Source organism: Delphinus delphis, chromosome 3, assembly GCF_949987515.2.
Source record: "Delphinus delphis chromosome 3, mDelDel1.2, whole genome shotgun sequence".
Lineage (NCBI taxonomy): Eukaryota > Metazoa > Chordata > Mammalia > Artiodactyla > Delphinidae > Delphinus > Delphinus delphis.
In genome coordinates this window covers 16,375,843-16,447,931 of record NC_082685.1, presented here as the reverse complement: position 1 = coordinate 16,447,931, position 72,089 = coordinate 16,375,843, and the positions used below count along the sequence as shown (strand labels likewise).

General features: G+C 34.5%; 1 protein-coding gene and 2 pseudogenes across 1 annotated transcript; 1 reads left to right on the top strand and 2 right to left on the bottom strand.

Annotated features, from left to right (window-relative positions):
- Positions 1-17,361: 17,361 nt before the first annotated feature.
- Positions 17,362-20,408, bottom strand: LOC132421690 (olfactory receptor 2AK2-like; annotated as a pseudogene).
- Positions 20,409-24,259: 3,851 nt separating this feature from the next.
- On the bottom strand, positions 24,260-25,285 carry LOC132421689 (olfactory receptor 2AK2-like; annotated as a pseudogene).
- A 33,633-nt stretch (positions 25,286-58,918) lies between these two features.
- LOC132421688 (olfactory receptor 2T27-like) lies at positions 58,919-70,027 on the top strand. The gene is given in 4 exon segments (XM_069540507.1): positions 58,919-59,090; positions 69,088-69,346; positions 69,348-69,974; positions 69,976-70,027. Coding segments are annotated over 4 exon segments (1,110 nt in total).
- The last annotated feature ends 2,062 nt before the right edge of the window (positions 70,028-72,089 follow it).

Genomic DNA, 72,089 nt, shown 5'->3' with positions numbered 1-72,089 from the left:
CTCATTTAGGATTGCTATGCCTTCTTGTTGGATTAACTTTTTTCTTTATGTAATTTCCCTGTGTCTCAAAATATTTTCTTGTTCTTAAGCCTACCTTTTCTGATATTAGTCTCTCCACACTTGCTTTCTTGGATTAATGTTTGCATCTTTTGCTACCCTTGTACTTTCAATCTACTTATATTATTACGTTTGAAGTGAGTTTTTAGTAGACAGCATATATATGGATCATGTTTTTAAATCCACTCTGTCAAACTATCTTTAATTGGTTTGTTTAGACCATTTACATTTAACATAATTATTGTTAGGACTAAAGCCTGCCATCTTAGTTTTCATGTGTTTGTTCTCTCTATTTTTGTTTCTGTTTTCTTTTTACTACCTTCCTGTGGGCTACTTGAACATATTTTTAGAATGCCATTTCCATTTATTTATAGTTTTTGAGTGTATTTCTCTCTTTATCTTTTTAGTTGCACTAGTATTACATAATATACACAATTTTTCATCGTCTACTGGTGTCACTTTACTTGTTTGAGTGAGGTTTAAAACTCCTCATTTTATGTCCATTTACCCTCTCCTACTTGTAATATAATTATCTTAAAATGTTTTCTTTGCATATATTAGGATCATGTCAGACAGTGTTATAATGTTCACTTCAATCATAATTTTAGAAAACTCAAACCAGAAGAAAGCCTATTGTATTTATCCTCATTTCATTCTCATGAAAGTAAATGTATAGGTTCTCATTCTGTCTTTGTTGGCATAAGTGGGAATGCAGACATGGTTTTTATCTGTATTTGGAGGACTGGAACAGCCATTGTATAAAAATTTTTCTATCTGGAAATACTGCCCCTTCCTTAGTCTTTTGACTAAAATAAAAAGACTTTGTTGGGGATTTTCTTTGGTGTTCATCCATTAGTATTTCTGGGTTGCCAACTTTTTTAGCTCCAACACTGGGATATATGAGGCAAAAAGAAAACCCATAGGGAAGACAATTGTAGCTGTATGATAGGAGAAGTCTTAGGAGAGTCTGGTGTCATTGAAAACAAAGCTTATAATAGCATAGTAGCCTTACAAGTGGGGAAGGTGCACTAGGAGAATTCAGTCCTACTCAGTTGATTCTTTCTGAATGTTGTGTGTGTTTCTGTATGCAAACAGATATCTATACATCCACATATATTTACATAAATGATAGATATGTCATAAATTCATATTACTATTCCCAATTCAAATTCAGAGCTACAAGGTATCTATATCATGCCTGCATCTCTCTTTTTTTCCCCTAGTGGCTCTATTCCTGGAATTCATAAGGTCCAGAATGCTTTAATGCCTTCAATTATTTCTGTGGACCCTCACTTCCTTACCATTGGAGTCAGCAAAGCTCCTCTCAATTTCACCTCTTCCCAAATTGTTCTGTGACTTTCCAGTGACCACCTTGTGGCTGTTTTGGGGTCACCTCTTCCTTTTTTCTAAAATTCCCCAGACAATCCATTGTTTCCCTCTAGTTTCTCCTTCATAGGCCATGATACAATGCAGGTATTGTGACTGTTAGTGATTTGTCCTCATCTACTTGTAGTTTGGGGCTTGTGTGTTGCCTTGTCATCTAGTTTTATTGTAAATGGTGGCCATGCCTGGTAGGTTTTACTTTCCGGTTGCTCTGGTCTTTTTATGTGACCCTGCTGCCATCTTCCCTGGATCCTCCTCTATATAGTGTTCATTTGCATTAATATTATCATCAGCTTCTTTTGTATGTTGGAGGACCATTTTTCCTTGTCATCTTTCTGATCAAATCTTTGCCCGTTTTTCTATTAGGTTGTTAGCCTTTTTTCTTCTTAACTTTAAAAACTACTCCAATATTTGGAAGATCAGCCATTTTTGAAAAATGAATTGAAAATATTTTTTCTCAGTCTATTTTTTGAGTTTTGACTTTACTTATGGGTAGTTTTCGCTATTCCTAAATAAATTATCTTTATGCAGTTGAGATTATCAGTGTTTCTGTCCGAGCTTTTAAAGTATTTCACTATTTATTTTAAACAAGAATGACCACAACACCTGTCACACCTAACAGAAATTAAGAGTATGTCCTTCTTTTGTTCAAATATTAAGTCAATGATCAAATTTTCCTCTGTCTCATAAACAGGTTTCATTTTGTTTTTACATCTTGCCTGTGTGAACCAGAATCCAAAAAATGTTCATATGCTGTAGTTGACATATCCCTTAACCTTCTTTTAACCTATAGCATTCCCTTCAGTTATGGACATAGAAATACTAATACATAATATAAAATCACAGTTATGATTAAATCAGTAGGAAAAGGTCAGAGTGGGATAGACTGAAGAATATGTTTAGAATAAACTCACTATTGAAAAATGTGAGTAGGAAAGCTGTGACCAAAAACATCAGTACCATTTTCAGTTGTTATAGAGGCTATCGACCAACTTACATATACTGCATACCAGCTGTGAATGAGCCACTGAACCCAGAATGATGAGAGAACAAAAGACATCTAAGCCCTGGTTCCTGCTAAGACCCTAAAAATCCAGTAGAGTAGATGACATTAAACATTGAAAAGTTCTACAATACTTCAAGAATTAAATGTTTTAAGACCAGGTTAAAAATGTTTTAAATTAAACATTTTAAACATGAATGTCCATAGATCACTGGATCATCTGTCATTTTAGATAATACTTTAGTTTTATCTGAATGTAGACACTATAAGTTTTTTGGAAACAAGAAAATCTAGCCTAAATTCTAATCAAGTAGTCATACCACCTGAGCAAAATAAGTGGTCCGTTCACTTGACCTGCATACCACAGTAACTTCTATTCAATAAGTACTCTTGGAACAACCTCCCCATGACTTGCACTGTGCTAGGTGATGAGAATGTAAGAACAGGGCTTGTAATATATTTCTTTCCTTACTCCTGTAAATTGTAATTAGACCAGTAGCCAAGATTTATAAGATAAAACTAGAGACTGAGTTCTGAGAATTGTCAGAGAAAATAATTAGTCCCTACTGTATACCGACCACCTAGCACAGTGCCTGGCACACAGTAGGGGCTCAGTAAGCATATTGGATGAGTAGATGAGTATATATGTGAGTCTGTGGCAGGGACCTGAACCTTCAAATCCCACTATTTGTATGCAACCCTAGCCTTTGCTTTCTTTGCTTAAATCTCAAAGCACTCTGAAAATATTTTGCAAAAGAATTTGTGTACTACAGACAACTTTAATGCCATTTGAAGTAGTATTGATTCCCTATACCTAGCTGCTATACTTTTTCTCTGGGAAATTTTTAAAATTTTGATTACTCTTTCACAATAATCAGGAAAAGTTGAGATAAGTTACTGGTGGAAACTGTAACAGACTTGCAGGCAATGGTCTGAATGTGGCATGTTGATTAATTTTGTTTGGGCTGTTTTTGTTTGTTTTTTGGTTTGGTGGTGTTGTTATTTTTAAATATCAGATATTAATTTTAGATAATTGTTGGCTTTTGAGTTTTGTGTGCTACTGTGTCCTAATCTTCAATTCAAGTTTATAAAAATATTATTCTTCAAGGTTTTCTACATTGTCGTGTTTTCATTTTTCTTTCATTTAATTATATATAATGAAATATATGTATATATTATGTGCATTATTTGTATATATGTAAAATATAGTCATGTAGTCATATAATCAGCTTTGGTCAGTTTAGAATTCTAGAATTAAGTTAAAAGTAGTCTACACTTTTTCCCAAATGGATAATCAGGTACAAGAAAGTATTTTTATAAAAGACAGCAACAACATTAGAGTGTTTTTATGCTGAGAAGCAGAAAGTAAATGTAAAGAAGGTAAAGATATTGGAGATGGCATTTACTCTAAGTGCAAAAGGAAGACAAATATTTTGTGCTATTTTTTTATTGTGAAATTTTCCCTACATACACAAAAATAGGTTGTATATCAATAAACCTCAATTACCTAGTTTCAACAATTATATTGGAGGTTTTTAAGAAGGGCAGTGAGAACATGTAATCTATGTTTTAAAACATCCTTTGTGCTGCTGTGTAGAAAATAGATTGTTTAAGAGTGTCAGCAGGCAAACCAGTTATGAGAACCCTGTGGTGTCTATGGGAGGGATAACAGTGAGGTAGATTGGATAACTAGCCATGGGAAGACTCCCTGCAGGACATGCTGATGGAGTGGATGAGGGATGTGAAAGAAGAGGGTGACTCTGTGAGCATGCAGGTAGAGAGTGGTGCCATTGCCGATGTAGGGAGACTGGGGTTCAACACGCATATATCAGTTCCATGAGTCTCCTGGAAAATGTGTGCACTCACTCTGTGATAATTGATCTGAAGTCTCCCAAAGAGGGAGAACCAAGTATTTTTGGTATGAGTTCTATGTAGTTGTAAAAAGGAATGAAGATGATCTTTGTAAATTTCAGTATGATGTCTAGAATATGTTATTAAGTGCAGAACAGTGTGTGAGCAATTCTATCAAAGAAAGAAGGGGACAGAAAAAATATGTATTCCTTTATAAAGGAAAAAAATAAAAACAATATCCATAAGGTGAGGGAAGGAAAAGGATGGAGGGGACAGGAATAGAATCCAGATTTCTCTAAAGGTTGTTTTTATTTATTTTTTTACAGTTTTGACAATAAAATTACAAAAAAATGTTATGTAATTATGAAACATACAAGTAAAAATGAAAGAAATTTTTAAATCTTTTTTTATTCCTTATTCTTTATCTTTCTTTCTTTTTGAAAACTTAGAAGTTCTGAGAGATCTTCAAAGCAAGTTTGACTTTTGTAACTGCTAGATTGGAAAGTATAGTAAATTATTTTAGGAAGGTTTTCAACATAGGTTAAAATACAGGTGATTAACCAGGAAAGAATCACATTCTGTGAATATAATGTTTAATTAATGTTTTGCTAATAATAATTATTAATTAATAATATCATTAACCTAATTTAAATATTATCAATACATATGGATAATAATTATTAATGATATTAATAATTAATATATACTATCATTAATGAATATTATTGATGATGTTTATTAACAATAAATATCATTAATATTATTAATGGATATTAATGATCATTGATAATTATTATTTATTTATTAATAATTAATGATATTGTTAAAATATTGTCAATGCTAAATATTAATAAATAATAAATAGATAATATATTTAATAAATATTATTAATAAATATTTTGCTAATACTAATTATTAATAATTATTACTCTGTAAAATTAACTGTAAGAATACCAACAATAAATCAAACCATTATAGAGGTTTCAGAGGGAAGGGATCCAGAGAACCTCATTAGATAGATGGAGAGGTCAAACAGAGTAAGAGTAGCTACTAGAAAGAGTCAATGAAGTAGTGAGAAAGAACAAAAACGTAGCATTTCAACAAAACTCTGTAAACCTTCATTTTCTTTATGAAGACAGTAAAAACTATCTCATTGGGTTGTTGTGAGGTTTGAATGCAATGATATATTTAAAACTCTCAGCACATGCCTGGCAAACAATGGATCAATGAATAATTGTAGCTGATATTATTAAGGATGGCCTGTGAACTCAGGGAATTAATAAACTTTATGTTGTACACCAGGAATCACCAAATTTTTCTATAAAGGACGAGATTGTAAATATTTTAGGCTTTTCAGGCAATACAATCTATGTTGTAGCTACTTGATTTTGCCCTTGTAGGGGAAAGCACATGCCAACAGTAATAAGTAAATGAGTGCTGCTGTGTACAAGTTTATTCACAAAAGCAGGTGGGATTTGGCCCACAGGACATAGTTTTCAAACCCCTGGTCTACATTCATAATTGAAGGAGATGCTAAATTTCAATTAGAAGTTAGCGCAGACAAAGCTGTCATTTTTTCCTACAGTAGTCACAGACTCCCTGAATTTTATTTCTTAATGAAGTGTTCTTTAAAAGGACAAAATTACTGAAACAATATAATGATTTTTATTTTATAATATCAAGCAGTTTTCATGGGGGGGGGTAGAGAATTTGTGAGTAGATGTTTTATTTAAGAAGTCCTTCCCTGCCCCAAGGTCTAAGAAATATTTGCCTACTTTTTCTGCTAACAGTATTAACATTTTGTTTTTTACATTTACATTTTTATCTCAGTGGAGTTTTTTTTTTTAAATGATCTAACTTAGGGATACAGTTACTTCTCTTTTTTCACGTTGAGGTATAATTGATATTTAACATTATATTAATTTCAGATGTAAACATAATTTGATATTTATATACATTGAAAAATTATCACCACACTAAGTGTAGTTGTAAGTCACCATATATAGTTAAAATTTTACTTTCTTATGATGAGAACTTTTAAGATCTACTCTCTTAGCAACCTTCAAATATATATTACAGTATTATTAACTATAGACATGATGCTGTACATTATATCCCCATGAATTTCTTTTCTTTTTTTTTTTTTATTTTTGCGGTATGCGGGCCTCTCACTGTTGTGGCCTCTCCCATTGCGGAGCACAGGAAGGGACGCGCAGGCTCAGTGGCCATGGCTCACGGGCCTAGCTGCTCTGCAGCATGTGGGATCCTCCCGGACTGGTGCACGAACCCGTGTCCCCTGCATCGGCAGGTGGACTCTCAACCACTGCGCCACCAGGGAAGCCTCCCCATGAATTTCTTATTTTATAACTGAAAACTTGTACCTTTTGCTCCCTTTCACCCAATTCACCAACTCCCCACACCCCACCTCTGGTAATTATCAATCTCTTCTTTGTATATATGGACAGGGACAGAGCCCCACCAATCAGTAGACAGTCTGCCTAAAGTTGTACTAAGCTCACAGACACCCCAAAACACACCATCTGAAGCAGTCCTACCAGTCACGGGGGAAAGATTCAACTCCACCTAACAGAGCACAGGCACCAGGCCCTCCCACTAGGAAGATGGCACAAGCCCCTAGATCAACCTCACCCAGCAGTGGGCAGTCAAAAGAAACAAGAGGAACTATGACCCTGCAACCTACAGAAAGAAGACCATAAACACAGTATGTTGGACAAAGGAAATGACAGAGAAATATGTTGCAGAAAAAGGAGCAAGGTAAAAACCCCACAAGACCAAATAAAAGAAGAGGAAATAGGCAAGCTTTGATAAAAGAATTCAGAGTAATGATAATAAAGATGATTCAACATCTAGGAAATAGAATGGAGAAAATACAAGAAACTTTTAAAAATGACCTAGACGAATTAAAGAACAAACAATCAGTGATGAACAACAAAATAACTGAAACAAAAAATATACCAGAAGTTATCAAAAGTAGAATAACTGAGGCATAAGAATGAATAAGTAAGCTGGAAGATAGAATGGTAGAAACAACTGCCGAGGAACATAATAAAGAAAAAAGAATGAAAAGAATTGAGGAGAGACTCAGAGACCTCTGGGACAACATGAAATGTACCAACATTCAAATTATAGGGTTCCCAAAAGAAGAAGAGAAAAGGAAAGGGCCTGAGAACATATTTGAAGAAATTATAGTCAAAAACTTCCCTAATATGGGAAAAGAAATAGTCAATCAAGTCCAGGAAATGCAGAGAGTTCCATACAGGATAAACCCAAGGAGAAACACTCCAAGACACATATTAATCAAACTAACAAGAATGAAGTACAAAGAAAAAATATGAAAAGCAGAAATGGAAAAGCAACAAATAATCTACCAGGGAATTCCCATAAGGTTATCAGCTGATTTTTTAGCAGACACTTTCCAGGCCAGAAGGGAATGGCAGGACATATTTAAAGTGATGAAAGGGAAAAACCTACAGCCAAGATTACACTGCCCAGTGAAGAACTCATTCAGAATTTACAAAGAAATAAAAAGCTTTACAGACAAGCAAAAGCTAAGAGAATTCAGCACCACCACACCAGCATTACAACAAATGCAAAAGGAACTTCTCTAGGCAGGACAAAAACAGAAGAAAAAGACCTACAAAAACAAATCCAAAACAATTAAGAAAATGGTAATAGGAACATACATATAGATAATCAGCTTAAATGTAAATGGATTAAATGCTCTAACCAAAAAACACAGACTAGCTGAACGGATACAAAAAAAAGACCCAGTTATATGCTGTCTACAAGAGACCCATTTCAGACCTAGGGACACATACAGCCTGAAAGTGAGGGAATGGAAAAAGATATTCCATGCAAAAGGAAATCAAAAGAAAGCTGGAGTAGCAATACTCATATCAGACAAGACAGACTTTAAAATAATCAGACTATTACAAGAGACATAGAATGACACTACATAGTGATCAAAGGATCAATTCAAAAAGAAGATATAACAATTGTAAATATCTATGAAACATATAAGCACCTCAATACATAAGGCAAATGCTATCAGCTATAAAAGGAGAAATCAACAGTAACACAATAATAGTGGGAGACTTTAACACCCCACTTACACCAATAGACATATCATCCAAACAGAAAATAAATAAGGAAATACAAGCTTTAAATGACACAATAGACCAAATAGACCTAATTGATATTTATAGGACATTCCACCCAAAAGTGGCAGAATACACTTTTTTCTCAAGTGTTCACAGAACATTCTCCAGGATAGATCACATCTTGGGCCACAAATCAAGCCATAGTGAATTTAAGAAAATTGAAATCATATGAAGCTTCTTCTCTGAAAACAACGCTATGAGATTAGAAACGAATTTAGGAAAAAAACCTGTAGAAAATACAAACATATAGAGGCTAAACAGTACACAACTAAATAACCAAGAGATCACTGAAGAAATTAAAGAGGAAATAGAAAACACTTAGAAACAAATGACAATGAAAACACAATGACCGAAAACCTATGGGATGCAGTCCTAAGAGGGAAGTTTATAGCAATAAAATCCTACCACAAAAAAACAAGAAAAGTCTTAAATAAACAACCTAACCTTGCACCTAAGGCAACTAGAGAAAGAAGAACAAACAAAACCCAAATTAAGTAGAAGGAAAGAAATCATGAAGATCAGAGTAAAAATAAATGAAATAACAGCAAACAAAACAGCAAAGATCAATAAAACTAAGAGCTGCTTCTTTGAGAAGATAAACAAAATTAATAAACCTTTAGCCAGACTCATTAAGAAAAAAATGATTTTTTTCAAATCAGTAAAATTAGAAATGAAAAAGGAAAAAGTTACAACTGAAACCATAGAAATGCAAAGGATCCTAAGAGAGTAGTACAAGTAACTACATGCCAATAAAATGGACAACCTGAAGGAACTGAGTAAATACATAGAAAAGTACAACCTTCCAAGACTGAAACAGGAAGAAATAGAAAATATGAACAGACCAATCACAAGTAATGATATTGAAACTGTGATTAAAGTCTTCCAACAAACAAAAGTACAGGACCAGATGGTTTCACAGTTGAATTCTACCAAATATTTAGAGAAGAGCTAACACCCATCCTTCTCAAACTCTTCCAAAAAATTGCGGAGGAAGGAACACTCCGAAACTCATTCTGTGGACCACCATCACCCTGATACCAAAACCAGACAAAGATACTATGAAAAAAGAAAATTACAGACCAATAACACTCATGAATATAGATGCAAAAATCCTCAACAAAATACTAGCAAACGGAATCCAACAGCACATTAAAAGGATCATACACCATGATGAAGTGGGATTTATCCCAGGGATGCAAGGATTCTTCAATATACACAAATCAATCAATGTGATATGCCATATTAACAAATTGAAGAATAAAAACCATATGATCATCTCAATAGATGCAGAAAAAGCTTTTGACAAAATTCAACACTCATTTATGATAAAAACTCTCCAGAAAGTGGGCACAGAGGGAACCTACCTCAACATAATAAAGGCCATATATGACAAACCCGCAGCAAACATCATTCTCAATGGTGAAAAACTGAAAGCATTTCCTCTAAGATCAGGAACAGGACAAGGATGTCCACTCTCACCACTATTATTCAACCTAGTTTTGGAAGTCCTAACCACGGCACTCAGAGAAGAAAAAGAAATTGCAGGAATCCAAATTGGAAAAGAAGAAGTAAAACTGTCACTGTTTGCAGATGAAAAGAAGAAGTAAAACTGTCACTGTTTGCAGATGACATGATACTATGCATAGAGAATCCTAAAGATGCCACCAGAAAACTACTAGAGCTAATAAATGAATTCGGTAAAGTTGCAGGTTACAAAATTAATGCACAGATATCTCTTGCATACCTATACACTAATGATGAAAAATCTGAAAGAAAAATTAATGAAACACTCCCATTTACCATTGCAACAAAAAGAATAAAATACCTAGGAATAAACCTACCTAGGGAGGGCTTCCCTGGTGGCACAGTGGTTGAGAGTCCACCTTCCGATGCAGGGGACACGGGTTCGTGCCTTGGTCCAGGAAGATCCCACATGCTGCGGAGCGGCTGGGCCCATGATCCATGGCCACTGAGTCTGGGCATCCAGAGCCTGTTCTCCGCAATGAGAGAGGCCACAACAGTGAGAGGCCCGCGTACCGCAAAAACAAAACAAAACAAAACAAAACAAAACAAAAACCTACCTAGGGAGAGAAAAGACCTGTATGCAGAAAACTATAAGACACTAATGAAAGAAATTAAAGATGTTACCAAAAGATGGAGAGATATACCATGTTCTTGGATTGGAAGAATCAACATTGTGAAAATGACTATACTACCCAAAGCAATCTACAGATTCAATGCAATACGTAGTAAATTACCAACAGCATTTTTTATGGAACTACAACACAAAATCTTAACATTTGTATGGAGACACAAAAGACCCCGAATAGTTAAAGCAGTCTTCAGGGAAAAAAAACAGAGCTGGAGGAATCAGACTCCCTGACTTCAGACTATACTACAAAGCTACAGTAATCAAGACAATATGGTACTGGCACAAAGACAGAAACATAGATCAATGGAACAAGATAGAAAGCCCAGAGATAAACCCACACACCTATGGTCAACTAAGCTATGACAAAGGAGGCAAGGATATACAATGGAGAAAAGACAGTCTCTTCAATAAGTGGTGCTGGGAAAACTGGACAGCTACATGTAAAAGAATGAAATTAGAACACTCCCTAACACCATACACAAAAAATAAACTCAAAATGGATTAGAGACCTAAATGTAAGACTGGACACTGTAAAACTCTTAGAGGAAAACATAGGAAGAACACTCTTTGACATAAATCACAGCAAGATCTTTTTTGATCCACCTCATAGAGTAATGGAAATAAAAACAAAAATAAACAAATGGGACCTAGTGAAACGTCAAAGCTTTTGCACAGCAAAGGAAACCATAAACAAGATGAAAAGACAACCCTCAGAATGGGAAAAAAATATTTGCAAACGAATCAACTGACAAAGGATTAATCTCCAAAATATATAAACAGCTCATGCAGCTCAATATTAAAAAAACAAGCAACGCAATCCAAAAATGGGCAGAAGAACTAAATAGACATTTCTCCAAAAAAGACATACAGATGGCCAAGAAGCTCATGAAAAGCTGCTCAACATCACTAATTATTAGAGAAATGCAAATCAAAACTACAATGAGGTATCACCTCACACCAGTTAGAATGGGCATCATCAGAAAATCTACAAACAACAAATGCTGGAGAGGGTGTGGAGAAAAGGGAACCCTCTTGCACTGTTGGTGGGAATTTAAATTGACACAGCCACTATGGAGAACAGTATGGAGATTCCTTAAAAAACTAAAAATAAAATTACCATATGATCCGGCAATCCCACTACTGGGCATATACCCAGAGAAAACCGTAATTCAAAAAGACACGTGCACCCCAATGTTCATTGCAGCACTGTTTACAATAGCCAGGTCATGAAAGCAACCTAAATGCCCATCAACAGATGAATGGATAAAGAAGATGTGGTACATATATACAATGGAATATTACTCAGCCATAAAAAGGAACGAAATTGGGTCATTTGTTGAGACGTGGATGGATCTAGAGATTGTCATACAGAGTGAAGTAAGTCAGAGAGAAAAACAAATATTGTATATTAATGCCTATATGTGGAACCTAGAATAATGGTACAGATGAACTGGTTTGCATGGGAGAAATTGAGACACAGATGTAGAGAACAAACTTATGGACACCAAAGGGGGAAAGCTGTGGGGTGGTGGTGGTGGTGGTGTGATGAATTGGGCGATTGGGATTGACATGTATACACTGATGTGTATAAAATTGATGACTAATAAGAACCTGCTGTATATATAAAAAATAAATTTCCAATGTATTTATGAATGTGGAATGGAAAAATTTGTTTTCTCAATCCCTATTTTAGTATATGGTAAAGCATTAATTTTGTTTTAGTTGGGCTCTGTCTTCAAGGTCCCTTGTAAAATATTTTCTGTTAATTTCTTTACTTGAGTCCTTATGCCTCAGTTTTTGTTGAATAATAAATTATCTGTCATTGTTAAAAAAAAAAAGAATTACACAAATAGCAATCTTGTTAAATTTACTTATTTACATTCATTATTTTTCTTTCCTGATAATGTCATTTAAGCTTATTGGCTTCCTTCCAAGCATTGCTTATGTGCATATCATTTATTTCAGAATATTTCCAATTTAACATTAATTTCTTCATTTGCCTATGTCATATAACTGTAAGTAAATTTTCACCCTAATATACACAGAGCCTATCATACAAAAATTCTACTGTTAAGTGTATACCCATCAGAAATACATGTATATGTGGACAAGAAGGCAATTACTAGACTGTTCACACCAGCACTATTCACAATACCCCAAACCATATCTCAAATATCCATCACAAGCAGGATGATTAAAGGGACCATATCTAGTCACATAAGAGAATACTATATAGCAGTGAAAATGAATTAACCACTGCTAATCTAAATTCTATTGAATCTTAGAAACATGTTAAATGAAAGCAGCCAGATACAAAGAATGACGTACTGTGTGAGTCCATATATTCAATTTCAAAATACACAAATAACTACCCTTTTACAAGTAAATATAGCGCCACCTATGGAGAGGAAGAGTAGGTAAAGAATGGGAGAGGACTGGAGGGGCATTCACATATGGTAGTAATTTGCTACTACTTTCATACAGGTGTGTTTGATTTGTGATTATCTTATTATCTGTGAACGTATTCTATATTAACCATGATTTTCTATGTAAACATATATAAATCATCTTTCAAATAATTGTTTCCTAAAATATGTCAATTATTGAAGTGCAGAACTCATATTTAACATACATTAGAAACCTTGTTGAAAATGCAGGTAAAAATAGGTAAATTTCTAGAAAACATTACAAAATTTTACTGAAATCAATAAAGAGTCAAGAATGTATGGAGCGCTTAGGCCAAATTATAGAAGGAGAAGGAGAAGAAGGAGAAAGAAGAAGAAGAAGAGGAAGAAGAGGAAGAAGAAGAAGAAGAAGAAAGAGGAGGAGGAGGAGAAGGAGGAGGAGGAGGAGGAGAAGGAGGAGGAGGAGGAGGAGGAGGAGGAGGAGGAGGAGGAGGAGAAGAAGAAGAAGAAGAAGAAGAAGAAGAAGCAGCAGAAGCAGCAAAAGAAGAAGAAGAAATTCCTGAAAGTAGAAGCTAGCAATTGGATATAAAACTCGTATATTTGGGGGAACTAAATGGTCGACATGAAAATTTGGGAGCCATCATAATGGAAATTAAAACAACCTAGGATTTTATATTTCTTCCAATATTATTTTCATTCCTTCTGACAGGGTTCAGGACACACTACTTTAAATATGGCACCTTGCCTTTTCAAATATTTTAAGATGAAAGATTTAGAAATGGCAGGTAAAGAAAACTTTCTGACCTTCCCTTGAAGCAATTCATAAGACCCTAATATAAGAGATGCCCTCCCTACATATGGAGGAAAGGAACATTCTTATCTATAACGTGGCAGGAGACTGAGAGGAATCTAAACTTTCTAGGTTTCTCCCTGTTTAATACAATTATGTCATACCCTTTTTTACCCTACCACATTTTTCTACAACTCCATTCTTCACCAAACCTAGTTCAAAAATGCTAGGTATTTTTTTAAATCAGTTTAGCTCTATTGATAGGACTTCATTTTAATATAAAGACTCCCAATCAAATATACCACATAATATTTACATTATTTTCTCTTGTTATTGTGTCTTTGTTTACAGGGACCCCAGCCAAGAACTTAGAAGAGTAAAAAGAAATGATACTTATCCTCCCCTACACATACATTACAGTTTTCTTTTTTCTGCCTCCCACTTAGTGTAATTTAGCTTTGCAAGGCAGGAAAACAACCATTTTATATAAAGCACAAATAGTTTACGTGCATAAAATATTTCAAACAAGGAAAACATCCAAAGTTAATTATTATTTAAAACCAATTAATTATTAAAAATTAAGATGTCTTAAATGACCAATCTGAAATTTGGAGATGACAATCTTCAGAATAATATACATTCCTCTTGCAAATATAAGTTGCTACAACCATTTTGGAAAATATTTGGCATTATACAATAACCTTGACCATTTTAATACACTATGAACCAGCAACTTCACTCATATATGTATATCCAATATAAACTCTTGTACATGGGAAACAGGAGGTATGTACATAAATATTTATAAATGCACCACATGTAACTGGAAGAAAACTGGAAAACTGGAAAAAGTCAAGCATCGATTGACAAAAAAACAAACAAACAAAAAGAAGTGTTTGATAATATAATAAAATAGAATGCTATCTAACAATGAAAAGTATAGATTGCAGTTATAGCTAGCTCTATAAATATAGCAAAATAATGCCAAGTTAAAAAACGTAAGTTCTAAAAAACATGACCTACAGCACAAGAAATTTTTATAAAGTCCAAAATTCTAATGGTAAAAATTCTATAAACTTCCAAGAATACATATATTTGGTAATATTATAAATATTGCAAGGGAATAATATTCTAGAAAATCAGAATAATGGGGGAGGCATGAGATAGGATAGGTGAAACTCTGAAGAGCTCTAACAATTTTACTGTTGTATTTATTTATTTATTTTGGCTGCATCAGGTCTTGCTTGCAGCAGGTGGGATCTTTATTGAGGCATGCAGGATCTTTTGCTGCAGCATGCGGGCTTTTCATTGTGCTGCGCAGGCTTCTCTCTAGTTGTGGCTTGCAGGTTTCCTCTCTCTAGTTGTGGTGCGTGGGCTCCAGGGAGCGTGGGCTCTGCAGTCGTGGTGCATGGACTCCAGAGTGCATGGGATCTGTAGTTTGCGGAACGCGGGCTCTCTAGTTGAGGCACGTGAGCTCAGTAGTGGTGTGCAGGGGCTTAGCTGCCCCATGGCACGTGGGATCTTGGTTCCCCGACCAGGGATTGAACCCACATACCCTGCATTGGAATATGGATTCTCTACCACTGGACCACCAGGGAAGTCCCCAATTTTACTGTTTTAATTCTTGGGTTGGTGGTGGGCTTATGGGTGCACATTATATTGTAAACAAATAAGCTAACTAAAGAAAATCCAATTTATTGGATTTATTTAATAATCCTAAGATTATTAAAATTGTAATTAAACATATTGACAATGGACACAAAGTTGTTGTCAGTGATTCTCTAACATATTTCACAGAAAATTTACTTTAAATTTAGCACCAATTCATTGCATTACCTACACAAAAACTTAGGTGTTAAGAAGTTTTCATGTATGCCTAGTTGGAATATTAGATACCAATACCACAATTTAAATGTTTTTTTAAACTTAAACATATAACTTACCTATGGTCAAACAATTTCATCTCTAGGTATATAATTAAGAGAACTGAGTGCATATGCCCATAAGAAAATATTTGTATAGGAACGGTTATAGCAGCTTTATTCATAATAGCTAAAAATATCCAACATTCCAATAGAAGCATTAGTCATGTATGTATACAATGGAAAGCTAGTCAGCAATAAAAATGACATCATCACTGAGTCCTTACTGAGGCAAAAATATGGTTGAATTTCATAAGCACTGAGAAAGAAAAGTCAGACACAAGATAAATTCCTCTTTGATTCCATTAATAAGGGCTTCTACTCAACATTGATAGAAGTCATAATAATGACCACTACAGGGACAAAGGTGCTAACAGTGAAAAAGCACAAAGAAACTGGACGACGGAAATGTTTCTCCTGTGGTTTTCCTGAAAAGTAACGACATTTTTTTTTTAACTTCCAGTTGACTAGTCCAAGATCTTAAATCAATTCTGCACTCTTTTAATTGCCATGCAATTCACATCATATCTGTTTTTAAGCCATAAATTTTGCCTTATACTAATCTCCAAAGATTGGTGATTTCATGCTCCTCCACTGTTACCACCTTGGTCCAAGGCAGTATCTAATGTACTAATGCAATGACTTCCTAGTTGCCCGTTTCAATTCTCTCTGCAAACATGATAATGGTTGCCAATTATTGGATTAAAAGCCCAAATCCTCACAATGGTCATCCTTATATTTAAAATTCTGGCTCCATTACCTCTACTCATTTTCTACAACCCACCAATGTAATCCTCGATTTTCTTTGAACTGCCAGGCATGCCCTCTCTTCAGGACATTTACACTTGCTTCTTTCTGTGCCCAGAACATTCTTCACCAGAACTCCATTTGACTTATTAACTCCTCTCACTTCAATCTTTGACCAGATATCACCCTCATATTTGCCCTTTCATGGACAATATTATGTAAAATTATAAAACTGTCAGTCTTTTCCTATCCCAATTTCCAGCCCTTTTCATTACAATTATTAGGGTTTTTTGTATATTTTCTCAATTTTTCTCTCTTATTTTATTAATTTTATGTGTCCCCACTCTGGGGACCTTCATGAGATCAGCGATTTCTGTCAGTTCTTTATTTTCTCCCCTATCCCCAGTGCCTATATTAGTGCCACACAGAGTAAAGCAATAAATCAGTTGTTGAGTAAATGCACAAATGAATGAATTATGTATTTTGCTCTATACTGCAGTTTACCTCAATGTTACAAAGGTTATCTTAATGTTATGTGGTTGGATAGATTGGATTTCCTGTGTGTTGCATTTCAGGTGATAAGGAGGACATTACAGAATGTGTTGTGAGATGTGAAGATTGAATTGACAGGGGTGGAATCTATTGCTTCAGAAGACAAACAAGGTTAACAACACTCTTTTTCCAGATTCCAGATTGTAAATCCATCTAGTTCCAATAACAATGTGTAAGTAAATTCTGAAACCCCCCAAAATCAAGACATTTATCAATTTTTATTTTATTTATATTGCTTAGCTTTTATATATTCTAAAACAGTATCCTAAGGACAGGTTTTAATTGTGCTTAATCTCAATCAGTAAGGGGTTCCTAAAGTCACAGTTCCTGTATAAATATGCATGTCTCCAACAATCTCTTCATGACCCCAATAACTCCTTTATTCCTCAGGGTATAAATAAATGCATTCAAAAAAAGGTGTGATAATGATGTAAAACTCTGCTGCTCCCTCGTCCTTTTATAAGCCTGCCACAATCAGGTGAGAAGAATAAGTGGAGATAGCTTTTTTCTGTCCTTTTCCTGAACTCATCTGGAATACCACAGTAAGTACACAGGCATAGGAAGCTAGAATGGCCATGAAAGGTAACAATAGTATAATAAGGCCACTCAGGAGAACTGTATATTCATACTGGGAAGTATCCTGAGACACCAATAGCAAGCACCAGGGATGGAACTTCACAGAAAAAGACATTAATGAGTCAAGAGCTACAGAAGGGAAGTTGAAACGCAAACAGCATATGTATTAAAGAGTTGACAGAACAACTGGTCCATGCACATGTGACCATGAACCAACAGATCATCTTGCTCATGAGTAAAGGGTAACGTAAAGGATGACAGATGGCTACATAGCGATCATAAGACATGAAACCAAGAAGAAGGGCTTCAGTTCCACCAAGTGTCAAGAACAAAAATGTTTGAATCTTACAACCTAAAAAAGTAATGGTCTTACTATTGGACAGAAAATTAATTGCCATCTTGGGCATGGTGGTGGAGAAGTACATCATGTCAATGAAAGAGAGCTGAGTAGAAAGTACATTGGACTGTGGAGTCAGATGTATTGATACAACTGGATGGGAAGTATCACTATGATATTTCCCCTTCAGAGTCACTGAAAAGAAGTTTTCAATGACAACAAAATGGCAAGTGTTTATTTGTCCCAATTGGAAAAGACAGAAATATAAAATCTGGATATTTTGCAATTATCTTTTCTTGTAGTGTTCTTACCAAATCTGCTATTTTTTGGAAGAATTTGAGAAAGTTTGGCTTTAATTCTTATTTAAATGTTTAGTAGAATTCACCCATGAAGACATCTAGTCCTTGGCTTTTATTTGTTGAGATTATTTTGATTATTACTTCAATATCCTTACTTGTTATTGATCTATTCAGATTTTCTATTTCTTCATGATTTCAGTCTTGGAAGATTGCGTGTTCCTAGGAATTTATCCTGTTCAGGATATTCTTTTCTGGGTTATCCAATCTGCTTTCAAATAATTGTTCACAGTATTTTCTTATGATCCTTAATATTTCTGTACAATCAGAGTAATATCATTTTTTCCATTAATAATATTATTTATTTGATTCCTTCCTTTTTTATGGTTGTCTAGCTAAAGTTTCTTTCTATTGTGTTCCCTAATCTCTATTTTATTTATTTTTGTTGTGATTCTTTTAAAAAATATTTATTTCTGGTAATGTTGAGGTTAGTTTGTTCTTCTTTTCCTATGTCATTAAAATGCAAACAAAGGGTGTTTAATTTCTTTCTTTTCTTAACATCAGTGTTCATCACTATAAACATTCCCCTTAGAACTGCTTTTGCTGTGTCCAATATGTGTTTTTTTTAATACATTTTTATTTGTCTCGAGAGACTTTTTGATTTCCCACTTGTTTTCTTCTTCCTAGACCCACTGGTTTTTCAAGAGTGCAATTTTAATTTTCCACATATTTGTAAAATTTTCAAATTTCTCATTAATATTCATTCTATTTCCTACCATTGTAATTAAAATAGATATTTGATATGATTTCAATTTTCTTAAATTGGTTCATACTTATTTTGTGACCATATATAAGAGCTATCCTGGAGAATGCTTCATGAGAACTTCAGAAGAATGATTTGTGTTTAGTTGCTGTTGTATGTCAGTACACGTCTGTTAGGTTCGTTGGTCTAAAGATCAGTTTAAGTCAGTCATTTCCTCAGTCTGTGTTTATGATCTATCTATTGTTTATTGTTGCAAGTGGGTACTGCAGTCCTTGACTGTTACTGTACTGTGTATATTTCTCCCTTCAATTCTCTTAATATTTGTTCAACATTAGAACATTAGTGTTCTAATGTTGAATACACACATATTTACTATTGGTTTATATCTTGATGAATTGGCTATCTTTTCATTATATAATGACTTTATTTGTCCATTGTGACAGATTTTGTCTTAAAGACTATTTGGTCTGCTATATGTATAGCCAATACTGCTCTATTTTGGTTAATACTTGCATAGAATATCTTTTTCCAACCATTCACTTTTAGCTTAAATATGATCTTAAAGTTAAAGTGTGTCTCTTGTATGCAGCATTTGGTTGAGTCTTAGTTTTTTGCCACTCAGAAACTCTATGTGTTTTGATTCTAAAATTTAATGTGTTTAGAGTTAAAGTGATTATTGATAAGCAAGGGAAAACTATTGCCATCATGGTCATTGTTTTTTGTTTTTTGTTTGCGGTATGTGGGCCTCTCACTGTTGTGGCCTCTCCCGTTGCGGAGCACAGGCTCCGGACGCGCAGGCTCAGTGGCCATGGCTCACGGGCCCAGCTGCTCCACGACATGTGGGATCTTCCCAGACCGGGGCACGAACCCGTGTCCCCTGCATCGGCAGGCAGACTCTCAACCACTGTGCCACCAGGGAAGCCCATGGTCATTGTTTTCTAACTGTTTTGTTGTTCTTACATTCCTTTCTTTTTCTTTACTGTCTTCCTTTCGTAATATGTTTATTTTTTGTACTGGTATGCTTTGATTCCTTTCTCTTCATCTTTTGTATATCTACTATAAGATTTTGCTTTGTGGTTACCATGAGGCTTATATAAAGCATCTTATAGTCATAACAGCCTATTTCAATCTAATATAACTTGAACTTCAGTAGCAGACAAAAATTCAACAGTTTTACTCCCCACGTGTGTTTTATTTATGCTACACTTTACATCTTCTTATATTGTCTATACATTATGGACTTTATTTATCTCTAGTTATTTTTAATACTGTTTTGGTCAGGCCAATTACCAAGGTCTGAGGCAAGTGTGGATCTTCTGAGGTCTGTGGATGAATGGGACTCCCTCAGGTCCTTGGTCAGTAGGGCTGTCACTGGTACAAGGATTATCCTCATGGTACACAGATAAGCCTACAGAAAGCAGGTCTGTTACAAGGTTTGTGGGTAGGTGTGGCTCCCACCAAGTCCCTGGAAGGGTTCCTCTTGGGAAACTGTGCAGTTTTTCAAGAGGTGAGACTGGCTCTCTACCACAATAGAGTAGGGCAGGAACTAAGTCACAGGGCTGCTTCAGTGTCCACAGTGAGGACAGGGCTCTGCAGGCCTGCTTCATTGGCAATGGATGTGTGGCTTTTCCGAGATCTCTTTGTGGAGAGTGCTGGTGACAGGACCAAGGTTAACAGGGCTGTAGGTGAATCCACAGGGGATTGGGGTTTTTTCTGGGTCCATAATGAGGACCACTGTCAAAGACCTTGACAAGTGGGTCAGGCATGCCCTCTCAAAGATGTCTTTCTTGATCTTGGGCTCCGCTGGAGTTTCACAGTTTCCTACTGGGCTTACGAAACTCCTCAAAAGCCATTTTTGTTCTTGGATGGCTGCCACGTTCTTGTTGCTGTGGGAAATGCAAACAGAGGAAACTCTTATTCTCTCATCTTGCTCAATCATAATTCTTGTCAATTATAAAATTGTGCTTTTTTTGAGAGAGAAAATATTTACAAATGAGAATAACTTTGCAAAGGAGATAAGTAGAAAAGAGATTGTGAACTAAAATCACTAATTAAGGAGTTAACTTTTTTTGATTACCAAATGTTTGGTCACCTAATTCACTCAAAGAAAATATTCTCAACACTTTCCTCCAGAGACAACCAAAAGTCTCATTTAGTCATGGATGATGAGCAGGTATGCAGAAGGTTCCAAAATGTCTTCACTTATCTTATGACTCATAAAATGCAAGTCATTGAAATACCTAACATAGTTGATGAATCAGGATCCTGAGAACAGCAATATACACGCCCATGTGGAAAGCAAGATTAGGAACAACACAAGAATTGTTCCATAGACATTCCCAAATCTCACTCATTTGAATGCACCCTATATTTTGGTTGAAGAACATTCATAAATAAAGCCAATTTTTTTCTTGTTGAATAGTTTTCTCATTTTGTAATTATCGCTCCTGGAATTTTCCTCTAGAATAGTCTTCTTTTTCCAAGATTCATATTGATTTATCTACCATGATAAGTGTAAAAATTATCTTCTGTGAGCACTGGTTTTCCCAGACAATTTCTTGTGGATGGATAGTTGGGGTCTGTGAGTGAAAGAATATGGCTTTACAAATATTCACTGCATTCTTCTTATCTTAATGGAAGAAATGACTTCCACATTGCACATATATGGACCTGGACATGTTCTTTGTTTTGCTCATTGCCATGTTACTGAAAGTGTCTGTGTACCATTATAACTAAACTCTCAAAAATCAATGATATAAAAAGAATCTTAAAGGAAGGTGGGGGAAAAAAGTAACCCACGATGGAACCCCATTAGTCAATCAGCGAATTTCTCAGCAGAGACTCTACCGGCCTGGAGAGAGTGAAATGACACATTCAAAGTGTTAAATGATTAAAATTTCTAACCAAGAATACTTTATACAGCAAAGTTATCATTCAGATATATAGGAGAAATAGACTTTCCCAGGCGAAGAAAAGCTAATGGAGTTAGTTCATCATCACTAGACTTGCCTTGCAGGAAATGCTCCAACTAAAATGTTTCTGAATAGCAAAATAAAGGATCAATGAAGTTAAATATAACCTCCAGAATGGGAAAAAAAATATCTTCAAACCATATATCCATATATTTAAGGAGTTAAAATATATTAAAAAACTCATACAACTCAATAGCAAAAAAATAAAAATTTCAATTAAATGTGGGCAAAAGGCCAGAATAGATTTTTCCAGAGAATATATGTGAAGGTCACCAAGTACATAAAATTAATGCTCAACATTATTATTTTCAGGGTAGTACAAATCAAAACCAAAATGGCATAATACCTCACTCATGATAGAATGACTATAATCAAGAAAACAATATGTAACAAGTGTTGAGGATGTGGCTAAAAAGGAACACTTGTGTGCTGTCATTGGGAGTATAAGTTGGTACAACCACTATGAAAAACAGTATGGACTTTTTTCAAGAAATTAAAAATAGGACTTCTGTATGATGTAGCAATCTTACTTTTGGGAATAATCCAAAAGAAATGAAAAAAGAATACTGATGAGATATCTGCACTCCAACATTTATTGCATCATTATTCACAAAAGCCAATATATGGAAACAACCTAAGTGTTTGTCAATGAATGAATGGATAAGAAACTGTGGTACATAAATACACAATGAAATATTTCCAGTCATAAATAAAAAGAAAATCCTGCCAATAGGAACAATATGGATGGAGCTTGAGGGCATTATGCCCTCAAGTGAAAAAAAGTCAGACAGCGAAAAGCAAATACTATATGATATTACTTATATGTGGTATCTGAAAAAGCTATAATTGTAGAAACAGAGGTTAGAATGGTGGGTATCATGAACTGGGGTTTGAGTTAAATGGGAAGATGTTGTTCAAAGAGAACAAACCTCCAGCTGGAATAGGAGTAAGTTTTCAATCTAATGTGCATAATGTTGATTTTAGTTAATAGTGTTGTATTATGTATTGAAAGTTGCTAAGAGAGTAGATCATAAAATTTCTCATCTCAAAAATGAAATAATAGCTATGTGACATGATGGAGCTGTTATGGAGGAGCTACTGCCAGAGTGGAAATTATGTGCACAATTAAATGACTTGTTCCATTTGTTCAGTTCATGATCTTAGCCTAATTCTGAGCTTTTAAAATTTCATCACATTTCACATCAGATCTGCCAAAAAACCTCAAATATGGAATCTGGCTACTTCTTGCTCCTCCTCAATTACCATTTTGGTCCAATATATTTTATCACAAGGAGACTGCTGCAATGGCTTCACAGCCCATTTCAATCCTCTTTGCAAAACCCAATAATGATTCTGGATCATCTTAAATTAAACACAAATTTTTTATATTAGTCTACTTTATAATCTGTTTTCACTATATCTACTCATTTCCTACAACCCATCAACTTACTTACATTTTGATCTTCTTTGAATTTGCCAAGCATTTTCTCTACATGTGACATTCTCATTTGCTTCTTCCTCTACCAGAAAACACATCACCAGCTATCCATTTGACTTACTTCATAATCCTCTTTCAGTCTTTGACCAAATATCACCTTCTTAGTGTACCTTTGGTGGACAATTTTAAATAATATTGCAAATTTCCCATTAAAATTTCTTGCTTTATTTTTTCATTATTACTTTTTCATTATTACTTTTTGATACACTGCAAAATTTGTTATATATTGAATATCTCCCCAAACTGGAATAGAAACATTATGAGATCAGAGACATCTGTCATTTTTATCTTTGATTACTTCATTATTACTAGTGTCACACATGTAATTAAAACATTACACATTTGTTGAATGAGTGGATTATGTACTTTGCTCCATTTGATCACTTATAGATTCTCTTAATTTTATGTGTTTGGATAAATAATATTTCCCATGCATTGGATTTCAGGTTCTAGAAGGGCAATTAAAATATTTATAATATGAAAACTGTGGGGTAACAGAGTTGAATTCTACTGCTTTAGTAGTTAAACAATTTGGAAAATCACACTGTTTCTTTAGCTTCTATACTGAAAATTCATCTAATTCCAATAACAATGTGTGAGGTACTTCTGATATCAGGAAAGAATCAAGATTTTTATCATTTTATTTATTTAATAAACTTTTCATAGACTTTACATTTGTCTAGGCAGTATTCTTAGAGTATGCATATTCCAAAACAGTATTCTAGGCATAGCTTTTTATGTTGTTCGGTCTCAGCCAAAAGGGAGGTCCTACAGTCACATTTTCTGTACAAATATATATGGTCCCAATAGTCTCTTCAAGGCCCCCATAACTCATTTATTCCTCAAGCTGTAGATAAATGGGTTCAGAAGAGGTGTAACAATGGTGTAAAACACTGCTACTATCTTATCCTCTTCAGGGGACTGCAAGGAGGGTGGCCTTGTATAGGTGGAGAGAGAGGTCACATAGAATGAGCTTGTCACAATTAGGTGACAGGAACAAGTAGAGAAAGCTTTTTTCTGTCCATTTCCTGAACTCATGTGGAATACCACAGTAAGCACACAGGCATAGGAAGCTACAATGGCCATGAAAGGTAACAACAGAATAATAAGTCCACTCAGGACTATTGTATATTCATACTGGGAAGTGTTCTGACACACCAATGGCAACATGGATAACAACAGAATAATAAGGCCACTGAGGACTATTATATATTCATACTGGGAAGTGTCCTGAGACACCAATGGCAACATGGATGGAACTTCACAGAAGAATGATTAATGAGTTGAGAGCTACAGAGGAGAGGTTGAAATGCATACACTGTATGCATTCAAGAGTTGATGGAACAACTGGTCCATGCACACGTGACCATGAGCCAACAGATATTCTTGCTCATGAGTACAGGGTAACATAATGGATGACAGATGACTACATAGCGATCATAAGACATGAAACCAAGAAGAAGGGCTTAAGTTCCACCAAGGGCCAAGAACGCAAATGCTTGAATCTCACAGCCTAAAAAAGTAATGGTCTTACTATTAGACAGAAAGTTAATTGCCATCTTGGGCACAGTGGTGGAGATGTACATGATGTCAATGAAAGAGTGATGACTGAGTAGAAAGTATGTTGGAGTGTGGAGTCTGGTGTCCAATCGGATGAGAAGAATCAGTATGATATTCCCCATCAGAGCCACTGAAAACAGAATTGCAATGGCAGCAAAGAGAAAAGAGTCGATTGGATCATATTGGAAAAGACGGAGAAAGTACAAAATCTGTTTAAACAGTTTGATTTCCTGTTTTCATGGCTTAACTAAAAATATAAAAGCAGATAATATTTGAGAATTTCATGTAGCATTTCTGATTTCCCTTTAAGAGAAAAAGATGATGATTATTAAATGTAAGAAAATTTTCTTGAATCACCTTAGGTGAATATCTCTCTCTCTACTCAATACAGTAAATCTTTTTCTGTTAAACAATAGCCACTAAACAAATTATAAAATAAAATAAAAAAAACCATTTTACTGAATGTAGAATTAAATATATTTTGAAAATAAAAATAAACATTGAGATGCCTTGCCAACATAAATTATTTTCCTCTTTTGTAAATATTAATATCTTCAGGGTGATACACTGTAGCTGAGTTCTTTTGTTATAAACATAGTCTTCTAATTAATTCACTTGTATAAATAATAAAATTGTCATGACAGTGTTGGTCATATATATTATAATTTTTAAATGTTTACTGTACTCCATTTTGAATTTATATTGGCTATGAAATAGTATAAAGTATAATAACACATGCAGCCTTTATGAATTAATTGGTGTTTACTTCTTCCTGTGAATGTAGAAGAGATTTAATCAATTGAGGAAAAAATATACCAGACATGAGGAAAAACTTGAGTATGAATTAATAAAATATAAATTTAAAACTTATTTAACTTTGACTCAAGTAGCATTTTAAAAATGGTTGATTCAAAGCTAATAAATTTAATTTTTTTCTCCTTTAATTTCTGACATAAACCTGTCCCTTGTGTAATTCCAGAGCAAATAATGTCTGCTAACTAGAGGTCCCTTGGTCTCAAAACATTTAATAAAATTGCAGAAGAAAATATTAAATTTAGCATTTAAATTTAGCATCTTAGGATTTATTGTGTATCTATATTATGGGCATGACACATTGTTTCTGAAACTCTAAATATGAACCAGACTGATTTTGTCCATCAAAAGTTTACAGCTATTCTCTATCACAACCATGTATGACTGTCAGCCTGTCTACATAAGGAGACAGCAGGGATGAGGCAAAGTGAGTAGACTGACACAGATAGATGTGTTAATAACAGGCTGCTATACTGAGAAATAATAAGGGTATTATTGAACTATGAGAAAAGGTTTTAATACAAATGAATAAGTGAGAAACCATAGGACAGTTTGAGAAAAGCTTGGGAGATCTTATAAATATGTCATTATGCATACAAGAATTCATGTATACCCTCTTTACAATTTCTTTCTTAAAATACCATGAAGTATGTCAGGACACAAAAAGAAATAAGCATATAATAATATTAACCTAAGAAGAGACATAATAAAATATTCCAGATTTATCTAAAATTATCTGCATATATAAAACTGTATTTAAACATAAAATAAAATACCTCCCAAGGTTAACTGCAAAATTCAGAACAGGAGTGAAGTATATGTCAAGGAAGCACCTCTACCCACCTTGTAAATTTGAGAGCACATACTGAATGTGCAAAATGGGGCAGAAGGATAGAAAATCCCCATGGGAATCCTCCTGAACCATAGAATGTCAGAGAGCCATAAAATTACTGACCAAAGTCAATGCTTTTTAGCCTAGGTAAAATCCAAATTCTTCTATTTTAAACCCAACTGTGTTCTTTACTATTGAGAGGATGATTTTTTTAAATTTGAGCTATGCATGAAAGAAATAATAGTAAAAGACTATCAGTTACTTCTAAATCAAGATAGAGAATTAGAAAATTACTGATACCTCAGTAGAAATTTGAAAGTATTAGGTAAGACTTATTATAAAGCTATTGTGAAACAAAGATAAGAAATTGAAAATATTTTCAACAAAACTAGCCAACACTGTTATCAAAATATGACAAACAAGAGGACTGACAAAATCACTGCTGAATTAAACATGCAAATCTGAATACAATTATGACAAGCAGAATTCCATGAACTATTACAAAGTTATAGTTACCTGTTATCAGCCAAGCTGATATAAAACAGACAAGTCCTACTAAAAATAAACATATCAGTAAGTTAAATAAGAATGATACTATACACTTTAATATATTCCAAAAATAATTTGATCTAATTGAAACCAATTCTTAATAAAAATATTATTAAACAGGCTATTTTTATAGATCCTTACTCCAAAGAACAGTGTTTCTACCTAAAACAAAAAACACAGTGATATAAAGATGAATACTTATTTAATTCAGAAAACAAAATTAAAAATGCATTGTACCATACTGTTAAATTTTTTAATGTCCTAGCCCAGAAATAAGAGACACAAAAAATAGCAATAACAAAAAAAAGACAGAGCTAACAATTGCTTTTTGAATATTACTAAAACTAGTAATATTCCTATATACTTTCATTCCCTTTACAGTAGTCGAAAATATTTTCACATTACTAATAACAAACGATGAGAGTTAAATACAATAATTTACATGTTTATCGTAAAAATTGGCTTATGTTTTTTAAAATAAACGGAATAACAGACATAGCTTGTGATTTATGGAATATAATAAATATCATCAGATAGCACTTCTTAGTAAACTAATGAATGGAAATCTACCCTAAATTTCAAAGTTGTATATTTCATGTCATAATGTAATTATGGTGATAAATATCTGGAATTAAATAATCAAGTTTGAAGGAATCTGAAAAAGGTTGACAAGAGAGTAAGAGGAGGAAATGCCACCTACGAGATTTTACAGAGAAAAATTATTGAAATAGTAGAAAATTTGTCAGATATTGGTCTTTTATTACTTTCAGAGAGTAGGTCGTGGATGTTCTGGGTTTAATCAGAATCTTTACACACAAGACAAATTTTAGAGTGTGTAGTTAACTGAGCTGCTTTCCCTTAGCTCTGATTTGTTTTTGGTCAAATGATGTATTAATCACACTTGATTCCCCATGAATTCATGGCAGTCTGGAATATAGTTTAAATTTGTGTCATGATTAAAACATATATTTATTATCCTCTTTATTTCTTTTATTTATTTATTTATTTATTTTGCGGTATGCGGGCCTCTCACTGCTGTGGCCTCTCCCGCTGCGGAGCACAGGCTCCGGACGCGCAAGCTCAGCGGCCATGGCTCACGGGCCCAGCCGCTCCGCGCCATGTGGGATCTTCCTGGACCGGGGAACGAACCCGCGTCCCCTGCATCGGCAGGCGGACTCTCAACCACTGTGCCACCAGGGAAGCCCCCTATTTATTTCTTCTAAATAAAGAGAGAAATTTTAAGTCTTTTGATAAGCATATAAAAAGTTATCTAATTAGGTTTTCTCTCAACTCTGATTCCAAGGATAATTAATTTATACTGTGGTAAGTATTAAAAACAATTAATGGTATAAAACCCTCTCCATAAAGTTGAAGCCCTCAGTTTTTGTCTATGCCACCTATTATGTATTATAAAAAATAAATCATTTAATAGATGAAGGAAAAGTGCTAAAATAAATGTTAAGTTCAGAAGTAGCTAAAAGACATCCTGTATCTCATATCCCCCATAAGAAGAAATCTCCCATGTCCCAGCCTCTTCTTCCAACATCCAAAGTCATTTCTCTGATTTTGACAAAATTCCAAATGAGAGATTCAATTAGCATTAATAAAAAAGAAATATACTGAAGATTGGAAGATTTTATGGTACTATATTTACCAATAGATTTAAACAGATTACAAATTTCAATCCTAAAAGAGTCTAATTATAATATAGCTCCAGTGCATTAGGTAATATCTAGCACCTTTTTAAAATTTTTTTTTTTAAGAAGATGTTGGGGGTAGGAGTTTATTAATTAATTAATTTAGTTTTGCTGTGTTGGGTCTTCGTTTCTGTGTGAGGGCTTTCTCTAGTTGTGGCAAGCGGGGGCCACTCTTCATCGCGGTGCGCGGGCCTCTCACTATCACGGCCTCTCTTGTTGCGGAGCACAGGCTCCAGATGCGCAGGCTCATCAGTTGTGGCTCACAGGCCTAGTTGCTCCGCGGCATGTGAGATCCTCCCAGACCAGGACTCGAACCCGTGTCCCCTGCATTAGCAGGCAGATTCTCAACCACTGCACCACCAGGGAAGCCCCCATCTAGCACCTTTAATGTCAGCTAATGTCAAATTAAAATAAAATCCACTTAAGGTGTGTTGTAAACCAAAACCAGAACCTTTGGCAGTGAGAGAAGAAGCAATATTAACATTTTTATTCACTATGGTAGATTTGAGAACTCATTTACTATTATTAGCTCTATAAACTGAAAATCACAAATTTCTACCTAAACAACTTCATCAAAGAAACAATTAAATGTGTACTTATTTTTATCATGATTCACCCTCTCCAGATCCTTATCCTTATTCATATATATTTTTTTGCATTGTTCCATTGACTTTTGAGTTCTGTTTTTATTAAAAATCTTTACTATAGGGTTAATTTAAAGATATTTGTAACTCATCTCAGGGCATGGAAACAAAAAATGTGTGGAACTGAAAGCCATGGATATAGAGCATATGTCTACTCAATATCATCAGGCAACAATAAAAGTTTATAAAAATGGAACTATTAATAGCTAGCACTGTTATGGAGCCATACGACTTACAGAATATTTATTTGAATAGAACTGCATAAAATTCTCCCCATACGTTTGTACTTTTTGAAATACTTTACCTCCTTTACACACTTTCATCATTCCCAAAATATTATGGACTATAATTATATGCTAAGCATAACATAAAAACTTGAAGATAAAATAAGGAAGAAGAAGACATGTTCCCTACTGTAACTGGGAATACAAGGATGCTCTAGGGACATGCTCTCTTAGGTAGAGGATACACAGGACTAGTGAATCCTGGTCCTAGCTCACTGCACCAAGATGCTCCCCAGCCCCTTTGCCCTTGTAACCCTGAGATGATTCAAATTCAATATAAGTAAATAAACTTCAAATACAGACCTTTATATTATTTTTGCATAAGTAATATCTGTGTAAACTTAGCCATCCAAGAAATAGTCCAAATTAAAAATATGTGCATGCAAGAAAAATAATAAAATTAATCTTAACATAACTATTGAAGTGAAATACAATATTTAAAATATAATGTCTAAGAGTAGTCACAGTTTTTGCTTTAAGTATGTGTTGCAGTAAACTCATCAAGGAACTAGTTTCTTTTGACTTCAGAGGATACAGCAGTCTAAACAGTTACATGATACTGAATGTGGTTTTTACCATGAATGAGACTTCTTTACCTTCATCAAGCCATGTCCCTGATGCTTACCTTGAAAGCATAGGTTATCCACTAGATAGACATATCAATTGTCTTTCATTTCATAAAACATTTAAAGTTCATTTCCACTGAGGTATATTGTCCCTTATACAGAGATAAAGATCATTCTTCTAGGATATTTTACCTGAAATAAAATAATAATCAGGGAATAAGAGATGGAGCTGAAAATCAGTATAAGAATGATCCCCTACTACCCCAGTTAGAGGTAGTAATTAGAATCACAGCAATTCCTTTTTCAATAATCTTTTAAAATAAAATTGTATTGCTTGAGGGTCATAGAAAGACCACATATATTCTTAATGATTAATCTATTTAATGTGGCACTACTGCAGAGTCATAAAAATACATTTTTGAAAAATCTATAATTTGAAACAGATTTTCAGAACTATTACTATACTACGACTTTGTAAGATTATTGTTATTTTTTCCCCTTGAACAATAAGCCTTCAATCATTTAGCATGAAAAATTCAGTGGAGAATAGAATTTAAAGAACAAGGTCATTTTCTCAACCTTATGAAAGACTTTTAAAGGCTCAAATTAAAATGGGCTGATGGGGGCTTCCCTGGTGGCGCAGTGGTTGAGAGTCCGCCTGCCGATGCAGGGGACACGGGTTCGTGCCGCGGGGCGGCTGGGCCCGTGGGCCGGGGCCGCTGAGCCTGCGTATCCGGGGCCTGTGCTCCACAACGGGAGAAGCCACAGCAGTGAGAGGCCCGCATACCGCAAAAAAAAAAAATAAAATAAAATAAAATGGGCTGATAGAAATTTATATGTTGTTTGCAAAAGACTTTTAAGGAAAACTTAGTCTCTAGTCTACAATTAAAAACATTGGCTGTCTGCACTCCAAAAAAAAAATGAGGTGTGTGTAAATATACAAAATAATTTTGTTCAAATGAAAACAATCAGATAAAAATTAGCATATAGTTGTTAAAAATTATCACATACTTCTATTTCACCTTTAAAAAATACATAGGTTAGACTGTACATAATGATAACCAACTGTTACATAGTTTGTTATATTTTGAACAAAATAAGTATGATGTTTCAAGGAATTATATGACCCAGGTAATAAATTTTTGCCTAAAAGAATCTTAAGAAGATTACCATACTCATGGTAGCAGGAGACTTATTTCTGAAAGTCCACAGGTCCAATAGGAATGTTATAGCAAGTTAGGGTTCACTGTACCCAAGTTCATAGAAAAGAAGTTAGATAATGGCATGTTATTCACTTAATGTTATTCTATTGCAACAAGATTTACTTAGTCTGGGTAAATTAAAGAGGTTAGATTTTAATAAGTCAATCTCTCTAAAATAACTCTATGAAATGAGATGACATAGGCAACACGTTTGCTCAGGTTAAAAATAAACAACAACAACAAATATATATATACATATATATAATACATATACACACACATATTCACACACTACGTATGCAAACACACATACCTATTATATATATATACATATATATATACATATATATATATATATGAATACACACACATACATAAAATGCAATAACTTCAGAAGCAAAATGATATAGGTTACACTTCAGATGATATAAACACAGTCTTATTACAGCCTGTATTAACTAGGGTATAACTTCCTATTGGATTAGCACATATCTTTATCTTCATTTTCCCCAACTATAATACGTAATATTTTTTTTTTTTATTTCATTTATTTATTTATTTATTTATGGCTGCTGGGTCTTCTTTTCTGTGCGTGGGTTTTCTCTAGTTGCAGCGAACGGGGGCTACTCTTCATCGCGGTGCGCGGGCCTCTCACTGTCGCGGCCTCTCTTGTTGCGAAGCACAAGCTCCAGACGCGCAGGCTCTGTAGTTGTGGCTCACGGGCCTAGTTGCTCCGCGGCACGTGGGATCTTCCCGGACCGGGGCACGAACCCGTGTCCCCTGCATTGGCAGGCGGATTCTCAACCACTGCGCCACCAGGGAAGCCCCAATAATACGTAATATTTTTTATTTGGGATATGTTCTAACACTTTTCTCTAAAATGCCTTATAACAATTTCCTCAGGAAAAATTTCAATGAGCAGACAATCACTGCATGAGCATTTTAGGCAGAAACATGAGTATTTTTTTGGAATCTGAGTGTCATATTTTAAATAAAATTTTAAGTCCCTTTGATGGTTAACACTTGCCTCCAATCCAATTACTAATGTAAATGTTTCTAGAATACTAAGGAACAAATCTAACTTTGAGCGTGCTGAAACTTGTACAGTGTTGGATGAACTCCTTGAGAAAAAGAAAATACAAATACAAAATTCCATATGTCCTTAGAAAATTTCCCTTAAGTTTCTTGAGTTTTAAATCTGTTTTAAGTGGAGTAACTTAGCAGTGTCTATCAGTTTATCATTTTTTAAATTTTCACTTCATATTGTGTGAGAAAAATATTTTTTGTGTTATATAACAATAAAAGTAAATTACTTAGCATGTTTATGGGAAAATTAAAATGGTGGCCTTGGTATGAAAATGGAAGTATGTCCTTAGGTTTCTATACATTGACTCAGGGGGTAGAGGTGGATTGCAGTGGTGGAGGGAAGTTGGAAGAGAATAACTTACTTTGCCCAAAGAGTACAGAACCAGGAATTTACTGTTTGTTGTATTTAATCAGAAATATACTTCTATCTTTCGATCAGGGTCCATGAGAGCATCTACTATTGAGGGCAATTTTTATAAACTATATTAGTTAATTCAGCTAAGCAACTCACAGTGTTGCCTGGCACAAAACATGCACCCAATAGGTATTAGTTTTAATGATGGCTATTATAGTCATTGATGTTAATATCTTTATTATCATTCTATATAAACTACGATGAAATCAGAAATGGAGCCATCTCTGCTGCTTTGCTCCAATGTGGACACAAACCCTTTCAATATTTATCCACATCCAAGTGTGACCTCGTTCTATTAAAGACTCATAATCAAACAAACAAACAAAAAAAGAGCCAACCATTCCAGCAGAGAATTTAGTAAAATTAAGATTGTAAAATGACAACTTCACTGCCCACATGATCAGCCCAACACAACCACAAGGTCAATGATCAGGGCTGCGCTCTTCTTAGCTAGAGGGCAGCCTCGCTGTCCTCAGCTCACCATCCCATACAAGGCAAATGCCTATTTTCCACTACCTGGGAAACACTAAGTCCGTATGGGTGTCTGAATCCAAATGTGGACTGAGAAAGATTTAGGAGGTCACTTTACCTTCAGATTTCAACTCTTTGGTTCACACAAATAAGGAAAAAAAGCATAAGAAATCATTCTGCTATGTGTAATCAAATGTAAAATGTAGTTTAAGCAAATATGTTATGAAGAAAATGGATTAGGTGAATTGATATGCCAGATAGCTGTCATTTAGACATATAATCACTCTGTTAGCACTTTTGTCCCTTAAAATTCAGGACAATTTTAAGTTCAGGATTGGCTCAAACTGGAGCTCAAAAACAAAAGTGTTATCATGTGGTAAAAATAATTAAAATCAAAGATTTTGTTTGTACAGAGCTGTACTCCGAATTAGGTTTTGCATTTAATTCACTTAATTTTTCAGAGAAAATCTTATACAGTTATTCACTCATTTGATGATTTATTTATAATCATTTACTGATTACCAAATAATTACTAGGAAGAATACTAACCCACTGAAATATAAAAATTTATATGTAATCCCTTCCCTCAAAAAGTCCACAAAGAATCAGGTAGACAATAAGGTCATTATGATACAGTTACAGAGATATGCATGGGTGCATCGTGTTCAGGAGGAAGTGCATCTAACCCTTTGTGGGGTGGGGGTAGTTCAAGTGGAAAAATGGAGGGGAGGTGGAGTAAGCCTGTATGAGAAGGCAATACTTAGGAGAGGAAAAAATTATGTGGAGATCTTAAAAATGACTCAGATTTATTGCTAAGCAAAGATGTGAAGATATTCCAGGCAAATTATTATTTTGGCTGTCCTCAATTCAACATTGTAAATACTCCATATTTATTTAGAGGAAACATGAGTTACTACACTGAGGTAAATATAGAGAAAGTTAGTTACTGGGGTGTAAAAATCATTCTATTAAAAAGTTCTGATCTCATATTTCAATTTCTCATTTTAAAAGGCAGAGCAAAACACAACAAACAACAACTACAAACTTGGCAGTTAATTAAAATCTTCTTCCTTGGAAAGAATTTGTTCATATGGTGACAAGTACAAAGAGCCTCCTCTCTGACATGACACCAGTATCTACATACACACCTCAGCAAATTGCCTTTTTAAATCCATATTCAATAGTCTTCATGGTATATATCCTGATGAATACAATAACCTCTCCACTACAAAATAATTATAATTATATTATTATGGCTAGATACATTGACATTCTATATGTCTTCCCAGCTCTTATGCATTTTTTTTAACATCTTTATTGGAGTATAATTGCTTTACAATGATGTGTTAGTTTCTGCTTTATAACAAAGTGAATCAGTTATACATATACATATGTTCCCATATCTGTTCCCTCTTGCGTCTCCCTCCCTCCCACCCTCCCCATCCCACCCCTCTAGGTGGTCACAAACCACCTAGCTGATCTCCCTGTGCTATGCAGCTGCTTCCCACTAGCTATCTTACGTTTGGTAGTGTATATATGTCCATGCCACTCTCTCACTTTGTCACAGCTTACCCTTCTCCCTCCCCATATCCTCAAGTCCATTCCCTAGTAGGCCTGTGTCTTTATTCCCATCTTACCCCTAGGTTCTTCATGACATTTTTTTTCTTAGATTCCATATATATATGTTAGCGTATAGTATTTGTCTTTCTCTTTCTGATTTACTTCACTCTGTATGACAGACTCTAGGTCCATCCACCTCACTACAAATAACTCAATTTCATTTCTTTTTATGGCTGAGTAATATTCCATTGTATATATGCGCCACATCTTCTTTATCCATTCATCCGATGATCGACACTTAGGTTGCTTCCATCTCCTGGCTATTGTAAATAGAGCTGCAATCAACTCTGCAGGGAATTAAAATTATAAATTTCGGAGAAGGGTAAATGTTACTTCAAACCATAGCATGTTTAAGGACAGGGAAACATATGATCATATGTGGAAATTTAAATAGAATTATCATACCATAGCATTCCAGTCAGCATTCAGTCCATAAACATATAAAGAAGCCAGATGTGTGCATTTATTCAGCAGCCTGTAGTTCTATATCATAAGTTTTTGCTGATGAAATTATATTTCCATGAGGTACTGGATAATATGTTATGAATAATTCCACTGAAATATCTCCACTTTTTTGTTATTGTTTTTCTGTTGTTTAATCTGATAATTATGCAAGCAATAAATATTATATTGGAGTAGAAAATGTTAACACACATTGAAAAACAAAAAAGCATAGAACTATAATCTGTATGATAAAATGCATCACTCTGTTTAAAAGGATTGTTTTACAGATGCAATTTACAATCAGTGATCATACAGTTTAGAATGGTGTTTTCATGCCATCTGTTGGAATAATTCTTCTCACTCTCTGGAATGAAGCTATAATTTTCAGTTTACAGATTCATCAAGCAAAACACAGTATTACAGTCACTAAAAGAAGAGAAATCCTAAACACTTACAGTTTTATAGTCTTCCATAAACAAGTATATTGCTGAAATTTTCCAAAAGAAAGAGAATTTAGCAACATGACCACAGATTCCTGTTTTATTTTACAGCCTTAAAATATCACCAACAGTTCAAATAGCCAAGAATGGTTATCTAATTTTAGTTTCAATATTTTAAATGTGACTTCCATTCTTTTAGTCCATTTATGATTTTTATTAACTTAAAAACATGTTTGCCCTGTGCCTAAGCAAGTTATGTCATAATGATGGTGATAAAAGTTAATAAATAACCTGTCCATTAGGACACATTCCTGTTTGTTATTAGCTTATTAAATGCAAATCAAATCTGTGGGGGTGTTTAATAGACTAAGGTGTGCTAGTTCTCTATATGTATGCATTTACAAAGCAAAACTTTTCCACAATTAATTTTTGGGAATTATAAAAGTTGACCTAAAATTCTAATAGAGAATGTAAGGTGCATGCTACACATGAAGAAAAGAAAAAAATAACTCATGAAAATTGCACTATGAATGAAACAGCAAGAGTCCAAGTGGGAGTGCAATTTTATATTGCAAGAGGTAAGATCAATATGGTCTTGTTTCTTGGTTAAGACATCAGTTGTTAGTATCAAACAAAACCTGAAAAGAAAGTCACTGCTTTTCACAAAATACAGTATCAGGACCGAATTTCTTAATGCTATCTATTATATCTATGGTGCTCAAAAAAAAAAAAATACAAAGCAAAACCACCAGGAAGAAGAGACTTCTTTACTAAATTGAGACGTCTTTGAGATTCTCTTCCTTTGATATTCCATTCAAACAGTCCCAAATGACAAGAAGTCACCATTAAGATATGAACTTATGCGTTACAGTAATTGCCCCAAGTAACTAATGGCTCTCTCTGTTATATCTTAGAACATCTGAAAGATGAAAGTACACACACACCACCACCACCACCAGATTAAAGAAGAACCAGGTCAAACAGGGACATTATCCAAGATTCCATTCTATATGTAGTGGAAAAGGGGTATTTTTTTCTTTGTTCTTTTTGGGTTTAGTTTCCCTTCTTTGAGAAGACTAACCAATAGGACTCCAGATTTACTCAAAATCAGGTAAACCATACTAACCTACAATTTTCCCCCTTCAGAGATAGGTAGAATTCCAAGAACCTTTCATCTGAAATAAGGTCCTTGGCATGTCTTTGTCAATTGCCAGGATCTACTTCAACCTCATTTTGCTTCCTCCTCTTCCTATTCCACCAAACATCATGCATTCATCTAGTCTCTGCTATCTTTTCTTAGTACAATTAGGAATGTTCCCAAAAGTTTCTCCCAGATTTCCATATTTCCTGTTCCACTGAATGCCGTGGGAGTAGTTGGTAGATTCTATAGACGTATATTGCTTGCAGCGGGAAATATCACATCCAGTAGGCGTTCCACTTTTATGTAAATAAAAACAAATTACTTTCTTCCTTAAAACTGACATTCCAATTTGAGAAACAAATCAAGATTGCATTGAATCTATAATTCAGTTTTTGTTTATAAATCCTCTTTACAGTATTGGTCTTCTAATTCATGAGCATGAAGTATCTTTCCATTTAGATTACTTTCATTTTTTTTCAGTAATACTTGTAGGTCTTAACCAGATTTTTTGCTAGTTAATAGGTGGAATATTAGAGCATTGAGACCTGGAATGAAGTATAAACATAACTTTAATTTATTAAGTTGTCCAACTAATGCACCTACAATTTTCCTCTCCATAATCCAACCTGTAAGAATTCTAGGGATTATTTGTGATAAAAATAAGCAAATAAAACTAATGATAATATGGAATCTCATTCAGAATGATATGGAAATCAGCCCAATTTTCTACTCTGCCTTGAGAACAAAAAAGAAGTAGTGATACAACATGGATGTTGAACATGAAATATATGATACAAGATTGATGAACCTCAAAAACATTGTGCTAAGGAAAGAAGCCAGACTCAAGAGACTGTATTTTATATGATTTAATTTATATAAAACATGCAAGATAAGCAATTCTATAGTGACAGGAAGCAGATTCGTGGTTACCTTGGGTTGGGAGTGGGAATAGAGTCCCTGGAAAAAGTTTATTCTGGGGATGATGGAAATGTACTAAATTTAGACTGTGATGATGGTTACACAACCCTGTAAATTTACTAAAATTCATTGAATTGTACACTTAAAAGGAATGTAAATTATACATCAATAAAGCTATTATAAAAAAATATATAGTAAATCAAAATGTCAGTTCAGTGCTACATATATAAAGCTTGAAGTGCTAGTTCTTTCACTTGAACCAGATTTCTTGCACAGTGTCTGTGAGCTAGTTTAACATGAATAATATCAGAGTTTTCCCAACCAAGCTTCCTGCAACTGAGGCACACATCCCCCATACTGAATACTGATCACCAAGGGATACTTATTTTCCTCCCTTGGTAGATGCCTCCCCTCATAGTCTCTTTCAGCTGATGCAGAAGCAATGATGCACACATTGATCAGTCCTGACATGTCTAAGGAATTGACTCATCTCCTCACTTTCAGTCACCATCTTTTTTTTTTTTTTTTTTTTTTTTTTTGCGGTATGCGGGCCTCTCACTGTTGTGGCCTCTCCCATTGTGGAGCACAGGCTCCGGACGCGCAGGCTCAGCGGCCATGGCTCACAGGCCCAGCTGCTCCGCGGCATGTGGGATCTTCCCCGACCGGGGCAGGAACCCGTGTCCCCTGCATCGGCAGGGGGACTCTCAACCACTGCGCCACCAGGGAAACCCTCAGTCACCATCTTTATTTCCTCCTTTTCCTTTCTTTCTGATGTCATGCCCTTTGACCACCTTGTATTTTCCTTTCATTCTGATGTCATGTCCTTTGACCACCTTGTAGAGCAGTTGCTTCAAGCTTTCAGGTATCGTCACCTAATCTGACACCTCACACAATGCCACTCCCCCAATTGTGTGATGGTAGGTGAATTTTCTCTTCCCAGTTTAAAGATACATGAATTTTGAACAATGAAAAAAGATTATTGTATTTTAAAATAAATAAAGTGTTTCTGCTAATATTTTTTTAAAAAGCTTTCTGGCTTTCCCTATCCCAATTTCCAGTCTTTTAATTGCAGTTGTTAGTTTTTTATGAGCTCTAATTTTTCTCATTTATTTTATTAATTGAATGCATCTCCACACTGAAATGTAAACTTCATGAGATCAGCTCTTATCTTTGTTTACTCCCTCATCACCGGTGCCTTTTCCAGTGCCACACACACAGTTAAAGCAATATGTCCATTGTTGAGTGAACACACAAATGAGTGGATAATGTACTTTGCTCTATATTACAGACTATCTTAATGTTATGCATTTCGATAGATAATATTTCCTATGTGTTGCGACTTACGTGTTAAAGAGGACATTACAAAATACTTGTTTTGACATGTGAACACTGAATTGACAGGGCAGAAACCTATTGCTTTAGAAGATAAACAAAGTAGACAATAACACTATTTTATCATATTTCAGAATGGAAATCTATTTCCAATAACAATGTTTAAGTAAGTTCTGAAATCAGAAAGAAAATCAAGACACATCAATTTTTTCAATTATCAAATTTTTCAATTTATCAATTAATATTTATTTCTTAATGAAGTATAGTTGATTTACAATATTGTGTTAATTTCAGGTGTACAGCAAAGTGACTTAGTCACACATATATACATATACAAATGTGTATATATATATATATATATACACACACACACATTTTTAGATTATTTTCCATTATAGGTTATTACAAGATATTGAATATAGTTTCCTGTGTTATACAGTAAATTCTTGTTGCTTATCTTTAAGCAATAAGTATTTGTATATATAGTAGTATATACAGTATTTATATATATATAGTAGTATATATATAGTAGTTTTATATATAGTAGTTTGTATCTGTTAATCACATACTCCTATTTTATTTCTTCCTCCTTCCCCTGTGGTAAACATGTTTGTTTTCTATGTCTGTGACTCTGTTTCTGCTTTGTATATAGATTCATTTGTATTATTTTTTAGATTCCACATATAAGTGATATCATATAATATTTGTCTTTCTCTGACTTACTTCACATAGTATGATAATCACTAGTTCCATCCATATTTCTGCAAATGACAATATTACATTCTTTTTCATGGCTGAGTAGTATCCTGTTGTATATATATACCACATCTTCTTAAGCTAGTCATCTGTTGATGGACACTTTTGTTGTCTCCATGTCTTGGCTATTGTAGATAGTGCTACTATAAACATTAGGGTGCATGTATCTTTTTGAATTACAGTTTTCATCTTCTCCAGATATATGCCCAAGAGTGGGATTGCTGATCAGACGGTAGCTCTATTTTTGGTTTTGTAAGGAACCTCCATACTCTTTTCCATAGTAGCTGCACCAGTTTATATTCCCATCAACAGTGTAAAGGGGTTCCCTTTTCTCCACACCCTTTCCATCATTTATTATTTATTATTTTATTTTCTCCACACCCTCTCCAACATTTATTATTTGTAGACTTTTTTGATAATAGTCATTCTTTTTTAAATTTTATCAAATCTAGTTTATTTACAATGTTCTATTAATTTCAGCTGTACAGCAAAGTGACTCAGTTATACATATATGTGTTATTTCTTCATATTCTTTTCCTTTATGGTTTATCACAGGGTATTGAACATAGCTTCCTGTGCTATATAGTAGGGCCTTGTTTTTTATCAACCCTATATATACTAGTTTGCATGTGCTAATCCCAATCTCCCAATCCTTCCCTCCCCGCCGCCCCCCCCCCCCGGCCCCGGTAACCAGAGGTCTGTTTTCTATGTCTGTGAGTCTGTTTCTGTTTCATAGATGATAGTCATTCTGATCGATGTGAGGTGATACCTCATTGTGGTTTTGATTTGTGCTTCTCTAATAATTAGCAATGTTGAGCATCTTTAATGTGCCTGCTGGTCATCTGTGTGTCTTCTTTGGAGAGATGTCTATTTACATCTCCCCATTTTTTGATTTTTTTTTTTTGGAACATTGAGTGTATGAGCTACTTGTTTATTTTGCATGTTTATCCTTTGTTAGACACATCGTTTGAAAATACTTTCTCCCATTCACTGGGTTGACTTTTCCCTTTTTTGACGGTTTCATTTTTTGTGCAAAAACTTTTAAGTTTCATTAAGTCCCATTACCTCATTTACTGTGCCTTAGGAAGAAGATCTAAGAAAATATTGCTATGATTTATGTCCAATAATGTTTTGCCTATGTTCCTTTCTAGGAATTTGATGATGCCATGTCATAATTAGGACTTTAAAACATTTTGAGTTTATTTTTGTATATGGTATGACGGAACGTTCTAATTTCATTGATTTACGTGTAACTCTCCAGCTTTCCCAACACCGCTTGCTGAAGACACTGTATTTTCTCCATTGTATATTCTTGCCTCCTTTGTTGTAGATTAATTGACCATAGGTGTGTGGGTTTATTTCTGGGCTCACTCTCTGTTCCATTGATCTATATGTCTGTTTTTGTGCCAATACCACACTGTTTTGATTACTATAGCTTTGTAGTATTGTCTGAGGTCTGGAAAGGTTCTGCCTCCAGCTTTGTTCTTTTTACTCAGGATTGCTTTGGCAATTCTGAGTCTTTTGTGTTTCCATATAAATTTTAGGATTATTTGTTCTAGTTCTGTGAACAATATCATGGGTATTTTGATAGGGATCTGATTAAATCTACAGATTGCTTTGTGTTGTATGGCCATTTTAACAATACTGTTCCAATTCAAGAGCATGGAATATCTTTCAATTTCTTTGAGTCATCTTCAAATTCCTTTATCAAAGTTTTATAATTTTCAGCATATAGGCCTTTCAGCTCCTTGGTTAAGTTTGTTCTTAGGGATTTTGTTTTTTTGATGCAATTTTAAACAGAATTTTTTTTTAACTTTCTCTTTCAGGTATTTCATTGTTAGTGTAAAGAAATGCAAAAGGTTTCTGTATACAAATCTGGCATCCTGCTATCTTTCTGAATTCATCTTTAGTTCTAATAGTTTTGTTTTAGGGTTCACTATATAGAGTATCATGTCTGCAAATAATGACAGTTTTACTTCTTCCCTTCCAATTTGGATACATTTTATTTCTTCTTCTTGTCTGATTGTGGTGGCTAGAACTTCCAACACCATGTTGAACAGAAGTGGTGATAGTGGGCATCCTTGTCTTATTCCTTAATTTAGCAGGAATGCTTTCAGATTTTCACTGTTGAGTATTATGTGGGCTGTGGATTTGTTGTAAATGGCTTTTATTATGTTGGGGCATGTTCCCCCTACACTCACTTTGGTGAGAGTTTTATCATAAATGGAAGTTGAATTATGTCAAATGCTTTTTCTGTGTCTATTGTTTTCAGCCGTAATTTCTTCAAAAACAGTTTTGCTCCTCTTATCTCTCTCTCTTCTCCTGCTCAAACTCCTATTGGGCATGGTTTGGCATGCTTTATATTATGCCATAAATCTCATATGTTGCTTTAATTTTTTCATTTGTTTTTCTGTCTGCTGTTTTGACTGGGTGATCTCCATTTTTCTGTCTTTCAGATTATTTATCCTTCTGCTATTCTTTGCTTCTAGCTTGGTTTTTATCTTGGTAATTGACTTTTCTAATTTTGATTAGTTCCTCTTTATACTGTCTAGGTCCTTGTTACTATGATCTGCATTTCTATCCATGATCTTTGTTAATTATTTTATTAAGCATTTTATGACCTCCTCTTTGAACTCAGGTTCTAGTAGACTGGTGAGGTCTGCTACATTATCTGTTCTTTCAGGATATTTATCTTCTTCTTTTAATTGGAAGTTAGTTCTTTGCATTTTCATTTTATATAACGTTCTCTGTCTCTATGAATTTCGGAGAAATGGTTATCTACTCTGGTCTTGAATGGGTGTTTTTATATGTGAGTATCCCTGTGTAGAATGAACGAGTCCAATATTTTTGGTGAGAGGCCTGTTTTTGGTGTGGATGATGGCCATGTCTTTCCTCAGAGTTTGCTGGTCATTATCCCCTTGTTGGGGTTGTGATTGGTATTGTGGTGTTGTAGTGTCAACAGCCTGCACTGGATGTTGCACAGGGTCCCTTCTTTGATGTGTGGTTCTCACAGTCAGTTATGTTTCCCAGTATTTTGGGAGTGGTGTTATGTAGGAAATATCTTATCAGGTCCAGCCACACACTTCTGTCTAGTCACCAGATCTGTATGATCTAGGGATGTGTCCTATGTGGGCTGAGTCAGTCATTCTGTTGTGGGGGCTACTGTGGGCACACTGGTAGACATGGCTGTTCCTTGGCCAGTTGACTACGAGGCTCTGCCTCATACAGATGTTGCCGGTCTGCTGGTTTGTGAGACTAGTTCTATGTGGGGCTCACTGAAAGGCCTGGGAATCCCAGCGATGGTGCCAGCCTGCAGGTGGGCAGGTCCCAATACCTGGGTAGCTGGCTGGGGGACCGACCCAGAGTATAAAAGGGTTGGTGCTGGCCAGCTGGTGGGCAGAGTTGGTTTCCAGCCTGGCTGACTGTGGGCCTGTGTGGTCCTTGGGCTACTGCAGGTGAACTGTTGGGTTCCTTTTAATGAATGTTTACCTTTGCTAACTTTCTTGCTTGTTCATGTATTGTGTTTCTTACTTCTTTAAATTGTCTTTTTTTTGCAGTTTATCCTTTCTTTAAAACTGCTATTTTGAAATCTAACTAAAAATTGTATATTTCCATGTCTTTGTGTTTGTTTACTAGAAAATTATTGTTCTTTTGGAGATGTCATTTTTTTTCTTGTTTTTTTTTGGAATTGTGTGTCAATGTTTGTACATTTGAGGTAACAGTCACCTTCTTCACGTTTAGTAACTGTCTTCAGGTTAGAAATCCTTTTGTCAGTCCAGCCATACATTCTGAGGCTTTCTCAAACCTTGTATGAATACATTTTCTCCATGTATCTTGCTTCCATTTGTATCAGAATTCTTAAGCTTTTTTTTCTTCTCTTGATACTGCAAGGAGCCAAGCCAGCTGCCGATAGTTACTTTTATTTTCCTGAAGGTGGTGCTAGGGCTCAAGTTTGTTGTTTTTCCCTTGCAATGGTGAACAACTTTCTGTGTATGCCAACTTTCTAACAATATCTAAATATCCCCAATGCCACCAAAGTACACAGAAGAATCTGGCTTCAAATTGGTACTAGTGTGGGTATGGCATATGTTTTGCTGGCAGTGTCCATAGATGATTTGGGGGATCTGTGTATTAGGTTGCTCCATGACTCAAAGAGACTATCTAGTCCTGATTCACAGGGTTTTGCATATTTCACAGATCATATCAAGGTCTAGCTACCTATTATACAATGCACTAGATTGCAGACTTCTCTTGGGATATTCGGGATGAGGTTCTGGATTATAATACTCCCACAGAGGCACTTTTTTGTTTGGTAGACGAATTCTAGTATATGTTATTAAGGGGGTGGACAAAAACAAATGATGTCTTATGCCATCATGATCACGATGTCACTCTAACATAATTGTATTGCAGATTTTTTTTATTTTACCAGAAAAGGAAAAAAAGAGTTAGAACCAATGAATTAAGGTGACGGAATATAAAGTCAACACACAATAATCAGTTCTGTTTCTACACACTAACAATAAGCAATAAGAAAATAAAATTAAGAAAATAATTCCATTTACAATATTATCCAAAATAATTAAATTCTTAGGGATAATCAATGAGGCAAAAAGACATCGACAGTAAAAACTATAAAATATTGCTTTAAGAAATTAATAAAGACACCAGTAACTGCAAAGACATCTTGAGTCTATGAATAGAAAGATCTAAGATATCAATATTCATAAAGTGATTTAAAGAGTGAATGCAATTTACATCCAAAACCCAGTAAAACTTTTACAATTAGAAAAATCCATCCAAAATTCATATGAAATATGAAAGGACCCCGCATTTACCAAGGTTTCCCCCAAAATATAATATGTATATAATACAAAATTGACTCAAGCAGTTTGGAGGGTGAGAATTTCCATGGTCTGCCATCTGAAAATTTGAGACCCAAGACACCAAGTGATATAGTTTGAAAGGCTGAACACTAGATAGCCAGTGATCTAGATTCCAGTCGGAATATGATGACCTGAGAACCTGGACCACCAAAAGAAAAATGCTGATGCCCCAGGTGAAGTGTTAGAAAGAGAGCTAATGTTCCTTTCCTTCACATTTTTGTTCTGTTCAGGCCTTAAACAAATTGAGAGAGGCCAAACAACATTGGAGAGGGCAACCCTTTTTACTCCATCTACCATTCAGATGCTAATCTCTTCAGAAAACATCCACACAGATGCATCTAGGAATAATGTTCAAGTGGATATCTGTACATCAAACAATCTCATCAAGTTGATATATAAAATTAATTATCACAGAATCTGATAGGCTAAACCATTTTATTAAGAAACAAAGTTGGAGGTCTCACATTTCCTTAATTTAAAATCGACTACAAAACTACAGCAATCAAAACAGTCTGATACTGGCATTAATAAAAACATACAAACAAATAAGGTGGAATAGAAAGTCAAGTAATCCTTCTGTATATAATAAAATTACTTTTGACCAGAGCACTGAGACAATTCAATAGGGGAAAGGATGATCTTGTCAACAAATGTCTTTATGAAAACAAGATTTCTACATGTACAAAAATGAAGTTGGATTCATAACTTACACCATATATAAAAATTAACTTAAAGTTGATAAATGAGAGGAGGTCAAGATGGCAGAGTAGGAGTACATTAAACTCACCTCCACATGAACATAAAAAGTACATCTGCAAGTGGAGTAATTCTCACTGAAAACAAACTGATAGTGATGGAAAGACTCCTATACAACTAGAGTTGTAAAGAAAGATCTTTGTGCAGTTGGGTAAGAAGAGAAGGGAAGAGAATCAATTGGGTTGGGACCTGTGCTCCTAGGAGGGAATACAAAAGAGGAGTATTGCATGGGCTCAGAGATCTTCCCTGGGGAGTGAGCAGTTAGAACCACATATTCAGCACCCAGTCCTGGTGTCCAATGTGGGAAAGATGAGTCCCCTTTGGGGGTTTGAAAACCAGTGGTACTTACAGGAAGGCTATAATAAACCTAGCCATCACTTGTGAAGAATGTGTACATACTTGCTTTCTCCCAGGAAAAAGGTGGAAGAAGCAGATTGAAATTGCACAAGGCTCTGTCCAGTTTCCTGCAACTGTCACAGAATGCATACTGGCACATACTGAGATCCTACTCCAGTACCTCTTGATACAGTGCTGCTCCCCCATAGGCAAAGGTGTCATTGACTGGAGAAAATAGAGTGCACACTTAGAGGGAAAGAAACCAGCTCAGAACTGACTCTCAGCGTTTCTGCTTCAACACTTTGGATGAAGCAGAAAAAAAAAAAAAAGGATAGGAAAAAAAAAACCAGCTAACATCTGTCTCTGATTCTACACCTCCCATCTCCAGCCCTACCCCCCAACATGGTGATGACAGCTGTCAGCATACCCTGGGTTAAGACAATTTAATTCATATTCAGCACTCCCATCAAGGCCACTGGGAACATACAGAGTGCATAGGAATGCTCCCACTTATGGACATCCCTTCAAGACCAGAATAGGTAATTTTTCAGCTAATTTCAAAGTGACAGAGAAAGTTAAACAAAAGGAGAAAACAGAGGAATTGTTTTGAATGAAAGAACAAGAAAAAAAACTGAAAAAAACGACTAATGAAACAGAGATAAATACTTTTTCTGATAAAGATTTCAAATCATTAGTAATAAGAATGTTAAATGCACTTGGGAAACAATAGATGATCACACTGAGAATTTCAACAAGGAACTAGAAAACAGAAAAGAACCAGTCAGTGGTGAAGAGTAAAATAAGTGAAATGAAAAACACAGTAGAAGGAGTTAACAGCAGACTAAGAGATATAGAAGAATGAGTAAGTGATCTGGAAGATAGAATAATGGAAATCATCCAATCAGAAAAAATAAAAACAAATTAAAAACATGAGGACAGTTTGAGGGACATCTGGGACAACATCAAATATAATGACATTCACATTATAGGGGTCCCAGAGGAAGAAGAGAGAAAAGTATGGCTGAAACTTCCTGAACCAGAAGAAGGAAACAGATATCCAGGTACTGAAAGCACAGGGAGCCCCCAAAAGATAAAACCAACAGATACACACAAATATATATTTTAATTAAATTGGCACATTTAAAGATAAAGAGAATTCTAAAAGCAGCAATAGAAAAACAAAGATCCATATACAAGGGGATCCCCATAAGGCTATCAGCTGTTTTCTGTGCAGAAACTTGGCAGGCCAGAAGGGCACTGTACCACATATTTAAAGAAATGAAAGGGGAAAACCTGAAATCTAGGATACTCTACATAGCAAGATTGTCATTCAGAGTTGAAGGAGAGATAAAGAAATTCTCAGATAAGCAAAAACTAAAGGAGTTAATCAATACTAAACCAATCAGAAAAGAAGTGTTAATGGGTCTTGTATAAGTGGGGAAAAATGTTAGAAAAAGAAGTAAGAATTTATAGGAAAGAAAAAAATCTGACTACTATAAGCAAATATATAGCAAAAGCAGTGGATTTGTCACTTTAAAAAAACTAGTACCAATACTGATAGACACAAAAATTGTAAAATCAACTATTCCTACAATAATCAGTTAAGGAATAACTATGAAGATGTAAAATATGAGATCAAAAACACACAGCATGGGGAAGAGTTGTAAAAAGAATATTGATCTTTTAGAATATGTTTGAACTTAAATGACCATTGGTTTAAAACAAGTAGAAATAGTTATAGGTCAACATATATAAACCCCACAGTAACCACAAATCAAAAACCCACAATAGATACACAAAAACAAGAGAGAAAGGAAAACAAGCATACCACTAAAGAAAATCATCAAACCACTATGAAAGACTCTAAAAGAAGTAAATAACAGAGAACTACAAAAAAATAGAAAACAAGTAGCAAAATAGCAATATGTTCATACATATCAACAACAACTTTAAATATCAATGGATTAATGCTCATGAAACACATCTAGTGGCTGATTGGATAAAAAATGAAACTCATCTATATATTGCTAAAAAGAGACTCATTTTGGAACTAAAGACATACACAGAGATAAATTGAAGGGATGTAAAATATATTTCATGCAAATGGAAATAACAAGAAAGCTGGGGTAGCAAAGCTCATATAAGACAAAGTAGACTTCAAAGCAAAGTCTAGAATAAAAGCCAGAGGTCATTATATAATAATAAAGGGGTTGATACAAGAGGAGGATATAACATTTGTTAATATATATATATATGAACCTAATAAAGGAGCACTAAATATATAAAGCAAATATTAACAGACATAAAGAGAGAAACTGACAATAATACAGTAATAATTGGTGACTTTAACATCACACTTACAACAATGGACAGATCATCAAGGAAGAAAATCCATAAGGAAACAGTGGTCTAAATGACACATTAAAGCAGTTGGAATTAATAGATATCTATATGACATCCTACTCCAAAACAGAAGAATATACATGCTTTTCAAGTGCACATAAAACTTTCTCCAGGATATATAACACACTAGGGCACAAAAAAAATCAAAAAAAATTTAAATAGAAATTATATCAAGCATTTTTTTTCTAAACACAATTATATGAAACTAGAAATCCATTACAGAAAAATGGGAAATAAACAAACGTGGAGAATAAACAATGTGCTACTAAAAAAACCAATAGGTCAATGAAGAAATCAAATAAGAAATCAGAAAATACATTGAGACAAATGAAAATGGAAACACAACTTTCCAAAATCTATGGGAAGTAGCAAAAGCAGTTCTGTGGGAAGATTATAGTAATACAGGCCTACCTCAAGAAAGAAGAAAAATCTCAAATAAACAACCTAACCTATCATCTAAATAAATTAGAAAATGAAGAATAATCAAAGCCCAAAATCAGCAGAAGAAAGAAAATATTAAAGATCAGAGAGGAAATTAATAAAATAGAGAACAACAACAAAAAATAGGAAAAGATCAATAAAAGCAAGAGTTTTTTCTTTTTAAGTCAAATAAAATTGAGGAGTCTTTAGCCATATACTTAAAAAGAGAGAGAGGATTCAAATAAACAAAATAAGAAATGAAAGAGGAGTAATCAAAACTGATATCATAGAGATACAAAAATCAAAGGAGAATACTACAAACAGTTATATACCAACAAATTGGAAGACCTAGAAGAAATGGAAACATTTCTAGAAACATACAATCTTCAAAGACTGAACCAGGAAGCAACAGACAATCTGAACAGACTAAAGACTAGTGGTGAAATTGAATTAGTAATCAAAAAGCTCCCAGCAAACAAAAGTCCAAGAATGGACTGCTTTTCAGAGGAATTCTACAAAACATATAAAGAAGAGCTATTACCTGTTCTTCTCAAACTATTCAAAAAATTGAAGGAGACAGAGGACTCCTAAATTCATTCAACCAAGCTACAATTACCCTGATACCAAAATCACACAAAAACGCTACAAACAAAGAAAATTAGAGGCGAATTATCTCTTATGAATATAGATGCAAAAATCCTCAACAAAATATATGTAAACTGAATCCAATTATATATATATATATATAAAGGATCATACACCATGAACAATCAAGATTTATTTCAAGGATGTAAGGATAGTTCAATACCCACAGATCAATCAATTTGATACATGATATTAACAAAACAGGATAAAAATCACTTGATCATCTCAATAGACACATAAAAATCATATGACAAAATTTAACATCCATTCATGATAAAATTTCTCAGCAAACTTGTTGTACAGGGAATATATCTCAACAAAATAAAGTCTATTTGTGACACACCCACAGCTAAGATCATACACAATGGTGAAAAAAATATGAAAGCTTTTCCTCTAAAGTCAGGAACAAATGAAGAATGCCCACTCTTGCTACTCTCTTTAACATAGTATTAGAAGTCTTAGCCACAGAAAAGAAAAAGAAATGAAAGGTATCTAAATTAGAAGGGAAAAAAGTAAAACAGTCATTATTTGCAGATGGCATATACTATGTATAGAAAATTCTATGTATCAACCAAAAACTATTGGAACTAACAAACAAATTCAGTAAATTTGCAGAATACAAGATTAATATACAGAAATCTGTTGATTTCCTATATAATAATAATGAACTATCAGAAAGAGAAAGCAACAAAACAATCCCATTTAAATCAAATAATAAACATAAAATACCTAGAAATAAACTTAATCAAGGATCTGAAAGACCTATACTCTGAAAAGTATAAATTATTGATGAAGGAAATTGAAGATGATACAAGTAAATTAAGATATCCCATGTTAATTTATTGTGAGAATTCATATTGTTAAAATGTCTATACTACTCAAAGCAATCTTCATTATTTAATGAAGTCCCTATCAAAATACCCAGGACATTTTTCACAGAACTAGAGCGAATAATCTTCAAATATATATGGAACCACAAAAGACCACAAAGAGCCAAAGCAATCTTGAACAAACAACAAACCTGGGTTTATCACACTCCCTGACTTCAGAATGTACACAAAAGCTACAGTAATGAAAACACTATGGTACTAGAACACATAGATCAATGGAACAGAATAGAGAGCCCATAAATAAATCCATGCACTTATGGTCAGTTAAACTATGACAAAGTAGACAAGAATATAGAATGGGGAAAAGAAAGTTTCTTAAGTAAATGGTGCTGGGAAAACTGGACAGCTACAGGTGAAAAAAATGAAATTAGAATATTTTCTCACACAGTATACAAAAGAAAAACCTCAAAATGGATTAAAGACATAAATATAAGCCAGGAAATCATAACAAATATAGAAGAAGCATAGGCAGAATACTCTGAAATAAATCATAACATTATTTTTTTTCATTTTTCTTCCTAAGGCAAAGGAAACAAAAGCAAAAATAAACAATTTGGACCTAATTAAATGTAAAAGCTTTTTCATAGCTACAAAAAAAAATTGACAAAAGAGAAGACAATCTAGTGAATGGGAGAAAATATTTGCAAATGATATGAACAATAAGGGGCTAAAATTGAAAATATATAAACAGCTTATACAACTCAGTATCAAATAAAACAAACAACACAGTTAAAACTGAGCAGATGATCTGAATAGACTTTTTCCAAAGAAGACATATATGGCTAATAGGTACATGAAAATTTGCTCAACACCACTAATCATCAGGGAAATGCAAGTCAAAGCCATAATGAGATATCACATCATACGTTTCTGAATGGCTATCGTCAAAAAGGCTGCAGATAATAAATGTTGGTGAGGATGCAGAAAAAGGAACCATAGATCACTGTTGGTGGGAATGTAAATTGGCATAGTCACTATACAAAATATTATGGAGGTTCATCACAAAACTAAAAATAGAACTACCATATAATCCAGCAATTCCACGGCTGGGTATTTGTCCAACAAAAAAGAAAACACTATTTGAAAAGAGAAATGCAGCCCAATGTTCATAGCAGCATTATTTATGATAGACAAGGTGTGGAAGCAGCCTAAGTGTCCATCAACATATGAATGGATAAGAAAGATGTGATACACACACACACTTACATACACACACAGTGAAATATTACTCAGCACTAAAAAATTAAAATTTGCCATTCGCAGGAAAATGGATGGAAATAAGACAGTGAGAAGAAAAATACTGGATGGTATCACATATATGTGGAATCTAAAAAATAGTGTATCAAGTGAAAAAAATAGGGCTTCCCTGGTGACAGTGGATAGGAATCTACCTGTTAATGCGGGGGACATGGGTTTGATCCCTGGTCCAGGAAGATCCCACATGTCGCGGAGCAATTAAGCCCGTGCGCCACAACTACTGAGCCTGCGCTCTAGAGCCTGCAAACCACAACTACTGAAGCTCGTGTGCCACAACTACTGAAGCCTGCATGCCTAGAGCCCGTGCTCTGCAACAAGAGAAGCCACTGCAATGAGAAGCCCGTGCACCACAATGAAGAGTAGCCCCCGCTCGCTGCAACTAGAGAAAGCCTGCGTGCAGCAACGAAGACCCAACACAGCCAAAAATAAATAAATAAATAAAAATTTTTTAAAAATGAAAAAAATAACAAAGAGAAACAGACTTCTAGTTATAGAGTACAAACTTGTGGTTACCAGCAGGGAGAGGGAAGGGGGAAGCGTATGTTAGGGTTAGGGTATTAAGAATTACAAACTGCTATGTATAAAATAAATAAGCAAAACATATATATCTTACAATGCAGAAAATATAGGCAGTATTTTATAATGACTTTAAATAGAGTATAAGCTATAAAACTATTGAATCATTGAGTTGTACACCTAAAACTAATATAATATTATAAATTAACTATACTTTAATAAAAAATAAAATAATATGGAAAGCAAAATTCCATTGGAAAAGAAAAGCTCAACCAAAAATTAGTTCTTAGGTAAAATTAATAAAATTGATAATTATCTGGAAAGACTGAAGAAAAAAGGGAGAATGCACTAATAATAACAGGAATGATAAAAAAATGATAATTACTAAACATGATTCAGTCTTCAAATAGATACAATTATATTATAAACAACTTTGAATATTTATATGAAATTGGTAAATTCCTAGAAAATATATAACTTATCACAACTGACAGAAGAATAAACAGTAAATTTGAATAATAATGTGTCATTAAATAAATTGAATTAGGAAACATAAGTATTTTCACATGGGAAACTCTGGCCTCATGTGGTTCTATAGGCAAGTTCGACCATATATTCAAGGAAGAAATAATTCTAATCTTACACAAACTATTCCAAAGAATGGAAAGAAATGGTAGAAGTCCAACGCATTTTTTGAGAGTAGGATAATCATGATAGGAAAACAAAGAAATTACTGGCCAATTTCACTTATAAACCCAGATGCAAAATCTGTATATATATATATTCAAGAATACCAAAAAGAATTATAACTTATGACCAATTGTGTTTATAAGGAATAAAAAATATGCTTATAATTAGAAATAAATCTAGTCTTTCAACATATTAGAGAGTAAAGAAGAAAGTTCAAAATCATCTCAATAGACACAGAATTTTTCTCATAAAATTTTGTATCTATATGTTTTTTTTCTAATTTAGCAAACTTGGAATAGAAAAGAAATTTGTTAATATGATAGTATCTACAAAACAAACAAACAAAAAATTTCAGCAAGCTTTTTTAGCCCAAGTCCTCTTGAATCCAAACCCCATGAACTTGGCCAAATTTTAATGCTTCCTTTTCAAATAAATCCAAGAAGTTGAATAGAGCTGGAGAGTAGCATGAAAGAGTAAGGGAAAACAAACCAACAACAAAAAAGTGAAAAAATATCTAAACACTTGAACTAAAATGATAAAACTCCCAGGAAATAAACAGTGAAAAGCCACATGGTATTTGATATTGATCTACTTTATTGGATATGATAACAAAATAATAGACAACAAAAACAAAAAATATATAAACTGTACTATATCAAAATTAAACAGCAAACAAACAACTAAATGTCTGCATTAAAAGACACAGTCAACAGTGCTAAAAATGAGCCTATGTAATTTGAAAAATATTTGAAAATCCTATATCTGCTAAGAGGTTAATATTTAGAATATATATAAAAAACTCCTACAACTCAACAACAGATAAACAAATAACCCAATTAAAAAATTAGCAAAGGATTTACACAGACATTTCTTCTAGGAAAATATACAAATATCCAACAGTCATAAAATGCTGTTCGACATCACTAATCATTAGCAAATGCCCGTCAAAACCACTATAAGGTAACATCTCATTCCAAGTAAGATGGCCCTTATTTTTAAAAAAATGCCAAAGATGTGGAAGAGTTGGAACGCTTGTACACTGTTGTTGGGAAGGTATAATAAGGCAGCTGCTGTGCAAACAGTATGGAAGTTCCTCAAAAAATTAAACATGGAATTACTCTATGATCCACTGATTCAACTTGTGAGTATACATTCAAAAGAAATGAGAAATGAAAACAGAGATCCAAAGAGATATTTATACACATGTGTTGTAGCATTATTCACAATAGCTAAAAGATGGAAGGGACACAAGTGTCCAACGATGGATGAATGAATAAACAAAATGTTGTATATACACACAATGGAATATAATTTGACTTTAAATAGGAAGTAATTCTGACTTACGCTATAAAACGGGTAAATATTGAGGGCAATATGCTAAGTGAAATAACCTGTCACAAAAAGACAAATATTTTATCATTCCACTTATATGAGGTACCTAGAATTTTCAATATCATGGAGACAAAAAGTAGAAGTTGATAGTCAAAGGCTGGGGAAGGTAATCATGAGGAGTTACTTAATGTGTATATGGTTTCAGTTTTGGAAAATTAATCATTCTGGAGATTTGTTGCACAACAATGTGAAAGTGCTTAACATGATCTGTACACTTAAAATTAAGGTGGTATGTTTTTTGTATTTCACAATTATATATAAAAATGCGATACATGAAAATATTAAATATAAGTTATCTCTAACCAACAAAAAGCAGGAAAGTTTGAAGTTCAGTACTCAAATAAACTGAAGCTCAAGAGGAATTTATCATAATGTAAAAATAATTCAAAACAAAAGTTTTCAAGTTTGATTTTCCAGAGATACACTGTAAATCAAATTTTGCACTCTAATTTATTTTTAGAGAAAACTCTTTTTTATCATTAAGTCACTCTATTATGTTTTCCTAGTCATTTACTAATGAATAACTAATTTCCAAAATATCAATTTACTAATTATGAAATAAGAACTAGTAAGAATGTGAAGTCCCTAAAAGACAAAGATGTATATGTATGTCGTTCCTTTCTTCAAAAACTCCATAATGGGAGAGAGACACTCAGATCATTATTATTTATCATGGAAAGTATAGTTACAGAGATAGCTACTGCGTGTATTGTGTCTAAAAGGCTGTTCAATTAACCCAATCAGTGATGGCAAGAGTGAAATTTAAGGCAATGTCGAGTAGCAGGTATCAGGGGAAAATACTACGGAAGATGTAACACCTCAGCCAAGTTCTTAAAGACGACTCACATTTAGAGTTAGGCAAACATGTGAAGATATTCCAGGCAAGATAATATTCTGGTAGCTCTCAACTCAATAGTGAAACTATCCTATATTTATTTAAAGGAAAAACGTGTTATTACAGTGGGATATTCATAGAGAAAGAAGGTTACTAGAGTAAACAAATTACTTTAATAAGGAGCAATTTAGCTCTGATCTCATATTTCCATTTCTAATTTCTCATATCCAAAACCATACAAACAATAACAACAAACTCAGCAGTTAATTAGAACCTGTGTTTTTAAAAGGATCTGGTGGTATGTCAACTCCCTTGGATAGCCTCTACTCTGACGTGACACCACTACCTACTTACATACCTCAACAAATTACATTTTTCATCCACAGTCAACAGTCTTCATAGCAGATATCCTGATGAATAAGTATTCTCTCCACTACAAAGCAATCATAATCATTTTATTATGACTAGATATATTGATATCCTACACATCTCCCCAGCTGTTCTACATCCTAGATCTACTCTGCAGAGAGTTAAAATTATGAATGGCAGAAGGGTTGATGTTATTTCAAATACTAGCATGTTTGATCACAGAGTAACAGTATGGTAACATAAAAGATTAAGAAAAAATGATCGTCGTGCCTCAAAATGCCATGCAGATAAGCACATAAATATATTGAAGAAGCCAGATGTGTGCACTTATCTAGCAACCTATACTTCTATATCATAAACTTTTGTTGAGAAAATTAGTTTCCATGACGTTCTGCTTGGTATGGTAAACATAATGCTACTAATAGAGCTCCACTATTCTGTATGTAAAACAGTTTCTTAGTTTTCTTCTTAATAATTTAGTTTGTGTACAATTGTTATCTGCACAGTACTGATCTTCTAATCTATGACCATGGAGCATCTTCCCATTTAGGTAAGTCTTTCATTTCTTCCAGCAATATCTGTAATTTTCTGTATATAGGTCTTGTACATCTTTTAATAGAATTTCTAGCAATTATTCATATTCTAAATGCCATCGTATATTTAAAATTGTATTTTCTAATTTTTGCTAATGGATTATTCACCTTTATCCAGTGCCCACATTACATGTTCTTCCCTGTTCTGTTTATTCTATGAAATTAGTGAGCTTCTGGTGTCTGGTGTGGTTAAACTAATGGGAGAAAGTAGTAGGGTATTTAAGGGTAATGGAACCACAGCCCACAAAGGACAGATTATAAATTCTAACCTGAACAAAACAAAGTTAGTGGCCTGCTTAAACAATACAAAGCAAATCAAAATGCATGTGTGTGGTAAATTAAGAAAAGACAAAGGCCTACCAGGAAGATGGAAGAGCCCCCTAAAAGGCATCTTACTCATACTTAGGTCATTGGCATAATATTTTCAAACCATCCTCAAGTGTGCCAAAATTAGTAGAAATATTTTTCTATAGTTAAAGATAATAAATTTCCTGGTGGCATAAAATATAACCTTCATATAAAAATACATTTGTGTTTGCACATTTGTCATGGTATTAAACAAGATTCATAACATAATATTCAACATGTATAATTCAAACTATATATGCAATAAATCTTGCTGCTAGCTTCATATTGATGAGAATGTCTATTTCTACTCTATATTCAGGAATTAAAGAAATTAGTATAGTGTGGTGTCATGAACACACTATTCCCGCTGGAATATATCCAGGTCAAGACTCCATTTATTGAAGGAAGTCAAGATGGCAGAGGAGTACGAGGACATGGAGTTCATCTCTCCCCACAAATGCATCAAGAATACATCTATGAAACAATTCTCACAGAGCACCGACTGAACACTAGTAGAGGACCTCAGACACCTAAAAGGACAAGAAAGATCCCTGTATAACCGGGTATGACAAAAGAAAGAAGAAAAGAAGAGGAGAGGAAGCAGGGTGAGACCTGTGCCCCTGGTGGGGGAGCTGAAGGAGAGAAGAGGTTCCTGCATGTGGGGAAGCTCCCTCACAGGCGGGGAGATCAGTTGGGACAGAAGGGGAGCCTTGGGGGCTATTGGAGGGGATCCCAACAACCAGTCTGTGGCAGACAGGACAGAGTGAGACCTACACAGAAGGTCTGTGCCACAGCCCTGCTTGCCTCAGCCTGAGACATATATCTGCTTGTGCAGAGAGTGGCTAGGTGCTGGAGTGTGGGGTTTGGAGAGCACCTGGGGAAAGGACTGTTGTTGGCTGTGAGGAGACAGCCTGAGAGGAGGTAAGTGAGGAAATCTGCAACCAGGAATACTTGTGGAGGAAACCCGGACTGCCATAGAAGCAAAGCACCATTGTTGAGTGACGTGCAATGGGCAGGGCCACCATTGCAACCTCTCTCCCCACATTCCCACCTCTGCCTCCTCAGGCACTTAGGAAGGGCCCTTGCCAGGTCAGGCTCTCTTGCGCCTGTGGCCTCTGGCTCCCCGGCATGCCCTGTCACTGCCAAGGCCAGCTCTATTGTGCCCGTGGCCACTGGCTACCCTGTGCGCCCTGTCCCCACTAGGGCTTCTGCGACCCTGGCCACTGCAGTCTCTATGCCCCCTCCTCACCAGGGAAGACTCAGGAACAGACACTTGTGGGTGGCCCACACACAGAGGTGGGGCTGAAACCAGAGTTGAGCCCCAGGGGCTGTGCGACTAAGGAAGAAGAGCTGAAATCTCTCCTTGCAACTGTGCAAACCATGAATTGACTCCACTATGCCTAGCATTGTAAACTCAGCACCTACAGAACATCTGGACAGACAATGAGTGCTCCCACAGCCCAGACAGTTCTAGTTTTAGCAGCTGTAGACTTTGTGGGCACATACACATGGGGGTTTGGCAAGGTCAGAGACTCAGCTGCTCCCATAGTGCCCACAGTGGGTCCAGACACATGATTCCTGCAAACCTGGGCCTGACTTCAGTGGATCTATGCTGGTGGCCTGGTGAAAACAACAACTGAGAGACAGCAGGGTCAATTGCTGCATACCCACAGTTAAGGTGAGGCTGAGAGCTGTGTCAACAAGAGTACAATCTGAGAGCTTGCACAATGGGTAAAAGGTGACACAAAAGAGCACACCCACAGGTAAACAGCTCCAGAGGAGGAATACTCATTGGCTTCCCTCCCACTGCGAGTGTTCCAATCCTGTCTACCTCACACTACAGATCACAGATAAGCTAAGAAACAGATATGGGGTCCTCTACTCCAACAACTAGGGAGCAAACCCCACTTCTGACAGGGCAGTGACAAGCACAGAGCAAAGGGGAACGCAGACCTGCCCATCAGCAGACAAGCTGTCAAAAGTCATACTGAGCTCACAGTCACCTCAAAACACACCACTTGACAAGGCCCTGTCCATCAGAGGAGCAAGGCCAAGCTCCAACCACCACTGGCAGGCACCAGCCCCTTCCACCAAGAGGTCTGCACAAGCACCCGGACCAACCTCACCCACTAGGGTGCAGACACCAGAAGCAAGAACTATGATCCTGCAGCCTGAGGAAAGGAGACCACAAACAGAAAGTTACACAAAATGAGACAACAGAGAAATATTTTGCAAACAAAGGAACACAATAAAACCCCACAAGAATAGCTAAATGAAGAGGAGATAGGTAATCGACCTGAAAAATAATATAAATAATAATAGTAAACATGATCCAAAATCTCGGAAAAAGAACGGAGGCACATATCGAGAAGATGCAAGAAATGTTTAACAAGGAGCTTGAAGATATAAAGAACAAACAGTTGAACAATACAATCATGGAAGTGAAAAATACACTAGAAGGAATCAATACCAGAATAACTGAGGCAGAAGAACAAATAAGTGAGCTGGAAGGCACAGCAGTGGAAATCACTGCCACAGAACAGAATAAAGAAAAAAAGAATGAAAAGAAATGAGGACACTCTCAGAGACCTCTGGGACAATATTAAACACACCAACATTTGCAATATAGGGGTCCCAGAAGGAGAAGAGCAAGAGAAAGGGCCTGAGAAAATATTTGAAGAGATTATAGCCAAAAACACTCACTCAAGTCCAGGAAGCACAGAGAATCCCATACAGGGTGAAGCCAAGGAGGAATGTGGCAAGACACATATTAATCAAACTGAGAAAAATTAAAGAAAAAATACTAAAAGCAACAAGAGAAAAACAACAAATAATATACAAGGAATTCCCATAAGGTTATCAGCTGATTTTTTTCAGCAGAAACTCTGCAAGCCAGAAGGGAGTGACATGATATATTTCAAGTGATGAAAGGAAAAAACCTACAACAAAGAATACTCTAACCAGCAAGGCTCACTTCAGATTGGATGGAGAAATCAAAAGCTTTACAGACAAGCAAAAGCTAAGAGAATTCAGCACCACCAAACCAGCATTGCAACAAATGCTAAAGGACTTCTCTAGGCAGGAAAGAGACCAGCAATTTATAACAACCTTGTAAATATATACATTGCTATATCAAAACCCCATGAGAACAGCAAACTCAAAAACTACAATAGATACACAAACAAACAGGAAAAAGCAACCCAAACACAACACAAGAGAAAGAAGAACAAACAAAGCCTAAAGTTAGTGGAAGGAAAGAAATAATAAAGATCACAGCAGAAATAGAGGCAAAGAAAACAATAGCAAATATCAATGAAACTAAAAGCTGGTTCTTTGAGAAGATAAACAAAATTGAAAAAGCTTTAGCCAGACTCATCGAAAAAAAGGGAGAGGACTCAAATCAATAAAGTTAGAAATGAAAATGGAGAAGTGATAACTGGCACTACAGAAATAAAAAGGATCCTAAGAGACTACTACAAGCAACTATATGCGAATAAAATGGACAACCTAGAAGAAATGGATACAATCTTAGAAAGGTACAACCTTCCCAGGCTGAACCAGGAAGACATGGAAAATATGAACAGACAAATTATAAGTACTGAAATTGAAACTGTGATTTAAAAACTTCCAAGAAACAGAAGTCCAGGACCATATGGCTTCACAGGCCAATTCTATGAAACATTTAGAAAAGAGTTAACACCTATCCCTCTCAAACTCTTCCAAAATATAGCAGAGGGAGGAACACTCATTCTACGAGGCCACAATCATCCTGATACCAAAACCACACAAAGATGTCACACACACAAAAACGAAAATTATGCGCCTATATCACAGATGAACATAGACACAAAATTCCTCAACAAAATACTAGCAAACCAAATCCAACAATATATTAAAAGTATCATACACAGGCTTCCCTGGTGGCGCAGTGGTTGAGAGTCCGCCTGCCGATGCAGGGGACACGGGTTTGTACCCCGGTCCGGGAAGATCCCACATGCCGCGGAGCGGCTGCGCCCGTGAGCCATGGCCGCTGAGCCTGCGCATCCAGAGCCTGTTGCTCTGCAATGGGAGAGGCCACAACAGTGAGAGGCCCACGTACCGCAAAAAAAAAAAAAGAAAAAAAATGTATCATACACCATGATCAAGTGGGATTTATCCCAGGTATGCAAGGATGCTTCAGTATACGCAAATGAATCAATGTAACACACCACATAATAAACTGAATAATAAAAACCATATGATCATCTCAATAGATGCAGAAAAGCTTTTGACAAAATTCAACACCCATTTATGATAAAAAACTCTCCAGAAAATGGGCATAAAGGGAACCTACCTCAACATAATAAAGACCATATACGACAAACCCATAGCAAACGTCTTTCTCAATGGTGGAAAACTGAAAGCATTTCCTCTAAGATCAGGAACATAACAAGGATCTCCACTCTCTCCACTTTTATTCAACATAATTTTGGAAGTCTTAGTCACAGGAATCACAGAAGGAAAAGAAATTGCAGGAATCCAAATTGGAAAAGAAGAAGTAAAACTGTCACTCTTTGCAGTTGACATGATACTATACATAGAGAATCCTAAAGATGCTACCAGAAAACTACTAGAGCTCGTGAATGAATTCAGTAAAGTTGAAGGATACAAAATTAATACAGAAAAATCTCTTGCATTCCTATACACTAACAATGAAAGATCAGAAAGAGAAATTAAGGAAACAATCTCATTTACCATTTCATCAAAAAGAATAAAATACCTAGGTATAAACCTACCTAAGGAGGCAAAAGATGTGTACTCTAAAAACTAGAAGATGCTGATAATAGGAATTGATGATGACACAAACAGATGAAGGATATACGGTGTTCCTGGAATAGAAGAATCAATGAAAATGACTCTACTACCCAAAGCAATCTACAGATTCAATGGAATACATATAAAATTATCAATGGCATTTTTCGCAGAACTAGAACAAAAAGTCTTGCAATTTGTATGGTGACACAAGTGACTGTGAATAGCAAAAGCAATCATGAGAAAGAAAAAGTGAGCTGGAAGAATCAGGCTGCCTAACTTCAGACGATACTACAAAGCTACAGCCATGAAAATAGTATGGTACTGGCACAAAAACAGAAATATATATCAATGGAAAAGGAGAGAAATTCCAGAGATAAAATCACACACCTATGGTCACCAGAGATAAAATCACACACCTATGGTCATAGACACCAGTCTATGACAAAGGAGGCAAGAGTATACAATGGGAAAAAGAGTCTCTTCAATATGTGGTGCTGGGAAAGCTGGACAGATACATGTAAAAGAATGAAGTTAGAACATTCTCTAACACTATACAGAAAAATAAACTCAAAATGGATTAAAGAACTAAATGTAAGACCAGACACTATAAATCTTTTAGAGGAAAACAGACAGGACATTGTCTGACATAAATCGCAGCAAAATCTTTTAAAATCTGTCTCCTAGAGTAATAAAAATAAAAACAAAAATAAGCAAATGAGACCTAATTAAACTCAAAATATTTTGCACAGCAAAGGAAACCATAGCAAAACAAAAAGACAACCCACAGAATGGGAGAAAATATTTGCAAACAAAGTGACCAATTAGGGATTAATCTAAAAATATACAAACAGCTCATGTAGCTCAATATCAGAAAACAAGAACCCAATCAAAAAACTGAGCAGAAGAGCTAAATAGTCATTTCTCCAAAGAAGGCATAAAGATGGCCAACAGACACATGAAAAGATGCTCAACATCACTAATTAGTAGAGAAATGCAAATCAAAACTACAATGAGGTATCCCCTCACACCAGTCAGAATGGCCATCATCAAAATATCTACAAACAATAAATGATGGAGAGGGTGTGGAGAAAAGGGAACCCTCTTGCACTGTTGGTGGGAATGTAAATTGGTACAGCCACTATGGAGAATAGTATAGAGGTTCCTTAAAAAAATAAAGTTGCCATATGATCCAGCAATCCCTCTCCTGGGCATATGTCTGGAAAAGATGAAAACTCTAAGTAGAAAAGATACATGCACTCTGATATTCATAGCAATGCTATTTACAATAGCTAAGACATGGAAGAAACCTAAATGTTTATCGACAGGTGAATGAATAAATAAGATGTGGTATATATATATATATATATATATATATATATATATATACACACACACACACACACACACACACACACACACACACACACACACACACGCACACAATGGAATACTACTTAGCCACAAAAAAGAATGAAATAATGCCATTTGCAGCAGCATGAATGGACCTAGAGATTATCATACTAAGTGAAGTCAGACAGAGAAAGACAAATACCATATGATATCACTTACACGTGGAATTAAAATATGATAAAATGAACATATTTACAAAACAGAAACAGGCTCACAGACATATACAATAAACTTATTGTTGCCAAAACATATGAAAAACTATCAATGAAAATATCTGAATCACTTTGCTGTATACCAGAAACTAACACAACGTTGTAAATCAGCAATACTTCAATAAAAACTTTTTTTTAAAAAGAGTAAGTTTGGGGCTTCCCTGGTGGCGCAGTGGTTGAGAGTCTGCCTGCCGATACAGGGGACACGGGTTCATGCCCTGGTCCGGGAAGATCCCACATGTCATGGAGCGGCTGGGCCCATGAGCCATGGCTGCTGAGCCTGCACATCCGGAGCCTGTGCTCCGCAGCGGGAGAGGCCCCAGCAGTGAGAAGCCCGTGTACCACAAAAAAAAAAAAAAAAAAAAAAAGAGTAAGTTTTTCTTGCCTTTGATGTGCATTATTTTCACCAATAACCAGTGATAATTCAATTAACTTTTTTTTTTTTTTTGGTCACAGTATAGTCTGGAATACTTGTTCCATCTTCCACTGGCAATTATTGTACCATTCTACTGTCATCTGATCAGATTAGGAGATCAATTTCCGATTCCTATTTTTGAATTTCTATCTCCTAGTACATTTTTTGGCAAAAAAAAAAATGCTGTGTATAAAGCATTTGTATTATATTGTAAATAGAATTCACTCATTATTTTCCAGGTATAATTGATTTTTACCATAGGAAATTAGATGCTTGTTTATATTTTAGAAGGGCTGGAAGAATGAAGGCAATTTTGGGGTGGTCTTAGAAACTCACTTGGAAGGTGCTACAAATCTCAGGATTTGTGTGATGGTCCTACTGATGGTCTCAGTCTCTAGCACCTATATAGTATATTTCCTAGAAGCTCACCAGGAAGCTAATTAAAACTCATGTTTGCTTATACATCTGCCTTCCTCAGATAATAACTCCTTTCATTGTCTTCTATTTTTCAAATCATGTGTAAATTCCTCTCATTTGTAAATGTTAGCCATGAACCATAAAGGTAATGGTATTCTGGGGAACATGGGTCGAGTTGATGCCAACCTAATAACAGTGAGCCTGGTATATAAAGATTGTTACTCATGTTAGAAGTAGTGTGATTTTTTTGGACCTTATGTTTCTTTAATAGAAAGGAGATCATACTGAATGGTCCTTATATTTCCAATTATTTTCACTGATAACAAAACTAGATTAAAACTTTGAGTTAGCTTTAAAAAAATTCTAAAGTATTATTGTGCATACGCTATTCTAAAGCCCAAAGGAAACTTTAAGAAAAGACTGAATTTAAGAGAAAAAAAACATATATTAATTCCAAAATTATTTTTACACTTTACCCTTTTTAGTAATTATAATGCTAATAATTGGGGTTTTTTTTTACCCTTTTTCTGAATATTTTGGTAAGTTTGCACAAATGAGCACAGTTGTGAAAGGAGAGATGGGCTTTCTAATTACATGGTTGTTGTAATGATTTTGAGGTGTGTTCAAGTCCCTCTCAAATGCTGATTTCTGTTGAATTTAGATTTTCACACTATATTTAAAATTTTTCTAAGTAGAGTAAAAAATTCTAAATCAAAACTTTAGTGATATTAAAGTTGTGTGTATGTAAAACATGATGGATATGATCACAGGCACTGAAGCAGTATTATTCACAGTGCCTCACTGGTAGGGACATTAGCAGGCCTGAGGATTTAACATAAAGGTAAAGTACTTAGAACTCTGGTTGACACATAGAAAGTAATCAATAAATGATAACACTAGTTTGATATACAAATACACACTAGAAAAATCCAATGGCTAACACTACAACCAATACTACATCAAACGAATCTCACCATGTGACCTGACCTAACTAACCTCACAGTGTGACCTAATTATCTCCCAGGTAACTAAAACTCAGCTAGATGTATCATTCCCAAATTAAGCTCAACTTCTGAGAAACATTATATATGCTTCTCTATATATAGAAAAATGAGAATAATTTTGCAATTAAGAGTGCACAGGGTTACTTTAATAAGATATGTGCAATATTATCACAAATGTACAAAATTCACAAAGGTAGATGCATATCTCTAGTTGAAAAAGACCCAGAAACTTACTGTACATGGGTGATATATAGAGTCACACATGTAGTTCATTAAAAATATATGTTGGCTGGGCTTCCCTGGTGGTGCAGTGGTTGAGAGTCTGCCTGCCGATGCGGGGGACACGGGTTCGTGCCCCGGTCCGGGAAGATCCTACATGCCGCGGAGCGGCTAGGCCTGTGAGCCATGGACGCTGAGCCTGCGCGTCCGGAGCCTGTGCTCCGCAACGGGAGAGGCCACAACAGTGAGAGGCCTGCATACCGCAAAAAAAAAAAAAAAAAAAAAAAAAAATATATATATATATATATATATATATATATATATAGGCTGTTACATAAGTCTCTAGTTTGTGATATGACCAGAAGGTAACACAAAACTATATAGATCAATTCATAGTCCTAATTATATTTAGTCATAAAATTCAAGCTCAACTCCACATCGTGAAACTTTTATTCTCTCCTGTGCATCTTTCACTATCCTAATAAATTTGCAATAATTAATTAACATTATCCTCACAAAACCTCACATGTATCCTCTTATTATCCCATTTTATACATGAAAAACCAAAGGTCAAGTAACATATCTGAGGTCATTAAACAATGGTGAAGTCAGGAAAGAAGTACACTTGCTCTGGATCTTAAATGACAGATATTCTATAGTCGCATCTATTAAATTCTGAACTGGGATATTGACATGGCAATTTTTGAACTGTCAAGGTGGAGGAATCTGGTGCTGATAAACAAATGATTATGAAATTGACTGATATTATTGTTTGTTTCTAAGGGGACAGGCTTATTTATTTGGGTATTTGAAGGACAATGGAACGATTATGCTACTGTCTACCTAAAGGAGGAGAGAGGCAAACAAGGGACATTTTCTCTGAGGACAGTACAGGTGGAATTATAAGTTGTCACAACTCTTTATGGTAGAGAGATTTTTGTGGGCTATTTAACCTCCTTAGTTCATTGATAATGTATGGACCTGACATCAAGAGATGAGTCACTCTGGATACTTCTATGTGCAATGCTTCCGTCTACATAAAGAAATTTCTGGTGATATTTTGAGGGAAAAAAATTAAAATTTATAGCTAGTATTTCTGGAAAAAAAATGGATTTATTTGATGCCAAATAATTAGTTGAAAGGCTTGATGTTGACCAGGAACTTTTCTTTACAAGACACAACATCAGCCTTGTTTTGCAATACAGGTAAAAATAAAATTACAGAATAATTTATTCAAAATTGTAATTCAATATAAATAATAAGTGAAATAGAGCAATACTTTTAAATACCAGATTTATGTACTTACCACATGTATCTGATGTGATATATCCTTCCATTAAAAAAAAGAAAAGAAAAACTTGGCTCAATTTTTGAATTAAAAAATATACATACCCAGAACGTATAGCCATTGAATATCTTTTAACATGGACAGTGGGATTTATCTATTTGTTTACTTACTTACTTATGTATTTATTTGCCTCTGAAGATTCAAATTAGGAATCTTTTTAAAATTTGTAAGTGTAAAAATTTTGACTTTATCAAAATAAATATAACAATTTAATATATTTTGTTGAAAAAAGATACATTAGGGAAAATGCATCTTTTGCTCCTAGTCTTAATTAAGCACAAAGGACTGCATATTTGATACGCTTCTTATTCATAATACTTAAACAGTGTAAAAGGTAAGTATTTGAGTTAAAACTGGTTAAACTTTGAGCCATTTGGATTTTAAGATCCTACCAGTAATTTCAGTTGAATAAATTGACTCTTCATGTAAAAAAAATCTATGCAGTTTTTTAATAAGTTGTCAGTCACATCTGTAAATGTGTTTTTAAAAAGTCTTCAGTACTTAAAATATTGAAAATATAATTGACATATATACACTAATATGTATAAAATGGATAATAAGAACCTACTGTATAAAAAATTAATAAAATAAAATTTAAAACTTTTAAAAAATTTAATTAATTAATTAAAAAAAGAAAATATAATTTTCATCAAATTATGGACTATTATATAAAATATCATTTGTGGAAATCATTTAAACAACATGAGGTAAAATAACATTTAATATTAATACTAAAACAACAGTCTATGATTCTGTCTACTTTCTTGCATGTTAATTTTCACTTTGGAGTGGGTAAACAGAACAAAATACTCACCTCATGTGGTCTTGGACTTCAAGAAATCACATACCAAGTTATTTGGTTGTAAACAAGAAGAGTAGCCAATTGGAAGTAACTCAAAATTTCAAAATTCTTACTGAGTGTCTAAAGTCTTTATGGCGCTGTAATAACACTATCTGTTCAAGGGAGAACATCACACTAAGAGAGGATTAAAAATATAGAAGGATAGCCTTTTAATAAATTACTTACTATTTTATAATTCCCTTATCCTATCTAGGTTACATCTGCATCTGCCAACAGTGGTAACATGCACTACTGGTTTAGGATAGCTGACTCTGTAAAATATACATTTTTATACTAAAAGATGCATTTATATTTAGAGACAATACAATTAATTTACCATCAGGAATTAAAATACTTAGTGTTTTTTTTAAATTTTCTCATTGAAGCATTTTACTCACTTCTTTTCCTTCAAGCAAAGTGTATGTAACTTCATAGACACTGTTCATAAAGACTTGGGATAAGAAGAGATACCAAATAAATCCTGAGTGAAGGTAATCTTTTTTTTTTTCCTAATTGAGTTGGCTTGTTTAAAGAAATTCTTGTTCAGGAGTCAATGCTAATTTTGGTGGAATTTCTTATATAGAACAACATATAAATGGTCAAGTTTCAAGCCATAAAAGCAAGTCACTATAGATCATGACAGCCACTAACTACATTCTTCAAGGAGCAAGTCTAATTGTGTGAAATTTAATTTTTGGTATTATTGTGCTTTATTATGTCACAATTTTGAGGGACACCTTGAAAAATGTAATGCCTGTACATAAGCAAATTACTTCTCAAATTGCACTTGAAACCTATCAATGGAGCTTCTCTCCAGTTTTTTCTCTACAGAATAGGTTATTTTCTCATTAGATAGGTGCTGTATGTTTTCTTACACCCAGAGTTTTACTGAACTACAGCACAGATAAAGAAAATTACCAAGCCCACTGGCCAGAATAGATCAATAACAGTCATTTGATTGTTTGCTACTGTTTTTGTTTTTCATAGTATCAACAGTCTTGTGACTATGTGACCTCAGGATTTGGAATCTGACTCAGCAAGCAGCCTGTTTGAGCTTTTTTCTGTACTTTCTGGATGGTCTTAGATTGTCAATTGTCAAATATCAAAAAAAGTTCTTATACATTCTTTATTTAAAAACAGAACACCTTAAACCAATTTCGTTTTTAGAGAATTAGGTAACAGCTAAGACTAGATCAGAACACTTGCAAACATTTACATCTAATTATAGTTCTAGTTCCAGTACTCTATATCTGCACGTATTAGTTGATCTCTTTGAGAGTCTAATCGTATTTTGAAAACAAAGAAAGTAACCCTTTGAAGACTGTTATAGTGGTCAAAATGACATATGTAAAACACTGAAAAGATTTTGTGTAGGTGTACAGAAGATTACTTATTTACTTAAGACTGAAAACTTATCTAATCTCTAGTACTTGGAAATCAGAACTATTCAAGACCACAGAATGACTTTAAGTATGTGTTGGATATTTTTTATAGATAAATAGATAGATCTATAGAGATATATATTTAATTTTTTATTCTTTTAATTAAATTGTACTTAGAAAATTTCAAAGATTTTAAATACATTTCCTTAAAATACTGAACGTGTCCAATCCTGAGAATTATTTATAAATCTGTCTTAAGAAATTTTGCACTAAAGTTGTGAGAGTGACAACATTCTGTGATATCACATATAATTAAATATAGTCAAACCACATTATATATAAAATATATCATTGATATTGCTAAGAAGAAAATGAAAGTGACACATTGTAAAATAAGAGTGGTACAAAAGTGGATAGAGAGTGGATCTAAAGATTTTTGTAAACTCTATCCAAGGTAATGAATTAGGATGGACAGAATGGAGATATGGAAAAATAGGACCACTGGGACTGCCTTTGTTCTCCTGGGACTGTTTTACCAAATCCAGACCCCCCAAGCTACTTTTTACTTTCATCTTCCTAGTTTTTCTTGTCGCCCATATTGTCAATGTTATGATGGTGATTCTCATTTGGTTGGACTCTTACCTCCATACTCCTATGAAATTTCTTCTCAGTTAACTTTCTTTGATGGACCTCTTGTATATCTCTACTTTTGTCTGGAAAAAACAACATTTCCTATACTAATTGTGTAATTCAGCATTTCCTGTTCATGACTCTGGTGGGAGCAGAGTGCCTTCTCGTGGCAGTCATGGCTTACGACTGCTATGTGGCAATATTGCATCCCCTCCACTACTCAGTTCTCATGTGCCCTACAGTTTGCATTTTCATGGTGGTTGGCACTTGGCTGGATGCACTTCTCAATGCCTTCATCAATGTTGTCTATGTTCTGAATCTTCCTTATTGTGGCTCCAGGGACATCCATCATTTCTTCTGTGAGATCCCAGCTCTTCTGGAGCTTGTTTGTGCTGACACTTCTCTTTATGAAAATGGTTTTTTTGTCAGTGGTGTTGTATTTCTCCTCTTTCCAATATCTGCCATAATGGCTTCATATGGGCAGATTCTCTACACTGTTTTGAGATTAGGATTAAATATGGGGATGAGGAAGACTTTGGCAACGTGTTCTTCCCATATGATTGTGGTGACTCTCTTCTATGGACTAATCATCATCAAGTATTTTCTTCTCAAAGCCTATCACACTGCTGAGCAGGACAAAGTGGTCTCTATCTTTTACACCATCCTCACTCCCATGCTCAATCCCCTCATCTACAGTCTGAGAAACAGAGATGGCTGGAGCCCTCAGGAAAGTCTTCAGAAGAAAAGTAACCATAAGAAGTTGATATCTATTGAGAATAGGAGAAGAAAGGATAGACCTTAGTTACAGAAGGATTTCACTGTAACAGAGATGAGCAATATACAGCCAGCAAATGGTACTTTTCTGTAGACGTCTCATGGCCAAACCACTTCACCCTATCCCCTGTGGACTACTAATGAAACAGAGCATGCCTTGCTGCTATGCTGCATAATATCTTCACACATTTATTAAGAAAAATGCAATGTCATAGATCTGCCAGTAGACAATCAATATAAAAAACAAGTCTTTTTTTTTTAATTAGGGAAGAGAAAAAATGTGAATCCTAAGTAGTATTGACTCTATACTACATTTTAAACTAATTTTCCCTAAACCACTGTATTGTAACAATATTTGTCAATACTTATTATACATTGGTCATAACTTTATTTTCCAATTCTTATGACAACATATTTAATTTTGAATATATTATTCAAGTGTGGCTCACAAACACAAAATTTTCTTCTTACCACTTTATATTGGAAGTGATGTTGTATGTTTGGTTTTTTTTGTTTTGTTTTACTAATTTCTAGAACCACAATAGTATAGCTTTGATAATATTTATCTAATTATCTATAGTAGTTTGACTTTATAATTATAGTCTATTTAACTATTTTTAAAATTTATCATACCATTTCCTTCCAAATTATAAACTTCTTTCTATGAAAGGTCCCACTTTGTGAAAAATACTTTTTTCTTACTAAATCTTCAAAAGTGAAAATAATGGGTCCAAGGGAATAATTATTTTTTGATGTTTATTTCTTATCAAATTGATGAGTCATGTACATTTATAACATAACAAATAGATATATATGTGTGTGTGCATAGTTTATGTGTATACGAACCAATTCATAAAATTGGTATATATGATTTTATGCTTTTTATTTTATTGAGTTAGTAAATGATGAGTCCTCATTGTAATTGCAATATATATTTATTCATTTAGTTTCAATTGATTTTGAAAATTTTCTTGTGTGTGTGCTATATTAACATCTTGTTTTGGATTTTTTTCATGCTACACTTACCCATTTATTATTTCTGATCTTTATATTTTTTACATATTTGACTTATTGATATATTTGACCTTTAACAATTTATTCTTAAAAATCCATTAATTCTCTTATAGTTCAATGCTGTGGCCATAAATTACACATTTGAATTTACACAACTTTCACTGAGTAATTTTGGTTATTAAGAAATATTATCACTCCACATAATTTGTTTTGTACTTTCATTTATCTTTTTACTGGTTGTTTTTGTCTTTTAAATGTAAATTAGAATTACATCTTCAACTAGATTAAAAATATTTTATCTTTGTGTCTACATATAGTCCTGCAGCTGTATTTAATAAGCAATAAATTGTCTCTCATTCTGAAAAGATACTTAATTAGATATTATGTTCTCAGCTAGACCTGATTCACCACAGCAATGAAAGTAAATATAATTGTTTTCCAGAGATAACAACTGTTCTCATTTTTATAGTTTTATAATATACTCTAATATTTGAATTTTTTTATCCCTGCTTATATTTTTAATAAACACACTCTATTAATTGCATGATAATGGGTCCTACGGAGATTTTCAGGAGTAAGTAATGATTCTTCAATAGAGAAACTCTGACAGGAGATGTTTAATAAATAGAGCAAAAATAAACTGAAATGAATGTAAAAAGTGTGCATGTAAAAATTATTTCTTTGTTTTAGGTGACCATCTTTTTTCACTTAGTTATTTAAAAGAGAATTATTTCTCTTTTCTCACTTTTCTAGTTAGCCAATATTTTCAAACTGTGATTTTTTCAGGTAACAAAGCACCAGAATTTCATAAACTAATATACATTAAATTGTCCCAGTATTTCAGTCACCCTATAGATAAATGTTTTACCTCTCCCATAGGTTTAGCCTATCCCATAGCATATCTGGACTCTCTACTTCAGGAAAATGAAGTATACAAATTGGGTATATTGAACAGATAACCCCTTGTTGCAATATTTCTGGTAACCACACATCTGTATATTCAGAAAATACATCTCCTTCATTTTCATTGTCAGGGTC